General features: G+C 34.1%; 6 protein-coding genes and 1 pseudogene across 6 annotated transcripts; 4 read left to right on the forward strand and 3 right to left on the reverse strand.

Annotated features, from left to right (window-relative positions):
• The first annotated feature begins 510 nt into the window (after positions 1–510).
• LOC145626300 (uncharacterized) lies at positions 511–1,278 on the forward strand. Its single transcript, XM_081678728.1, has one exon. It carries the CDS (start codon positions 559–561, stop codon positions 1,270–1,272), a length of 714 nt encoding a protein of 237 aa, XP_081534854.1. The 5' UTR covers positions 511–558; the 3' UTR covers positions 1,273–1,278.
• An 8,053-nt stretch (positions 1,279–9,331) lies between these two features.
• On the forward strand, positions 9,332–10,096 carry LOC145626989 (ethylene-responsive transcription factor 5-like). Its single transcript, XM_081679415.1, has one exon. It carries the CDS (start codon positions 9,332–9,334, stop codon positions 10,094–10,096), a length of 765 nt encoding a protein of 254 aa, XP_081535541.1.
• Positions 10,097–13,349: 3,253 nt separating this feature from the next.
• LOC145626301 (Holliday junction resolvase MOC1, chloroplastic-like) lies at positions 13,350–17,479 on the reverse strand. Its single transcript, XM_081678729.1, has 6 exons — positions 16,922–17,479; positions 15,945–16,050; positions 15,127–15,179; positions 14,702–14,833; positions 14,517–14,589; positions 13,350–13,962 (listed from the first exon to the last, which is right to left on the reverse strand). Exons 1-6 carry the CDS (start codon positions 17,291–17,293, stop codon positions 13,856–13,858), a joined length of 843 nt encoding a protein of 280 aa, XP_081534855.1. The 5' UTR covers positions 17,294–17,479; the 3' UTR covers positions 13,350–13,855.
• A 328-nt stretch (positions 17,480–17,807) lies between these two features.
• LOC145626302 (putative LRR receptor-like serine/threonine-protein kinase RKF3 pseudogene) lies at positions 17,808–20,267 on the reverse strand (annotated as a pseudogene).
• Positions 20,268–22,276: 2,009 nt separating this feature from the next.
• Positions 22,277–25,835, reverse strand: LOC145626303 (uncharacterized). Its single transcript, XM_081678730.1, has 7 exons — positions 25,698–25,835; positions 25,549–25,616; positions 24,978–25,097; positions 24,155–24,228; positions 24,014–24,068; positions 23,425–23,929; positions 22,277–22,721 (listed from the first exon to the last, which is right to left on the reverse strand). Exons 1-6 carry the CDS (start codon positions 25,763–25,765, stop codon positions 23,781–23,783), a joined length of 534 nt encoding a protein of 177 aa, XP_081534856.1. The 5' UTR covers positions 25,766–25,835; the 3' UTR covers positions 22,277–22,721; positions 23,425–23,780.
• Positions 25,836–28,762: 2,927 nt separating this feature from the next.
• On the forward strand, positions 28,763–33,105 carry LOC145626304 (hydroxymethylglutaryl-CoA lyase, mitochondrial-like). Its single transcript, XM_081678731.1, has 9 exons — positions 28,763–29,060; positions 30,417–30,578; positions 30,675–30,831; positions 31,014–31,193; positions 31,279–31,359; positions 31,448–31,611; positions 31,873–32,009; positions 32,227–32,342; positions 32,577–33,105. Exons 2-9 carry the CDS (start codon positions 30,418–30,420, stop codon positions 32,856–32,858), a joined length of 1,278 nt encoding a protein of 425 aa, XP_081534857.1. The 5' UTR covers positions 28,763–29,060; position 30,417; the 3' UTR covers positions 32,859–33,105.
• Positions 33,106–33,836: 731 nt separating this feature from the next.
• LOC145626305 (uncharacterized) lies at positions 33,837–39,693 on the forward strand. Its single transcript, XM_081678732.1, has 6 exons — positions 33,837–33,996; positions 34,790–34,846; positions 34,938–34,986; positions 35,441–35,481; positions 39,020–39,079; positions 39,233–39,693. The coding sequence occupies exons 1-6, from the start codon at positions 33,931–33,933 to the stop codon at positions 39,284–39,286; spliced, it is 327 nt and encodes a 108-aa protein (XP_081534858.1). The 5' UTR covers positions 33,837–33,930; the 3' UTR covers positions 39,287–39,693.
• The last annotated feature ends 21,257 nt before the right edge of the window (positions 39,694–60,950 follow it).

Here is a 60,950-nt window from a genome sequence, read left to right on the forward strand (position 1 = left end):
TTTGTCACAAAAAGGTCTACTTAAAAGGACTTTCCTTACAAATTTTCCTTAAATTTATTAAAATAATAATATATAGTGGGGTATAAGTTTGAGGAAAAAGTAGAAAGTAAGGAGTTTTATGGGAACCATTAGTTAATATTCCATAGAATGTTATTAAAAAGTAGAGAGAATATTATTAAAAAATTAGAAATAAGTTACTTAAAAAAAAGTTTGCATTTATTTAAACACGGCGGGAGTATTAAACAATGTAATAATATAGTACTCATAAAAACAAACTAACAGCCTAGCTATTTGAAAATCAACATTCTTCCCTTTTTGACCGAGTAAGGTATCTAAGTAAACCATGTTAATTGTTGACCAAATGATGATTAAAATAATAATATCTTGTTTGAATAGATTGTATTATTGGATATACGTAGCTCTATATAAACCTCAACGCCCTAACCTTTTTCTTCCAAGACCTTCCTCCTTTTCATTACTAGTTCTCTCTATAAATCACTAAGAAAAAAAAAAATTATTCATATTAACCTTACAAAATAATTTACAAACAACTTAGCAATGGAATCATTATTAGCACCGGACACGGCCACCGCCTTACAACTCATCGAAAACCACCTATTCGACGACCAACTCTCACCGCGAACCTCCACAACAACCAAGCTTAGCTCAAAGTCATCCTCCTCCTCATCATCATCCTCGTCATCATCATTTAGCGACCAATTTTTACAAAATAACACAAAAGTTACAACCTTCAACATTTCCTTTACTACTACTGAAAGTGGTTGTTTAGATGATACTCGCCTACAATACATTTACTCATCGCTTGATGAGGAAGACATTGATTACGATGAAACCTTTCGTGCATTCTGCACCAAACCACGTAAAGTTGGTCATAAAGATGACCGACGACATAAAAATAATAGTGGGAATTATATTGGGGTGAGAAGAAGGCCGTGGGGTAGATTTGCCTCGGAAATTCGAGATCCTAGTCGTAAAGGGTATAGGATATGGCTTGGTACGTATAACACGGCTATCGAAGCTGCCCGAGCATACGATCGGGCAGCTTTCGATATACGTGGCCATAAAGCTAGACTCAATTTTCCTCATGAAGTTGGGTGTTGGTCTTCATCTACTAAACGAACAATTGATCAAGTGCAACGCTTAGGTGAGAAAAGGCAAAGAATTGATAATGGTGAAGGAGAATTAAAAAATAATTATTGTTCTTTTGATAATGAAGACCAATTATTCATCAAATTGCCTAAATTAATGTAACTAATCTTGTCATTTTCTTATTTGAGGTTTAAGTTTGACTGTAAATTACTATTATTGGTAAATTTATACGAGTAATTCTAGTGCTTTCATATTATTATTTTTTATAATCATTATATTCTAGAAGAAATTTACGGTCAAATTTTAACCTAGAAAAAAAAAAATTATCACTATGTATATTTTGACATTTTGTCATCCACACTATTCAATAAATGAATTTTTGTTTTACATATTATGTTTACCGTTTTATCATTTATTATATATTTTTGTAGAAAGAAATATACACAAATACATTTAGGGCTTGTCTTCTCTCAAAACTAAAACTTATCATTTATTATACATTTAACTATTACTAATTGTTCTTTCAAAATTACAAAAAAAAAAGAGAAAAAAAAACTATTAGGGATTTCCGTACTAATTTTTGTGAGCAGTCATTTAATTTAAGTTCAAAAATGTAAAAATTCAATATATTTTAATTTTGTAATCCTAGTAATGATAATGATGAAAATTTAATCTCATATTGTCACAGTGAATTACATTTTTGTCCAATCGACACATACTATACTATTTAAGAGATTTCAAGACTTTACCAATTAAGTTAGGATACATCCACAATGTATTGGTATAACTATGAGCTTTTGAAACCGCAAAAGACAACAATGAATAGATGATCGTCAAATTTGGGTTAAACAATTAAATTATTGTAAGCTTCTTTCAAAATAATGTTAAAAATATTATCTTCAACGAATACTTGACATGATGATGGCCTTGATGGGTCATTGACTCTAAGCAATTTAGCGTATTATATTGAGGCGGAAGTTTTTCTTAAATACAATTATTTAAATAAGAAATTTTTTTTATATGAAAAATGGTTAACATCTTTAAAGGAATATTCCCTCCATTTCGTGATAATCGCAACAGTTGGGTTGACATAGAGTTTTAGGAACGGAAACGAAAACCCTAATAACAAAAGAAGAAATTAATGGCATGGTTAACTCTAAAGGATAGCTAAAAATTTGACCGGGCTTTAATTTCGTGATAATTTCTCCTTTTGTTATTAGGGTTTTCGTTTAACCAACCCCTACCGTGGCGATTCCTAAAAATTTGACCTTCTCTTTCAAGTCCGTTAAACGAAAACCCTAATAACAATAGGAAAAATTAATGGCATGGTTAACCCTAAAGGGCAGCTGAGCTTTCCTTCCTCCATTGAATTTGACTTCGCACCACCATTTTCGACGGCTTCGCCGTTGGAATTAAACGAGAACCCAAATAACCAAAGTGAGAATAACGGGCATGGTTAACTCTAAAGGGTAGATAAGCTATTCCCCCTCCATTGATTTCGACTTGTTTGACGTAATAAAGTGAAAAGATGTACTTTCCACCATTGAAATTGAAGGTTGAAGGAGGAGAGCGAAAACAACAAAAGGTTGAAGGAGAAGAGTAAAAATCAGAAAATATCAAAACATTGAAATAGGAGAGAGAAAACAACAATTAAACAAAGTTAGATATAATTTACATATACACCCTTGATAACCTGTTACTTCAGATTATTTTCAGTTCAGCTCAATACTTAACTTCCTCATCTCATAAAATAGGAAAATTTGTCAAGAACTACACGTTTAATAGGGGTAGTTGGAAACAACGACCCACTAAAAAATTTTATCAAAAAAACTACCCCCTTTATTTTAAAAGTTAGAATAGCACTACCCATTTGCATTTTTCGGCGAGAATGTCCGGCGCATGGACCCACTTTTTCAATTTTTCTCTGAAAAGACACGATGCAATGACAAATTGGACCTTAATTCGTAACCCTAAGATAATTTATTTGAATTTAAAGCAACAAATTCAACCAATTTCAAATTATCCCCAATTTCTAAGAACCCTAATTTTTCTAATTGTTACACCCTAACATCAAAATTCATAATTAATGGATTAAAAGAGAAGAATTACCTATGAATTGTATACCCTACTTGTTTTCACTTCTTCAATTAGGAATTTTCAGAAGAAAAATTGAAAAAGTGGGCCCCACACGCCGGACTTTCTCGCCGGAAAATGCAAATGGGTAGTGCTACTCTAACTTTTTAAATTTATGGGGTAGTTTTTTTGATAAAATTTTTTAGTGGGTAGTTGTTTCCAAATACCCCTATTAAGCATGTAGTTCCTGACAATTTTAAAATATTCAATTCAGTTCAATTTTGTTTTGTTTAGTTCAGTTCAGGCCCTCAGTAGGGATATATTTAATTGTTAGTAGAGAGAAAAATAATAATAATAATAAATAAAGTAATTTAAGTGGGGTTGGTAGGAGAGAAACTATTGTTATGAAACGAATGAAAAAGGAAAGTATTGCGATTATTATGAACAAAGGGAGTATATTACAAGCCTAATTAAAAATTACGGCATTACTATAGTTTCTCAGCTCGCTTGAGATAACCACATTGGTAAACCAAAATCATTCTCTACATTTTGTATATTTATTGGTAGGTCTGTTATGATTTCAAATCAGCTAATATAACCCCAATATTCACTTCAATTTTGATTTTTTTTTTCATGAATTGGTCCGAAACGTGAATTATATATAGTCTTCGTTTGAATAAAGTTCGACTTTTTTGAGCTCGGGAAGAGATTAGATCGGAAACCTTCCCACGGATCCCTGGGATGCCAATTTACCCTTTATATTGTCAATTTAATTAGTTGGTTTATACACTTCTCCTTCAATCCTTCATCAATGCAAAGGCCACCATAGGCCTTTGTTTGACATATTATTGGTTGTATTTTGTTCAAAACATTTTTTTTTTTTGACCAGAGCTCAAAAAAATATGACCCTGATATGCATTCTTTATCCTTAATATAACTTGAATTGTCAACACTGAATCCTAAAATCTCTAAAATTGGACAAATTCCGTATAAAGCCTTCTAATTTAACACAGTATTTGTTTTTAATGCAAACTAGGGGGCAGGGCGGGCTAAGCCCCAATTTAGCTTAGCTTAATGACACAAAGAAGTATATACCTTGGACAAAAAGAGTCATGGATGCAGGGATCTACGTATAATTATCAGCAACGGAAATTTATGATCATGAGACCATGGTAAATATTTCAGCAATTTTAATTTACAAGTGAAAAAATAGTCAAAAAAAATTCCAAAATTTAAGGCTAATATCCACGTTTTTTGAGAAATTTTGGAGGTTTCGGGGCTCAGTGTCCAAAAGTCTTGAAATTCAATGGGATACGTCTCGGGGTCATATAATGCCGTTTGGAACCATATATGATCATTATTTTCTGTCATGAATGTTTGTGGTAGGTTAGAGTTAATGAAATCGGTGCTAGTTTTAAACCGGCAAATTGGTCGTTTAAAGGCAAATTGGAATGTTTCACCTACCCAATTGGACTCCCGGGGGGTATTAGGGACCATGGTAAACATTTCGGCAATTTTTTTTCCGTGCGAAAAAAAGTCAAAAAATTCCAAAATTGAAGGCTAATATCCATGTTTTTTTAGAAATTTCAAAAGTTTCGGAGCCCGGTGTCGAAAATAAAGTAGATTTTAAGGGATACATCTCGGGGTCATAAAATGCCGTTTGGAAACACAAATGATCATTATATGTTGTCATAAATGTTCGTGGTAGGCTTCAGTTAATGAAATTTGTACAAGTTGTAAACCAGTAAATTGGCCGTTTAAAGGCAAATTGGATGGTTTCACCCACCCAATTGGACTCTTGGATGGTATTAGGGACCATGGTAAAAATTTCGGCAATTTTTATTTCCGGACGAAAAAAAGTAAAAAAATTCCAAATTGAATGCTAATATACACGCTTTTTGAGAAATTTTGGAGGTTTTTGGACCCATATCGAAAAGGCTTGAGATTTTAGGAGATACATCTTGGGGTCATATAATCCCATTTGGAATCATATATGATCATTATATGTTGTCATAAATGTTCGTGGTAGGCTTGAATTAATGAAATCGGTGCAAGTTGTAAATCGGAAAATTGGCCGTTTAAAGGCAAATTTGATGGTTCCACCCAACCAATTGGACTCCCAGAGGATATTAGGGACCATGGTAAACATTTCGGAAATTTTTATTTCCGGACAAAAAAAGTCAAAAAATTCTAAAATTGAAGGCTAATATCCACAATTTTTGAGAAATTTTGTAGGTTTCGGGTAAAGCTGTTAATTCAGGTAAACGGGTTTGGGGTATGGGTGGGGATAGTTTTTAGATCTGGGCTTAACTTAGTTTGGGGAGAGTGGCGGCCTGAGTGGTGGTGTGGTTCGGGTAACGGTGATTGATGGTGGCTGGGTTTAGGGTTAGGGTGAATGGTGGTGTAGTTCGGGTTGCGGTGATTGGTGGTGTGGTTTGGGTGGGATAGTTTAGATCTGGGCTTAGGGTTAGTTTGAGGGTCAGTGCGTGGTGGACTGGTGGTGTTAGTGGTGGTGGTGGTGTGGTTAGGGTTAGGGAGCCAGAGCTGGATGTGGCTGATGTGGGGGGTAGTGGCGCCGTGGCGGTGGTGGTCTGCTAGGGCTAGGGTGGTGACACGCTACGCCAGGGGTCGTGCAGCTTTTTTATTTTTATATTTTGGCTGGACCATTTTCCGACGGAATTTCCGTCGGAAAGTTCCGACGAAATACTGTTCCGTCGGAGATTTACGACGGATTTTTCCTGGCTGGAAACTTTTTTCCGACGAATGAATTTCGACGGAATTTCCGTCGGAAAAGGTGTTTCCGACGGAAATTCCATCGGAAAAGGTCAATTTTCTTACAAAAGGTTTTCCGACGACAGTTTTCAACGGAAAACAGGGTGTTTCCGACGGAATTTTTCCGTCGTTATTTGGCTGTTTTCTTGTAGTGATGGTTTTAACAAAAAAAAAAAAAAAAAAAAAAAAAAAAAAAAAACTTAGAGTAGCACCCGGAGCCAAGTCCAAATCACACACTAGTTAATGAATGAATATACTTGTATTAATTACATGTTGAGTAATTAGAGTCAATAAACATGAATAGTTTTAAAACCTAAACTACATACGGAGTATCATTATTTCTACTATTAATACGGAGTAGTATTTAGTTACGGAGTAAACCTAGTACTTCGTATTTGGTTGAATCTGTATAAAAAAGCAACCTATCACAAATGTATAATGTATTATACATGTAGTAATACAATTCAAGCAAGTCAATATACGTTGGATCAGCCAGACAAATTCAAGCCCAACGCAACCATGGATTATGATTTAATAACACTGTCAAATTTATTTAGATGCCTTGGATTGAATTAATAGTCAAGCCAAAAAATTAATTAAAATTTGTCCTTAACTATTCTAGATAGTAGATATTCAATAATTTTGTCTTTTATCTGATTATAATTAATCAACTATCTCGTACTCTTAGTACTAATACAATGATCATTGTTAGCTATGATAGAAAATTTCAACATTATTAATAAATCACATATAATTGATTTTAGTACGTATGCCCCATTTAATTTCACCTGATGAAAATTACTCGTATGAATTTTTAAATTATACATTTTAATCTGCTTATTTCTTCGTATTTGATTAATACCCAAAGGGTAGTTGACTTTGTCTTAGAATCATATGACAACTGTTTATCCAATTTATTCCATCCACGTTTTTTTTCAAAATTTGTTGCAGAATTTTAATTATTACTACTCCAGTATTTACATAATTTTAACTAATAAATCTAGAAAGATTATTATATCCACGTGATTTGTGAAGAAAGATTATTAAATTAGCTTAAGATCTGTTTGTTACTCCATATTATTTTTTGTTGTGTGGAAAACTAAAACAAAAAAGCAAGGGCGATGTTTAGCATTCCACAATTAATTAGAATTATTTGGTTGAATTTAAAAGTTATGGTGGTTGGTGGTTAATCGGTGTCCATTGGTGGCTAATGACCACTAGAGAGGACAATTAAAATATTTGTGGAGAGTGAAAATTAAAAGTTGAGGTAATTTTGGTTAGTTTTATAACAAGGATAGGAACGTAGTTTTAAACATAAATGCGGGCGTTACCTGAAGATTCGAGGGCGATGTTTAGCATTTCACATTTTTTTTGGTCATTTATCAAAATCATCGTGATTTTTGTAGGTATGATTCATTTTTTGGCTCATATTTCATTATTTCTATTTTAGTCATATAACCGGCAAAATTATACTGTAAATTAATAAACTAAGGTGGATGTCGAACAAGCCTTAGTTATTAGAAAGGGAGTGGGACATAATTTAAACATTATTGGAGAATTTTATTTACCGTGATTATTTTAATCTATACATAAAACTTGAATATTGGAGCTAGTTTTAGACCTAAGGTTTATTTTTCTAATTCCTCAATCTCTTATTATTTACATCGTCAAAAAAGAAAAAGAAATTAAATGGTGAGGGAGTTTTATTGCATAGGATTATTCTTTTAATTTATTTAATTTTCTAATTAGCTCCTCCCACCTTGTAAAATTAAATTTAGAATTTCTTGGAACGTTCTAAACCTATGATTACAAGCTACAACCTGTTTTCACGGGTCAATAGGACATGTTTAGGCAAAAACCAATATACAATATGATTTTTTTTTAAAGAAGTAATATACAATATGATTTTTAATCATAAATAAATAAGGAGGAATCTAAGATGACTAAATCAAACTATAATACTCTTAGTAATCCACTATAGATCTGGGATAATCCAATTATATGTTTTTAGAATTTTTTATTATACTAAATACTTTGATCTGTTATATGATTTAATGTTGTGAATTTAAGGAACAAATTCATTAAATTATTACAAGTAAATTGTATAACAATACAACAATTACCTAACATACATAGGACCTTTAGCTTATTTACAGTTCAGTTTAGTTCATTTCAGTTTTAATAAATTCAGTTCAGTTCAGTTCTTAATTTCTTTCTCTCATAAAATATTCAATTCAGTTCCAATAAGTTCAGTCCAGTTCAATTTAGTTAAGCTCAGTTCAGTCAACCAAAACAGGCCCATAGTCTGTTTATTTGAGATTAATCAACTTGTTTCCCAGTTAAAATTTAACCCTTAAACCTAATTGAATGATGATACATTCAATGACGGAAAATTTAAGTTGTATAGCTAGTCAGCTTGCGCATTATACATATGTGATAGAGTATATAATATATTCCTGTTGGGCCTCACTATCAGCTTAGACTTTTGGTTGAGATGGTCATTTAAGGTGGTATAGCTTTTGGTTGAGTTAGTTGGTCCTTTCACATGGTATCGGAGCCAGCATGACACACAGATTACGGTTTTGAATCTCATCCACCCCCACTTCAAGTGGAATATTAAGCGCAAGCTATGAGGAGGGCACATACTTCTAGCCCAACGGGCTCCGTATGAGGGGATGTACATATTTTTAGATCTCAGCCATCCGTTTAACCTTTTAGTTGAGATGATCCTTTAACAGTATGGTACGTACATACATGGTCATGCACTGAAATAATATAACGATCAATCAAATTCATTTTCTTTAATATTGATAAAAATGATAAAAATACAACACCCTTCTCAAGTGAAATGGCTTATATTACACATTATTATATTTCAAGAGGAGAAATTCAACCTATTTCCATTTTATAGACCGAGTAACTATATTTCAGTAAACTTTGTACATTGAATAAGTTATTATAATAGAAATTCCGTTGTTGAACAGCTAAGCAATACAAAGTCAATAAGGAATTTCAAGTTGATTCTCCTGAGAGGCTGAGAGTCAACACTTTTAGCCAATGAGGTTTTTTCTTCTTAGAGCTCTATATATACCTCAGTTACAAACTTTAAGCTTCCAGATATCCACCCCCCTCTCTCTAACATTTCTAATTTAAGTACGTGCTATTGTTCCCATAGTTAAACGACACACTCATCCCGATAAAGTAAATTATTAGGTGCACATAAAAGAAGGTGCTTCTCATTGATATGATAATTGAGATTAATTATCACTCTCCATATAATTAGTTTCTCGCTACAAAGTTATCATATATCTGAAAAGCACATACTCGTAAAAACATCTAATAATCTCTCTTAGGAGAAGACGGTGTCTCATCCATCATGGATCCATTAGCTCAAGACACAATCTCAGCCCTACAACAAATTGAGCAACACCTCTTCGACGATGAAGTTGATGATCAATATACCTCATCATCTCCAACCTCTTCATTAACCAACCTCAACTCAAGCTCTTCTTCATTCACTACCCAACTAAATCCTCCAAACAATAATTCTAGGTCTTCCTCTTTCACAATTTCATTCAGCAATAATGAGGGTCATTGTCGTACTACTCATTCAGACAATGACCCTCTCCTGGAGTACATCCAATCATCACTCGAAGAAGGTATTGATTACGAAGAAACCTTTCACGTGTTCTGTAGCAAACCACGAAAAGTGGTAGCTACTAAAGATAATGCTACTAATAATCATAAACTATGCGGGAACTACATAGGGGTGAGGAGAAGACCATGGGGTAGATTTGCGGCGGAAATTAGAGACCCTAATCGTAAAGGCTATAGAATTTGGCTTGGTACGTATAACACGGACATGGATGCTGCCCGAGCTTATGATCGGGCAGCATTCGAGTTAAGAGGCTGCAAAGCCAGACTTAACTTCCCACATGAAGTTGGGAGTTGGTCATCTTCTTCTTCTTCTTCATCTTCGTCATCATCCTCTACAACAAAGCAAGTGCAACAACATTCAGGTGAAAAGAGGCAAAGGGATGAAGTTAGTGAGAAAATTATTGGAGATGATGATGATTTTTATTCATTTATTGATGAACTTATTGATGAAGAATTGATCATCAAAATGCCTAGAACATTTTAATTTATTAGATTTATTATAGTATGTGATAGGGTGTTATTAGTGATTTTACGTTAATAATTGAAGGTACATGTAACATGTGCATGTACAACTCTTTGTGTTAGATTGGCGGATTCATCATCACAATTAGACATGTCAAATTGGTTAGCCTAATTTGGTTTGAATAAGATGATCCAAGTTTGAGCCAATTATTGTGAGTAATAGGGTGATTTTGGGTTTGAGTAATATATGATTTGAGATAGTTTTCTTTATTTCCAATGTTTTTGCGCATTAATGTTGTACTTGTACTTTTTACGAATCGAGATATAGAAATCATTATGAACTTAGTCATTCAATATAAGTCCCAAATCTAACAAAATCCATGCCAAAAACCACTACTAATAATTGAATGTTTATTTTTACAAGTAAATAATGTCTTGTATTTTCATTACATTACTTTAAATGTTTAAAATAATTAGTTTTTGAGGAAACTAGCCTATAATTATCAAATTGCTGGATTTCAAATAAAAATTAGGTTTTGTTTATGTAAAAAAAGGGTTTTGGATAGCAAACTTAAAAACAACAATCACAACGTACAACAAAGCTCTAGTCCAAAATGATTTGGAGTTGACTAGCATGAACGTCATGAATCATCATAAAAAATAATCCACAAAAGTTGAAATGATACAAAACAAGATAAAACATACGAGTACTTTGTAGAAATCAAAGTGAAACCCATGAGCGCTAAAAGTTTTATTATCCCAAAATGATTTTTAGCAAACTTAAAACAGATTAATTCTAGGTTGAATTTTGACTTTGTATTAATCATCATTCATAATGTCCCAACTCTTCCTACCAAGGTCAATTACCATAATTTTACTAAAATAAATTTAAAAATAGTTAGCTCTAATGTTTTCTCTCTCTGCCTCTCTCTCCACCATTTCATTTTATTTTAGACTAAGATAGGTTTGGAAATCATAAAACCTATAATCTAATCTAGATCTCATATAGAATTTGTGCCATGATCACACAAATAGTCCACTATTAAAATAACATACAATCAATAATACAAAATAGTCCAACACATGGTTGGCATATCATGTTAGCATCATATGAAATTTCCCAAAATGATTATTAGCCATCTTAAGTTAGAAAATTTTAATTTATGTTGAATTTAGGTTGATTTTAAACTTGATATTATTAGTAGTCACAATGTCCCAACCCTACAAATTAGAGCATACGTCCTGTAACTTGTTATGTGTAGTTTTACATATATTAAAGCACATTTAATTTGTAATAAATAAATAAAAACACATATACTAGCATTAATTAATATAACACATAAATAACAATGAGAAACAAGCACAAACATTATATTTATATATCACATATTATTTAGTATAAAAAAAATTAAATCATATTACTTTGTACGGAGTATAACATAATAAAAACACACTCTTTAATCAGGTTGCATATTACTCCGTAATATATAGAATTATAGATCTACATACAACCACTTTAATTTTTATTATGTTCTCCAATTACGTTCTCCAATTTTTAATTTCCCATTCTCTGTTGTAAAAAAAAAAAAAAAAAAAAAAAATTCCCGTCCTCTCTCGATCTCCGCGATTATATTTCATTTAATTTTAGAGTAATGTATAGTAAATGTTTGGAAATGAAACCTAATCTAATGTAGATCTAACATAGAATATGTGGCAGACATCACAGATCACATACTGTAAATAGAAGCATTAAACATACAACATATAACCAATAATATAAAATGGTCCAACACATGGCTGGCAAATTAGCATATGATAGAAACATCATATGACATTTCTTAATGTTAGATAATAATGAAACTGTTATGAAAAACGTTGGTAATTCTGAATAAAATAAAAAATGTTAGTTTCGCCAATTATATAGATTCAATAATTCAGAGTAGCTGAAATTATAATGTACGGGGATACTTCGTTTATTAACTTCGTTTATTGACAACTACGAGTGTTATTTAGCACGGAGTTGTACGGTCGTGCCAAAGGGAGCTGTAAATCTAACTCACTGACTACCTGGCTGGCCTGTCCCTAGGAGATGCTCGTCGAGAATAATTAAAAATAGATATAAATAAATAAATACGAGTTTACTAGAAGGTGATCTAGAAGGTGTATTTACTCTTTAGTTTTACGTATCATCCTTCAATGTTTTAACTAATAACTACAATAGTTGACTAAGCTACTTGACATCCTAAAGAATGTTATTAATTTTTTGGTATGGAAAGAGGTCATACCGAACTAGAGTCTAGAACAGATTACTTAGACCGGCTATACTTGTCAACGCTCGAGAGTAGAGAGAGGAGATAAGGAAATCCCTCTACTCTCAAGCATGTGTAGATGTTAGGGCTCGAACTTTTAACCTCTTAAGTTATAAAGAGAGATTTGGGAGTAGAGGGGTTCCTTTACATCCCTCTCTACCCTCAAGCGTTGACCAACTGACTTGTGAGAGGTTTCGATTCAATAAGGCTTTTTCTCAAAAATAAAAAATAAAATAAAAATTGTTCCTTTCAAAAGTTATGATTGGGTTGTAACATACTCCGTAATATCAAAAGCTTGTACTCTATAATTTTGACCTCAAAATTTGGGAGAACAATGGTCTAGAAAAAAAAAAAAAAAAAAATCTTGCTTTCAATTTTCGAGAGCTTGTTATATACACCCGGGTGTACCGTAGACCCATGAGTATTTTGTTCTCATTTTGATGATTGTTTTTTTATTTAATCATCAAATGAAATGAGGAGCAAACACTAATCTTGGGTTACTTGGGTATATGATACACCTGGGTGTATATAACAAATTCTATCAATTTTTGGGACAACTAGATCGCTTTAGGAGATTTATAAATTTGCCCATGCCAAGAATAAAATAGAAAAAAACTGCATAGTAAAAATCAATAACAAAGTAACCATTAATAATATGGACACATAGAGAGGCTTCAAACTCAATTTGGAAGAACGAGAAAATCTGACAGCCTTTGAGCATATATGGCAAGATAAAATGAAAATAATAGCAAAACTACTACATGGTACGTTGGTGTTATAGGTGTGAATCGGAATTCATGGAACCTTTCTAAACAGGTTTGATTTAGGCCCTTTCGTGGAATCGTGAGGAACATATACAATGACCTACACTATTTCACTACCACTCCAACCCTATGAGCTGATATCTTGAAGTCAGAGGAGGCGAGGGAGGGCCAGAGGAGGTACATGTCAAGGATATCGGGGGGATGTTTATGTTCGGTGTATCATCTGATGTGCTTCATTACCAGCTCTGTTAACTATAAATATTCCAAGTCTCTTAGAAGTCTTACAAAGTAGAAAATTTCTGCTAAAAATCTAGATGATACTTGCTGAACATCTGAGGTATTCTTGTCCATGTAATTGAAGTTACTCGAGCAATGACCATACAGAAAGTTAGGATTGAACGACACTCATGGATTTGGATTTTGATCAGCCCAAATAAAGCTCAATAAGAACTTACCAGGAATATGACAACAACTACAATGCTTACATCTAATCAGTTGTATTTACAAAGCTAGAAGGAATTTCACTAATGAATAATCATTCTAATATGCCAGGCGCAGCTGTAGCAAATATAACGAGGCAGATGCTCACAGACTTCAAAATTGCCCCAACGAAACAATTATCTGCACTCTTGATGTCAAAGAAAGCATTTTAGTGTGATCCATGCATGATGCATTCCCATTTATCACTGCTGTTTCTGTATTGCAGCTTCACAGCTTGGTCAATACTTCAGGAGTGTCATCTGACATGCACAATTCATCTGCCTTTGTCTTATAACCTTTTCCATAGGCAGCAATGAGTAGAGCCTCAGCTCGACCTGGAAAAAACAATAGTCTAATAAGCTACACCAAGAAATAACATGCAGCGACATTATTAAAACTCCAGAGAAAGAATGCCACCTAAAGTCAGTGGAAACTTCTGATACAGTTATTGGCTTGTGGGAGAGCAAGTGATAAAGAGAAATTTTGAAATCATTTCAGTAATATTTCATTCAGGAAAATAGTTCAACACAAGTATCCTATACCAAGCGCAAAATTCAGAAAAAGTCAAATAAGTTTGTTTCGCACAATTGACAAATATGCCAAGATCAGTGTATCGTGCCAAAAACAACTACAGATGAAGAAAAAGGGCATCTTTCTCAAATCCAAGTTAGTCACTGTTTCCTAATTAACTGAACGAGCAAGCTATACAATTTGGTTGAGTATTTTCAACAAGATGGCTAAGAATGGGCTAATGGAGAATGTACATATCAGCATCAGTTTTAATTCATAGGGGAACAACAAAGTTTCCATGTTTACAAAAGAAGTAATGCATCTTTAAGAACTTAAGAAAAATGCTAGAAAAATAGTGATTTAAAGACTTAATTAGTACCGTGGTCCTTCTTCCTTTTCAGCATAGAGGTTAAATCAGGGAACATACGTGCTGCAAGCTCCCTGCTATCATCCTGCAAATGTTCAAACACTCAATACAATATGTTCATCCGTGGGGAATATGCTAGATTAACACGCTTGTACAAAATTGCTCCATTTATCATATTGTATAACAGTTGGGCACACCTTACTTGAGGTGCTTCGAGCAAGTTCAAATTCCCTTTTCCATGAACTAGACGGCACAGGAACAACAGAAAACCCAGAAGCAACCAATACTCCGATCCATAACCCATAGCCAAATCCTCCACTCCACCAACCCTAAATCTTACAAAAAAGACAACAATCTGCCAGTATTAGAGCTATCAAAATAGTATGCAGTACATATTACACTCTTGTCCGTTAGGAAGCGAGGTAATGATTGTTTTAACTTTGAGGTGACAATATAAATGACAAAACAATGCAGATTTAATATGTTTCTAAAAGCAATATGTTATGTGAATTGCAATATTGAAAATATGAAATAGGCTAAATAACATGTTCTAAATTACACCCGTAGGCAGTCAAGTAGCACAAACAAAAAGACAGAAGTAAACACTAAAAGCAGCAATTACCAGTTTTCCATCTCGAGGAAATGGTATAGATTGCTCCAGATATGCAGTGGTACCTGCAAGAAGAGAGATAAGGTTCAGAACAAAGAGGGCAGATGGCAGGTAAAGGGATGGATATATAGAAGGCCAAATAAAAAGCAACATCACGAGTCACTATGTCAAGGAAAACAAAATGTATAAGATTGAGATACATATTTTAGACAGGATAGAGAAAAAACTAAAAATATCTATACTAGATAAAATGGGGAAATATAATATGTGGATGGCAAGAGCAACTGAGCTAGAGTGACAACAGCAGCAGGCAAATCTTGAGAGCAAGAGAAAGCATCATACACCCACTTTCGAATTTTAGTTTGGAAAGCATACAGCTTGTCCATACTACCCTTAATGCTAATGATAACCACAAGGAAAGACTATCTTGTGGCATGGTAAGGATGTAAAAACTTGCATAAATAAGGATAATCTTGGTATTTCAGCCAGATTCCTTAATGACCTTCAATCAATACTGGCCTATTATTTAGGGATGGAGTCTGGAGAGAGTAAGTTCTTCCCTTCTTGCTCACTTCTCTCCTTCCCCTTCACCTCACTCTCCCTTCAATTGACTATGTTAGTTCAGTTGTGCTTCTACAGGCCAGGATAATAATGTGCATTTAAAATGATCTTCACCACAAACTGCTTTTCATGAAGAGGAATGAATGTGAACCATAGACAATTATTTAACAAGCAGCTAAATCAGAGTGTCATGGTAACTGCAATGTTATATACATGCAAGTAAATATAATTCCACAAAAATCAGTTCAATAATTAGCAAGACGTGATACCTTTTGGAGCATCAAAACTCTGCAACAACTGAACAATAGACTTCGCATCTAATCTTTTACGGCGTGTTTTCCCAACTGATATTTGCACAAATGGGGCATCAAAAACCTGGAATAGGTTAACAACAATGCTAGTAAACATTTGATATAAACTATAGAGCGTCCACAAACCAAGCAAAGTAACCAAAAGCTCAACTTTAACTTCAACAAAACTTAGATAGCGATCATCATACGAATCAAAATGCCTAATAGTCGAAGTTTTTTCAAAACTACACCAAAGTCTCATTTTTCATTTGCATTTCAGGAAAAGTAATAATTGACTAATTAGTTTACAAAATACAGATAAGTCATACTACATGAAAAAAGATTCACTTTTTTCAGAATACAGTAATGCTTAGTCGTCTCTAGTTCAGTTCCCTACATTGCTACTACCACCTTCAAGGCTCCAAGTAATGAATGAAGTTATTTCTTCTTATGGAAACGATAATCCAATTCGACTTTTTCACTTTCTAGGAGAAACTACCAACTGCTCTTGATCATTCCTATATTAGTTAAATCATCCTTAATTTCTTACATGTAACATGCCCTTTTTCAAGATAAATCAGCAAGCCACTTTATCCACTTTGCTGAATGTTAATATATTTAGTGGGCACCTCATGACCTCAACCAGTAATCCATAGCCTACTAGACTCCGACTAATCAGGTCCGAGACCCCAATTGGGAAGAAACCTCTCCCAACAACGAGTACAAGAAATAGTGGTATCAACCTCATTTCCCACTATTATAACAACAGAAGAATCTAAAACCACAGCACAAAAATCAATAATTCAAAGAAAACAGAATATTACCCAGCTGATTAAACAATCAAACACATCAAAAATTACCTAAATTGAACAATTTAGCGCAAAATAATTAATTACAAAAATCAACCAATTAAAAAATCAATCAAAAAATGCATGAAATTACCCCAATTTGATTACCTGAGCAGAAATACAGACAGAATTATCGTATTTTAAAAGGGCTAAAGCACCAGAAACATCTGGGTCGATACCAATAATCCAATCAAACCCACCATTTCCATCAATTTGTTCATTATTTGAAAGAGAAGACAACCAATTTTGTTTAAGATTTTGCAAGTTAAATTTTGAATTAGCACTGGCTTTACCGTTGGGAGGAATTTCTGTAATGGGGTTCTCTAAATTCTGGGAAGTAGTACAGAAAATGCGGAATGGAAGAGATTTGGAGAAGAGGGTTCTGGGTTTAAGCTTAAGTTTTGAGGAGAGAGAAAATGGGTTCATCAAATTTTGTGGGAGAAATAGCCCTTGATGAGGTTGAAGAAGGACACTGTCCATGGAAATTTGGGAGCACAGAACTGGAATTAGCAATTAAAACAACAATTTTTCGAGCATAAAACACTAGAGTTCAGAGGAAAAGTAAGAACTCTGAATATTTGGGTTTAAACTAAGTACTACAATACATGTATGTTTTGGGATTTGAATTTTAGGTGCATAATCTTAATAGAGCGAGGGATAGCTCAAGTGGTTAGAGCTTCTCCCTAATTTCTGAAATATACTTCATTAGTTTCAAATTATTTACAATGATTTAACTTTTAGACTATTCACGTATATATTTTATTTTTTTATAAGAAAAATAGAGTCAATTAAAAGAGACATAAAATTTGAATCGGCACAACCATTCAAGGAAGACAATTTTAATCAATTGCACACTTGTAATTACTTATGTAATGGATTTAGTTCACAATATTTGTACAATGATATGAGAATAATGAAGAAAAACCTTCACCGGATATGGTTGAACATCATGCAATTAAATTATACCTTCAACTCTAAACCAATGATAGTGATGTAAACTCGAAAATTACATGCATAACATCCATCAATTTTGCCAAATCGAGCCAATATCATTTCACATGAACCAAGTGAGCTAAATTTTAAATTTCCATATTACTCTAGTATATACAATCCCTTCCTATTATTTCCTACTTAAGATACTATCTTTAACCTAAATCCCCCACCCCAAAAAAATAAAAATTGAAAAAGAAAAAGGCATGCCTAATTGCCTATACAATCAAGGTGTACTACTGTACTTCAATTACAAGGGGGTCAAAATTTTCAAATAAACTAGAAAGAATATATAACAGGATCAAATTATCTCAAGCTTGTTGCAGGATCAACTGCTTCCTCTTGCCCATTATGGCTAGCAAAATCTATATGTCCCATTGAATACGATTGAAACCCACCGGAAGTCGACAATTGGCCGGAGCCACTACTACTAGCAGACCTTTCGATATCCTCAAGCTCAGCATTGAAAGAAATTGGCCTTTCTGGAATAGAAGGAACTTGCATATCAGTCTCCAAAATCTTTACAACTTGATCCATTGTAGGCCTAGCATACAACTGAGGGTGTGAACATAAAACCGCCGTCAGTACATACTTCTCCATTACTGAATCCGGTCCTAACTCCGGCATCCCCTCTTCTATGACATCCAAAGCATGCCCTTTCCTAACCAATGACCAAGCCCAATCAGTCACCAATGACGGCTGCCCTTGCCCATCTGGGACCGATAGTATAGCTTTCTTACCACTCAGCAGCTCTAATAACACGACACCAAAGCTAAAAACATCGCTCCTCTCAGTTAATTGCCCATAAAGGGCATACTCCGGGGCAACATATCCCATAGTTCCAGCCACCCTAGTACTCAAATGTGAGAAACCTTCAGGGTTGAACTTAGCAAGGCCAAAATCCGCGACTTTGGCCTCAAAATTATCATCCAAAAGTATGTTACTAGCTTTAATATCACGATGAATGATCGAAGGCTGTGCTCCATAGTGTAAATAAGCTAATCCCCTAGCCATTCCTAGCGCGATTCTTTGTCTAACCGGCCAACTTAGCTTCCTCTCCAACGCATTCCCATACAAATGATCATGTAAACTACCATTATGCATCAAATCACACACAATCAACCTCTGATGACCTTCTAAATTAGTAGTAGCAACACAATACCCTCTCAATTCCACAAGATTAACATGCCTAATACTCGCAATCACCTCAACTTCATGTGTAAAACTCGCATCTCCTGCAGCCGAACAATTCTTAAACCTCTTAACAGCAATCTCAGTACCATCAGGCAATAAACCCTTGTACACATTTCCATATCCACCTCTACCTATCAAATTATCGCGGTGAAAGTTCTTGGTAGCCCGTTTCATCTCATCAAACCCGAATTTCATCAAATGGGTACTCCCCCCAATCGACGAAAGATTCGGCCCGGTTCCAGACCCGACCCGACTAATCCACCTGTTTTTCGCAGCAATTTTCTCTCTCCTCTTCTTCAACCTCAAATACATGTAAACCCCACCAAAAACAGAGCACAACCCAATAAAACCCACAACTACAATCAACGAAATCAGCAATTTCTTCTTCCAATTACTAACATTTTTGGACGAAGAAAAATCCAGTGAAAACAAACATTTAGCAGTTCCAGGATCAGACGGTCCAAATTGATTAATCACAGCTCCAGCATAAATCAATGGAAGATTAGTACAATCAGAGATATTACCATTAAAAGGGTCCTTCGATTTGAGATACGAAGCTTGCAGAGTAGTAAGACTCGTGAGACAAGAAGCACAAGGAGACCCATTTGCCAGAGATTGATTACAGTTCGAAACGGCGTCGTTTAACGCAGATTGAGGAACGAGTTTCTCGAACTCGGACTTAGTTGAGATGTTCAAACAACCTTCGGAAATCCACTGAGTTTTGAACCCACAAGAGGCTCGAACCTTGAAGTTTGGTAGGAACGAGTCGACGACTGAGTCGTACGAGTCCCAGCATGACTCGGACGAGCTAAGTGGTGGGTAGAATGAGTCGGTGGTTCGGAGGTATTGCGAGAGGACGAGCCTGAGTCCTTCGGCGATGTAGCCGCAGTTGGCTGCGACATTGTTTGATGAATTCACGTCTTTTTCTCGAACCAGAGTTTGAAGTATGGCGAAATCTAAGGGACATGATGAGTTTTGAGCTGATGAAGGGAGAAGAGAGAGAAGAGAGAGAAAAAGGAAAAGAATGAGACGAAACATTTCTTTTCTTTTCTTTCTATTGTTGATCCATGAATGGGTGTGGGTATTTGGTTTTGATTGGGGATTATTCGCGGATTAAGATTAGGCTCGTCTTCTCTCAAGACTGAAAAAATGATGCGAGGATCGGATAATGGTGGATTAGTGAGGGTGGTTAAGGAAAATTATGAGCATGTGAAGAAATTAAGGGTTAATAATTAAAACTGATTAATAAAATAAGTGAGAGATTAGGTGTAGCAGCCAGCAAGACAGTGTAAGGGATGCTGATGCATGAATGGGTACAAAATTTGATGGCTTCTTCTTGCTTCTTGGAAAGTAGTGTTATTCTTCTCTTCTTCTCTTCTTTTCTTCTAGAGTGGGCCACTTACTTACTGATGAATTTTGACTAGATCTTTTGATTGGATGATTGGATGGTCAAATATTAACTCTAGTTGGTGGTGGACGCGGTGGTGGTGAAGGGTGGTGGCTTCTGACGAGAGGTTTTTTTCGTGGAAGCCGAGGGTGAGTTCTGGGATTAGATATTTTGATTGGATGATCAAATATTAACTCTAGTTGGTGGTGGACGTGGTGGTGGTGGTGCAGGGTGGTTTCTTGCGAGAGGGTTTTATCGTGGAAGTCGAGGGTTAGTTCGGGGATTAGACGGTGGGAGTATTGATGTCGGGGTACTCGTACATTAATTTGTCTTGTATTAGTCACCATAATCACTTGTTATTTGGGCATATTTGCAAAATTAATACTCATAGTGATATTATGACACACGAAATGTAGGGAATCAAACATCAAAGCTTGTTATATACTCGCACTTAATATTGAATATGGACTATGGAGTACAAATTATGTCCTTTAATCACGAATGATAATACAAGTTACCCAATTATTAAAATTGCAATTAGCCTTATCACCCAATTATCTCACTAATCCCAATTATGCCGCCGTTAATCAAAATTGACATTCATAAAATAATGATATGAAGTACAAGTTACATGAACACCCCCTTATCTAAACTCTTCCTCTCTTTACTCATTAATGGCAAAATGGACAAAACATTTAGTATAGTATTGTTGAGAGTAGAGTAGGTTAGAGGGTGTTGAATTGTTCATCCCAATCTCACCTAAAATTCCACTCAACCTAAACAAACATGGAAAGTAATCAAATTATCTATTCTATCATTACAAATTCTAACCAAACCCCTTTTCACAAAATGAAATAAAAACAAGGAGTTTGCAACTATGTGAAAATGAGAGGAAGAAATAGTGGGAAAGGGTACATGGGTCTTTTCATCCAAAAAAAAAACACTAGTTAATTGTTTATGTTAGGTTGTGCATATTAGTAGGGACAGACGGGCAAGTTGTAGATCAATGATTTGGAATTTAGGAGTAATATGAGATGAAAACACACTTTTGGTCCTACTAGTTAGTGGCCAAGTGGGTTCTGAGGGTTAGATTGGGAGCTTTTAAGTTTGAAGGATATTTTCAATGTATAAAGCTAGAATTTTAGTATGTGGTCTGGTTTGCGCTAAAATGCAGGGTCCATGTTGGGTAGGTTTACAGTTCTCTAAGTAACATTGATTGGTTCGGGTTGAATTTTCAAACCGGATTAGAGACTGCTGACTCTAGATTGGCTCTAGTCCTCGCTACTTGATTCGACGGCCGGGCATGCCCTGATGAGCTTTAACCAACATTTATCGAATTTGAAAAAGAGTCAGAAGAAATGGTTCGATCCTCTTATTTTGATTTCTCGAACCGAGAGATTCATGAATCGGGATCCTAATGCATATAGAACGCTTTAGGAAGGATTGGTCGACGAAATATGAACCGGCGACTGAACCTGGATATACCCGAAACCAATACGTTTTTGTTACCGCGGGATATATTGGCAGCTGCGGACACATTTGGGTCTAACACCAAATCTTAAGAACTGTGTAGTACTGGGTTATCAGACACCAACCCTGCTGATGTTTCATTCGCTTCACCCACACTTGCATAAATCTTACTTAAATGACAGCTAAAATGACAGAAAGCAGCTATTTCCATATGCTTGCTATGCTCATAGTAATCAACATTGTCACTAAGAAAGAGATTTTCCATTCATAGGCAGCATATAAGAGCTATTTTTAATTTTTTATTAATGAATCGAATAATAGAAAGATAGAATGATTGATGAACTCCATCTTCTCAAAACTCCTGAAGATGATACTTATGATGCAACAATAAGATACACAGCAGAATAGCAGTGGAGTTCGGGTAAAAAAAAAAAAAAAACATATATAACATCAATGTCCAAAAAGCTATCTTTTGTTCTCTTCATTCAGTCAATAAAATAGTTTTCTTGTTTTATAGAAAATGAACAGTGCCAAAAGGAGTTTCACAATACTGTCTATATATATCCCTATGTCAGGAAAATAGTCAATGTGTTATTACCTCAAGCTGCACCTTCTTGCTTATTATCTTATCTGAAAGTTGTATCTGTCTAGAATCTGAAGCTGCAGCTCCTCCAAAACTAAACTTGAAATGCTGCAACTTCTTGACATCCTCTATATTCTTTTGTAACATTGTCGGATTGTAAAATTTACTAAAGGGTAATCTCATAAATGACCCCTTCCAAGTTCCCAACAATTGAACGAGTTCCAGCAACTTCCTTTGTGGACAAGCCATGTCCCTGGGCCTCATCAAGAACCATCTGATCCATTCTGTGTAAAGGTGAAAGATGTGAGCTTATAGAGATTGTAGGATCACAACTCACAAGTACTTCCATAGGAAGACCTTTAGTCATTTTGAACATACTCCAAAGTTCCAGCTTAAAAGGAAAGAACATAGAACGACAATCCCTTAAGACACCAGATACTACTGAGAGTCATATTAGTCTAAACCATTTTCTTTCTTCATATATATATGGGAGTTTAGCCTTAAAAAGATCATATATCCCGAAATCACAAGGGGAGAAAAAAAAAGTGATTTGTAATGCTTTTTTTTTATCATTTATACAAAATATTCTACTATATTTGTTTTTGATCAGTGAGGGCTATGTTGTTCTAAGTTCAAACCACATTCTCCATAATGGCCCTTTTATATCTTTTTTTGCTGAGCTCAAGTTATGAAAGAAAGGGAGATAACCAAAAGGTATCGATAGTAACTACTTTCATTAAAAGTTCATATCAATCTACTGTATTAAATGCCTCCGCATCTAGTAACTAGCATTGGGTAGACCTCAAAGTTTAATGAAAAGCTTAGCATGAAGAGGGAAATGAATCACCGACAAATTCTTTCTGAACACTCTTTGCGGAGAGATCAATCCAAACCACATGGCTTATTATATTAATGAACAATGGCAAATATAAGAAACGGTGATGTATGCATGCATAAGAATATAAAGAAATCATGAAATTTACTCACACTTTAGCACGAGAAACATAACCCAGGATGAATCTGCATCTTCCTTTTCCTCTGATTTGAAGAAGACTCTTAACTGTATCAAAAAGCAAGGGAATACTGGATTGTTGAAAGCTTATAGATTGTCAAGGCCTTCAACCATGTGCTCATGGAAAGAAAAAAAAATGGCAAGAGTAATGACTGAAAACTTGTGTGAGAGAGTAGTCAGAAAATTAAGCTATGGGACATGACTTTGATGACAAACATCAAAGCATAACTCAATCAGTTGCACATATCAACAGTCTCTCAGCCTATTTAGAGACGTAAGCTGATTGGAAAATAGGCAAATAGCACATCAACACTTTTAAACAAATAAGAAATCATAATGATTTGAATTTGCAATCAAATAAGAAAAAGAATAGGATATAAATATCAGCTCCAAGAACCAGATCAAATCCTTCAGGATATCTTTGCACAACTTCATTTCTCTGGTCAGAATTTCCCCATTCTAGTTTCTCCGCCCCAAAATCTGAGATTAGGAAATTGTAGAAGCATATCAGTTCAATGACAAACCACATTCCACAAATTGCTACTCCAAGTCCCTTATACATACCAGTGGGAGGGTAATTCTCAGCAGATGCATGTAGGTCTATATTTTTCTTCAGAATCTGCATGACAAGATAGCACAAACTGTTAGGCACCAAGATTAACATTCAAAATCTCCATCGATAAACTATTAAATCCATGACTTTGCCTTAAGAACTTCATCATTGTGGTCAGTCATCACAACTTTCTTGCAAAATTTACTACAGAGTACTCCAGTGACACCTGTGATATTGGGGGTGAAATTTGAGAGATTTAGAAAACAGTGCAAAAGGTAGAAATATAAAAACTAGATAATTGCTTCAGCATTTAGTTTTAAGATGTATAAGAAAATGAATATATATAGGAAAAATTATAGATTTCTGACACCCTGCAGTATATCTGATTAATCTCTCTATGCATGGGAATAGCATAAATTCCTTTCACATAGAAGTTAATACACAATTTAACGAAGCTCTTAACCATTAATCTATCAAGGGCATGGCCAGTTGGCCTATGCTGATTAACAAACTTCTTAACGGCTAACCTCTTTTCATTATTCCATCAAATGCCTCGAAATGATAAGATGTTCAATATCTTGAATCATGATCATTTTTCACAGCCATAATTTATCAACGGTTGTATGAGCATTGTTTAAGACATTGTTAACACTTTTGGTTTTCTTTTCACAAAAAATTACATTACCAAGCTCAAGTCAATGTCATTGTTGTGCCCACCGAAACAGGAAAACAGCCGAAGAGCAGGGGACTCGGGTAAACATATGTAGCAAATAAACAAACTAACAAAGTTTAATTGAATGAAAGTTAAAGAGGTTAAAGCTATTGATTCTTCCATCACAACAAATGCAACAAGATTCATAGTCTCATCTATCACAGTTCATTAAAAACACAATGAAGAAAAATTTCCAATTCAAGTTTACGAAGTTCTACAATCCTACAAAAAGAAGATAGTTGCAATCAAAGAACTGAGCATACCAACACCAGAGCCTAACTCGATAACAGATAGTCCTTGAAGCATCTCGGCATTTTTGGACAAGTATTCATTTAACAACACGGCCCCTGGCCACACCAACTGGCCTGTCAGATCAAAATCAGCTGCCCAAAATATATACAGTTTCAGTATTACTTCTCCATTATTTGAGAAATGGTAATATATTTCTCACAAGCTATAATCTTCAACATATATCGAAGTATAATTGCGCTTATTGTAGCACATAAATTTAATTTCAACATATGATAATTTACTAGCCAAATCCCAAAAAAAAACCCATTTCATTAAACCAACAATTGAAAGTATATATACTTACTTGAAGTTGGATGAAGACAAAGTAGCTCAAAAAATCAAATATTATACAAATAAAATTATATGCAATTGCAGCTAATTACAGCACAAAAGTGAATTGAACAGCATCAAATAAGTAATCTTTAAATAAGTAGTTGCAAAACCCCAGAAAACTCATTTGATAAAACTAAGTATTGAAAGTGAATTTACTCAATCCCAGAAAACCCAGTTGAGAAATTAACAATAGAAAATAAATGTACTCACTTGAAGCTGAATTAAGGCAGAATAGCTCAAGAACTTGAGACCCAAATGTAAAAGTGGTTAATTGGTAACTGCAAAATTAAAAATAAAAAACAATTTAAGAGAAATTGATTAAACATTTAGTTTGGAGAGATATAGAAAGGGGAAAATACTTGTCATTGATGAAGAATGATTCGTCCAAGCAAACAATATCATCTTCATCTTCCTGTTCTCTTTCCATTGTTAGGGTTTAAGCTTTGCCTTCCTCAAAACCCCACGCTTAAGTAAAATAGAAGTACTTACTTCGGTTTTATTAGTAGTACCAAACAAAATACGGAGTAAATTCAGATAAAATGCTTGTTTTATGTATAATTTTTTTATCGTTAAGTATCTTTAATTTCGTAATGAAAAAATTATAAAAATTACATATTAATAAAATACACATTATTGCAAATTTAATAAAATTTTGGTTGATATTTTTCCTTACAAACTATCGTAGTAATAATTTTATTGTCATTTGTCCGTTTAACCTCTTTTCATTTTCGTTTTGTGATTCTCATTTTATAAATTAATAAAAAAAAAAAAATAGGGAGTAATAAAAAACTAGCACTTCATTTATCTTGATGACTAATCACAAGTCCATATCTATTTCCACTTCACAGATGATGTTGTAAATAGGCCAACTAATTTCCTTTCACCGAATGAAGTTGATTGAATGATCTGTTCAAAGTTTCTAGAACAAGATATAAAGTATCTCGCCAACAACCAAGAGCTATATATAGCTCCAAAGGATAATTGATATAATTCATATAAATACTATTTGGGCCAATTAAGTCCATTGTCCTAACCCCAGTGATCTAAAAATACGAAAATACTTTTTTATGAGCCAGCCCATTATTAATGATTGCAAAATACTGATTTAACCCTAATTTGTCCAACTAAGTACAGTCTTGCCACCTGAAAGTACAATTATAAATAATTCTCCAATCATTAATGATGGTAACTTTTTTACAAGATTCGAACATGCAACCTCAAACTCTTATATTAAATGTTTCACCAATAAGCTATGACATATTTTATGTATTCTTTATCAAACAATATTTATATATCTAGTGTTGAAAAGACTTTTCGTATCGATTTTTAGGATTTAGTGGCGATTGTAAATGTTACGATTTCTCAAAATTATATAAATGTGTAAAAATAATGTTGATATGTATAATTATGTTTTTCGTATCGATTTTATATGGGAAAACCATGGCGATTATAAAAATGATACGACATCCTTAATTATTTCACAAACATACTTGCATTTTGTTGCGAATGTACAATCGCTACGAAAAGAGATTTTTCTTGTAGTGTTTATTTCTCTAAAGTACTCTGTCTCTCTATTTTATATCTCTAGAAAGTACGTTTGCTGACTTAAGAATCGGAGGGGCTTTCCCGGGTCACACCCCCGGGCAGCTAACCTTTTTTCTTGTGTAGGTCGAGCTCTCGGACATCAAGGCAGAGCCCTTGTATATACCCTTACTAGGTGGAGTCGAAGGATATTTGGACATTTATTGGACTTAATTTCTAGGGCATCTTGATATTATTACTCTAACGAGGAGTATTATGTTTCCAGAAACAAATACTAAAGTCACGAGTCCATCGAAAGGTTGAGAAATGAACTCAATCAGTTTTATTGAAATTATTTTTGTTTTCTATTCACAAAGAATAGTCCAACAACCAATTGGTTGTTGGTGTAGTGGTGATTGGGACTACACTTGGTAGGGAGGACTCGTGTTCGATCCCCCGCAACAACAATCGGGAGGGGACTGGAACCTAACCACCCAGAACTGATCCCCGAATCCGGATTAGCCCAAAGGGTGAACCGGGTAGAACACCAAAAAAAAAAAAAAAAAAAAAAAAAATTCCAACACTTTTTAAATTTACCCTAACAGACAATCCTAAAACAAGTACTTCGTATTTGAAAGTACTATAGTAGGGTATACGTACCTAGAATCTATTTTCTTCAGCTTAATTTCAGTTCTTAATTTCCTTCTATCATATATAATTTCAGTTTAGTTCGGTTTAATTCAGCTCAATTTAATGCCCGTTAAAAGAAGGAAAGAGATTATGACTAAATGCTAGTAAGAAAATGGGCCTTTGCTTGTAGTTAATTTAATGAAGATGTGCTCATTGCACCTACTTTAGTCATTTACTACTAGTCTACTACTACACCCTACAACCAGCTAATTATTAGTGGTCATACACACCTTCATTATTTTCCTTGTTAAAAGTATAGACTATGCATGGACTCATGGAGTATGTAGACTTTAAGAAACTTTAACATGGTCTTATTTCCAAAACATAATAGAACTTGAATAAAGTAGATACATTTTGACTTGAAAAGTTCTAGTCAAAAGTTAATTTCAATAAATATGGATAAACTTCAACATAGTTAATGAGTTCATTGTCTTTGTACCAAACCATATTCCCAACACCCTATTTTTTTTTTCATGGATTATAAGGACTGAGTACATATTATTTTTATAGTGTTACTTCAAAGAGGTAACTATCAATCATATTTAACGAGGGGCAAATTATGCAATAGATTTGAGAAATATAAAAAATTACGCCATAGATTTGGATTACGCAATAGTTTAAATCAGTTACTAGTTTCCTTCTCTCATAAATTATTCAGTTCAGTTTAGTAAATTAGAACAGACCCTTATACTATTTTAATATCAAATGTTTATAATTTTTACATATTAGTGATTAAAAATCTGAACCATGTAATCATACATCGATAAATGTAAAAAAAAAAGTGTTGCAACTACTACTATAGAAACTGAGGAATATCAAATACAGAGTATTACCAAATTTGCCAAACTCATTTACCAATATTAATGCAAAATAGCAAAGTACTAGGTAATTTCCTCTCAAAACAGTCAAAAGAGCAAGACTCACATAACATAATAGTATAATACTCGTAATATTAATATATATATACAAGTATATGTAAGAGTAGTTGACTAAAAAAGAGCAAAAAGAATGCATGGAAATTGACCAACTTCCAACTGAAAACTACCCACCCACCAATTTCCCTCCCTTTTTTAATTTATTTTGTCGGCAGTAGTTGTTGTTGTTGTTGTTGTTGTTTTTTTTTTTTTTTTTTTTTTTAATGTTTTTAAAAATAATTTTAGAAATCTTTAAAATGGGACAAAGTATTTTACTGCCACAAGAAGCCATATAATCAAATTCCCCAAATCATTCAACAATCAACACACATTTTTTTCTCTCTCTACATTTCATTTTCTACACCAAATACCAAGAACGATTTATGAGCAACTAGCTTTCTTTTCATTTTGTAGTATTTTTTTAAATATTTTTTCTTCAATTCCTCAACTACCCACAAAATTATTCACTACTGTATTATTTATTTTTTAGAGGAATAAAAAAGCAGAGGAGGAAAAAAGTCCCCTTTTTTTCCAGAATAACTAAGGGATTTCTGTTCAATTTTCAAGGAAAGTTCAGGGATTTTATCTCAATTTCAGGTGTGCTTTTAGTTTAATTTTTATGGGTTTTTGATTTTTTTGGTTGATCTGTTGATGGGTTTATTTATTCCCCTGTTTGTTTGATTGGGAACAGAGGATTGAGAAAATTAGGGTAACAAATTGGGGAAACAATTTTTCTCTTTGTTTTTGGATAAATTGGTGTTATAATTCAGCAATTCGAGGATGTAATTATATTTTTCTGCCTTTTTTTTCGTAGAACTGTTAAAATTATTACTGAATTCCTCTGTTTTTTTTTTTGGATAGCTGAGAATTACTTGTATATATAGTTGTTGGGTTTGAATTGATATCAATGTTTGAAGTGTTGGTACATCTATTAAGTAGTAGTTGATTAAATTTGAGGCTAAATTTGTTTTAAATATACTCTACATTTTGTCGAGTTCTTGGATTTTTGCTTAAAATGCTAAGTTTATCTTGCTTGAAGTGGAACTAGCTATATTAGAGAACATTTAAGTTTAGCATAAATTGGAAATAAATTGATGGTAGAAAATTATATCTTTTTTTAATGCACTTATGCTGTAGCAAACTGATAATATTGACTTGTGGCATGGTATATATGTAAGCCATTTAAGTTTCAGCTGTAAATGCTATGAAATGGGGTGTGGCGAAAATTGTTCTTATTTTGTCTATTTGCTATTAATTTTATAGGAACATAGGAATAGTATGATAGAGTGATAGGTACATCCATACATGTTACTTGGACAATATTATGTACTCACATAAGTAATCATGAACAAAACTAGTCATCTAATCGAGGTCGAAGTGTTGAACTCCTGACTGCCCTCATCGGAAGCTAAACTTAAGATCATGGAGGCAAATGTTTTTATAGTGTAGAGTATGATCAGTTTTGGTATGTTTTGTTAGTTGATTATATTCAAAGGAACAACTATGATCAGTTTTGGTAATTACCAGTGAGGAAAATAGCATGAGCAATCTGATCATATTCAAAGTAACAAATAGACTCTTAAACAAAAACAAGCGGAATCAAGAGTGCCGTGTAGGTTAATGCACATGAAGTGTGCAATGTAAATGGTAGTTGACTCACCTATTTCTCAACAAGTTAACAAAACTACAGTATAATATTGGGTGATGAAGTTATTCTTGTCCTTTTTTTTTTTTGATGTTGCATTTGTTGGAATTATTCGATTTATTCTGATTGATTATAATGAGCTGATTCTTTTGCTTTGACAAGTTGAAACACCTCTTAGAATGCTTGTGGTATGTGAGGTTTGTAGCCTATAGCCAAGATGCTAACAATGTTGAACATGGCTTTATTGAAGTATCGATAGAGTAATTTGTTTATATATTTATTTTCTACTTCCCCACATTTAATTTCAGAATGTCAAGTTTGGAGGAACCCCTCAGTTTTGACAAGTTGCCTAGCATGGGCAGTCTTGATAGAAGGTTTTCATCTGGTTCCTGTCGACCCCGAGGAGAGGATATGGGCATGGGAGCTCGATGGATTGAAGGAAACAGGTGCAGCACATCAAACAGCTGTAGGTCAGTGAGCTTCAGGCTCTTTTATAATCTTATCTCATATCAAATGTTTTTTTTGGGTGGATTTTCTCATTTGATTTGCTTTTTGAAATGTTGCAGTGAGGATACAGAAGATTACATGGGAGATGCTTTTCTTTGGGGAAGGAAATCAAGGGAGACTCGTGGTAATTCTTTCAGCTGGAGGAGCTTAAGTCTGGGCAGAAATCATACGACATATGGAAATCATGACAAGTGCACTGGTGTCAAAAGAAGTAAGGTAATTGGGTACTTTGGGCTTCGTTTCTTCGGTCTCTAGTATTTTGGACCTGTTATGTAAGCTCTTTTGCAGCAAGATTCAATTTACCCATGATGTGGTTTTTTGCTGCCCGCGCTTCTGTGAGATGTGGATTTGGTCCATGATTTTCACCTTATTTTTATGGCATTCAAACATTATTGCAGGTTGTAAATGGCATGCCCAATCATGTGAAAATTGTGGAGGTTGGTCCAAGGGATGGACTTCAAAATGAGAAGAACATGGTGCCTACCCATATAAAGGTTGAATTGATCCAAAGACTAGTTTCTGCTGGATTATCCGTTGTTGAGGCAACGAGTTTTGTTTCGCCCAAATGGGTACCTCAGGTACCAACCTTTTTCTAACTGATTTTTACTTTTATGTTATGTTGCAAAATTTGCAGGCACCTCAGGCAAACTTTTTATTTTGCAGCTCTCAGATGCAAAGGATGTTATGAAAGCAGTCTGTCATGTGGATTCTGCTCGTCTTCCTGTGTTGACCCCGAATCTAAAAGTTAGTGAATTTCATCACGGTTGTCATCTGTACTTAATAGTTATGGACATGAATAGCTTTACTGATCTGTTTCTAACTTTTTATCTAGGGGTTTGAAGCGGCTATAGCAGCTGGTGCTAAGGATATTGCTGTTTTTGCATCCGCTTCAGAATCCTTCTCAAAGTCAAATATAAACTGTAGCATTGATGAAAGTCTTGTTCGTTATCGAGCTGTTGTTGCAGCAGCTAAGAATCTCTCAATTCCAGTTCGTGGGTAATGCTCTACACCAAAACACTTTTTATCTGAAAGTTTAAATACTTTTCTGATGTTTATGTCAATATATTTGAAATGTTGACATGTTTACCTATGCTATCGATTTCCATGACCATAACATACTTAAAATGCTGTCCACTTTGCATCACTTCTTCTGATTTTAAAGATCATTCTTCTGCTACACATGCTTACTGATTACCTTAATATATTGCTATCAATTTTATCATTGCTAATTTGCTAAATATGAAAATAATTGTGTAGGTATGTATCTTGTGTTGTTGGGTGCCCAGTTGAAGGGCCTATTCCTCCTGCAAAGGTGGCATATGTGGCTAAGGAACTGTATGATATGGGCTGCTATGAAATCTCTCTTGGTGATACTATTGGTACTGGTACACCAGGTAATGTTGTTATCCAATCTATCCTTCTCTTCTTGAGCTACCTTCTGGAGAATGCTTCTCCGTTGCAGGAAGCTTCTTCTTTTTTAAATGAAATTAAGCTTATTCTGTGTAATGTATATAGGCATAACATGATTTTCCAAGTTTGCTTAATTGTTACATAGACTTGGATGATCTTCAATTTTCATTTGTCATTTGTGTTCTTCCTTTTTTTTTACAGGCACTGTTATGCCCATGCTCGAAGCTGTAATGGCTGTTGTTCCTGTTGAGAAGCTTGCTGTGCATTTCCATGATACCTATGGACAGTCTCTTCCAAACATTTTGGTGTCTCTGCAGGTGAGCTCATATTTCTATCTGTTTACTACTGCATAATGTTTGATGGGTTTGATTTTGGTTAGGCTTAGGCTTTCTTTAATTCCCTTATTATCATATCTTACCTATTCCCATATCTGAATTTAATCAAACCTACTTGAACTAACAGTGTTTGGGGGATGGGCTGCAATTCTGTGTGAGAATTTTCTTACCAGTTCCTTGTTAAATTCTTATGTCGATAATTTTCTTTCTTTACAGATGGGAATCAGCACACTCGATTCCTCAGTAGCAGGACTTGGTGGATGCCCTTATGCAAAGGGAGCATCAGGAAATGTTGCCACTGAAGATGTGGTATACATGCTTCATGGAATTGGCATCACTACTAATGTAGACCTGGAGAAGCTGCTCTCTGCTGGAGAGTTTATCTGCAAGCATTTGGGTCGCCTTTCTGGTTCTAAAACTGCTATCGCATTGGGCCGAGCAACATATGATACCTGTAATGCTGTAAGCTATGACAAACTTACACCTGCAGCAGTGTAATGCCCTGGCCTCTGCTCTGATGACATTCACGATAAAGTTTAAAGAGAGGCGATAATTCTCGTCTCTATTATATCTTATTTTTGTACACACATTGACATTGATTAAAGGGGTCAAGCCTCTAGTGCATTCCCCGTTAAGTTTGATTCTAAAGATATACAAACAACCTCATATACCATGCCTTATGTAGACCATTGGGATACATCCCACTTAACAATTGATTGAAAAAAGTGCAATTGTATGCAGTGTATCATAGCAATTTCCACTTTCAGAGCAAATAACTACTTTGGGTTTGTATATACAAATTTAAAAGATTTTTCGATGTTTGCCTTTGCACATCTTTAAAAAAGTGCTCGCAAGCAAATTGGTATATTTATCTAGGATACCAACTTGAATATTGGTATATGGAATACAAAAATTGACCCAAACAGCTAAGAACTAATCATATACGTAGTATTCAATTCATATAACCTTTTAAAATGACAAAATTTTAAAAGAGCATATCATATCATAAGTATTTCGTATTCCTTATTTCTTATCACATAGAAAAACATTTAAAATCTATCAAAACTAATCTAGTTTGAATGAATCGTAAATTCGTGATTATCTGTCTGAGATTTGATTTCGGTCATAACATCATTTCAATATCCTGTATTTCTTTTGGTGCAAGTCATTAAAACGAGATTTATTCACAAGTCTTAGTACCGACTTTAACCGACTAACTATGTGACATGTTGTCGTTTATTGTACACCTACACGGCTAATAGCAACAATTGGGAGGGGTGGTGAAACCTAATCACCCAAAATTGATCCCGAATCCGAATTAGCTCAAAAGAGTGAATTGAATGGAACACCAAAAAAAAAAAAAAAAAACACGGCTACACATGGTTACACTAGTCAAGTGATTAAGTGAGTATTAAGAATTTTTTACTTCAATTCAAAGGTGAGACGTTTATTACTTCAAAATTGAGAACTTGTTATTTTCCCTCAATAAACTAAAGTTGATTGATATTTGATCAACGATTTGCAAAACACCAACTCCATAACCAAAGTTCGATCCAAAGTTGCAAGCAGCATGGATGAGCGCGAATTTCAACGCCTCCTTCTTCTCTTCCCTGTTGTTCGAACTCCAGATTACTATGTAATTTCTCTCTCTTCTTCTCACTGTTAAACCCTAGATTTTTCTTTCATTCTCCCCAATTTTAATTATTTCTTCCTGCTTGATTTTGGGCTTTATAGTTGATTTTCTTGTTGGGGTTTTCGCTACTGTAATTCTGATTGATGGGATTTGTCCCTAGCTTCAATTTCTGTGGTTTTATATAATTATTTTTATTTTTATTTTTATGGGAAGTGAAAAAGATTATTTTTTGCTGCAATTCTGTGTGGGAATTTTGATTTTTTTCTTCTTTTTAATTTGTGGTTGATTATTAGAAGTAGTTTAATTCTGAGAATCTCAGTGTCGATTGAGTTTGCAAAAAAAGTTGGATTAAAAAAAAAAAACCAACTTTGCAAATCGGGAAAATGTTTACATGATACGCCTATGTGTACTTAGTTGATATGTATGCACTCACTCTGTTCAAAATTATAGTTTCATGTATGAATATCGGATGTCCGGTATAAGTTATCACAATGGGAGGTCACGGTTATGATAAAGATTTTGTTAGAGATCATCTCATACTTTAACTATAGAGTTTTGGGACAATGTGAATTATTTTTTAGATGGTTGGAGTATTACAATGTTCCCTTGGTTTCTGTTCTGTTGATATTTGGGGTGATTAGGCTTGTCTATGATCATAATGTAGATAGAAATTCAGTGGCTTCTGTGAAGTAATTTGATTGAAAATGTTGTGGAGTAATTTAAGAAGTGTTGTTTTTTGTTTTTCCTGTTACTTGTTTTGCATCTGATGAATGTTGTCATCTTGTGTGATAAATAGCAAGCGGACTCAGAATCGTCAGGGCAATCGACCTCACAAGTAGAAAGGAGTGAGGAGGTGGCCTCACTTAATTTTATTTCAATAATTTTGCTTAATGTTGTTTTTATTACTCGCTTGTTTTCTTCATGTAACCATATTTTCTCTTCAGGTATCAGAGTGGCAAGATGCTCAGGGTGAGCAAGAAACCAAGAACCAAGGTATTGCCCAATAGTGGTATTAAATAGTTGTTTATTGATTGCTTGACAGGTCCTTCAATGTCCTTGAGTGAAATTTTAGATGGTTAGGGTGTCTTGCTTTCATAAGTTGTTCCTCGCTCCCTTTTTTCCTTATTGCATCAATAATTAATGTATCTTTTGTTTTCATTAATAGAAGACACAAGTAAGCATTAATTTTATGACAAAAGTACTTTTAACATATCTTCCTGTTGACAACATTAAACATTTCATGCAAAATTTGTATACCAACATTTTGACCTTGTTTTCTACTTAGTATTTTTGAATTCTATGAGGCTGTAGATGTGTCCACTTTTCTTTGATAGCTGCTCTCTAAATGTGTAAAAAGCTAAATGATGTTATTTGGTGATTATCTTGCTCTTTTAATTGATTCTATTTTGCCGAACTGTTTTGATATTTTTCCCACTTGTCATAACAGATGTCTTCTGGGATAAATTAAGATCTACCGCAGAAAAAAAGGTGAGCAAACATGTAGTTCTTTTGTATTATGGTACTCTCATTGCATGATTGATTGATAGATAGAGCTTAATGGTAATTCATATTTATGCCTAACATATTATCGTATAGGGGCACTTTATTTGTTCGCAATTTAATTTAATATATTCTTCGCTTTCGGAATTCATTACTACTCTGGAGTATGTTTCAATGTGATGCTTTGTTGGCGTGTACATAATTAGTAGGTACCAATATCTATGTGAGCTGATAGATTTTATTAGCTCTTTTGAATCTCATCAACGTAAAGTCCATGTGTAGGACTCTATCAAGGAGGCCACTTGCAGTCATGGTTTGAATTTTAGATGCTAGGATTACATTTCTTGTGCTTGTCGAATATCTTAAATGTTATACTACGTATTCTTTCTTTTGGTAAGGTCTAGTTTGGTCAACAACCATAAGTTTAGCTATAACAGTATTCAAGTTCAGGTACCTTATCAACCAAATCATATGATTGTATCATCTTTACTAAATGTGCATCTTTATTTGCGCCTGAATTGATATTATGAAATAGGCTCAAAATTAGCAATTGCCAACCTTATATCCACCAAGCTCTTCTTCCCTAACTTGTAGCTCTGTAAATCTTTTAGGCTTCAGTATCTATCCATGAGCATTGATCATCCTCAGACCTTAGTTATTGGATGGAGTTAAAAAGGGACATTTGAAGATACAAAATTTATTAGCAAGTGTCTTGTGTATGGGAAATTGGGAATATTTACACTTCTATGAATTTAGAAATTCAGACATATCTGACAAGTCAAGGTTCCGGAAAGGTCACTAGTGAACACCACATCTAAAAGTTCATTTACTTTGCAATTTAGACAAAAATGGAATTGTTAGATTGAGGTCATGGCTCATGGGTAGGATTAGGTAATATTTTGATAGGTAAACAACGCCTCATATGAAAATAGAACCTTCACCCCAAATATAAGATTAATACGAGTCATTCTTGAATTTAGTTTTCCTCATCAAAGAGATGCCTCCAGTTTAATGATGCTTCTTGGCTTCCTTTTGATCATATTATCTATAATAGTAGCCATTTTAATGAATTGTGGTTTAGTCTAGGTGTTTAGAACTTTAGAAGTGCAGTCTTTTCCTATAAATTTGTAGTCTACTGTCATTAATTGTCTCAAAGGCAATTAGGTATCTTGAGGAGAAGCATCTTCAACTCCTATCAAGAATTGTAGCCATCCCTTGGAATACCTCATTGGAAGTCGCTTTTTTAATTTGGTTTTGGATAGTGTGCTGTCTTATCTGGACTGAATGACCATCATTAACTTCTTCAATCCTGGGAGCATGAGTGTTAGTAATTTGGATACTTCTTTTTGTTAAAAATTTATAACATTGCCTTAATAGCTTTTACTCTAATGACATGGTATTTTTCATGGAAATCAAGCTGCTAGTCTGTGTCTACTAAGTATCTACTCTATAATTCCATATAAAGCCGTTGGGTGACTGTAGGATTCTACCAAGATTTTCCGCCAAAATATAGGAGGCTTTCACGGGCATGGTTATTGAATTATATAGTCATCAAATAGGAGGCGATCAGATATCTGGTGTCGTATAAGGATCAAATGACTTAATTGTACTCCATATGTTTGTCTCAGCCTGGGACTCTTCAACTAGTTCTTGAGATTTCTTACCAATGCCATTAAAAGTGTATTTTTGTCCTGAAGCCTTTTTGAAATATTTTCCATTCATTTCTTTAAATGGTTTCTATAGCATGACATTTGACATTTGTTTGAACATATAATGTTGGATCTTCTACCAACTATGGAAGGTCCTTCCATCTAATATGCAATCTGAAGAAAGTTCCCTTCATTTTCTATGCCGATTTTCTGCTTAGACATGTGTTACAATCTTCAATTTCTGCCCTTCTCCTTTTTATTTTTTATATTTTGAGGGATTACAGGTTTGGGTTCAGCATCACATATCAAATGACAATCTGAGCTTCAAAATGGCCACTGTGAACCACTCCAAAATTTCTTGAAAATTTCCACCAGGCCCGTAAGATCTCTTAGTTTGACTGAAGACCTTACTAGATCCATATGTATTGGATTGAGTGTCATCTATAGTCCAAAAAGCCATTGAGAGATTGATAGAACTTTACCATTTTAATATTTGTTCAAGGTTTTCTGCAAGTCACCGAAGGATTTGATGGGTGTGAGTTATTTACTTTCAAACTAGCTTCTTGGGATGAATTTTAGTTGAGTACAACCTATCTATTCATCCTAGGGAGCTGTTTATTACTCTTTTTTTATTTTTTATTTTTTTTCTCCAATTGTTGTATAATTTGTGATAATTCCCACTGGTGCTCTGAAATCACCTCCCCTGTTGTGTTTGTTAGACCAATCGGAATAATTTGCATTTTTAATAGTTTTGAGGGCTTTTGGGTGACTTGTGGACTAGGCCTTCCAATTTCTATCAAGACTATTGGGTTTCAGGTATGAATCAAAGGTTGAAGTTGGACCTTAGACAACGTCATTGGTGCCTGAGAGACTTCCTTACTCTGGCATGAGTTTTGGTTTTATTGAGGCATCATTATCTGTATTCTGTAAGATGAAGGTCTTTTGAGTGAAATCTATAAGTTCTTGACATCACATTGTTCTTTTTTATTTCTGTTTCTTTCATTAGGTTAATGTGTGGATGCCTGTGAGATTCTTTCAAACACCAATGTGAACTTGAGCTTTATCAAATCAATCTTGATGACAAGTGTCTCTTGTGTTATTTTCACACTAGTTGGTGATCTTTTGAGTCTTGCCTTGCTATATTGTTGGAGAATCATCAAGTTATAGAGCTATGATGGTTTACTTAGTTTGGAAGGCTTCCTCTTTTGCAGTGAACTGCTCACGGATAGGTTACTTTATTTGCTTTTAAATTTTTATTGTAGCTGCACTTCCTCTCTAGTGGCTTCACATGCCAATTGTGTTGAGATGATGGGCTCCTCGTCTGTTTTGCTTATCTGGTGGTAAATTTTTAGGTGAGTTAGATTTGGCATCAGTATCTTATCTGACTCTTTCACTGGGTTAGTTTACTTTTTTTGTAAAAGACTTCCTGAACTACATTTCTATTGTTTGGCACATAGAGGTTGTCATGTACTTACTTTGCCCTGAGCAAAATACCTTCAATTCTGGGATGTCACATGAAGATGTCGACATCCCCTTTTCAGTAGGCCAAATCGCCAGCTTTTTTCACTCTTCACATCAATCTCATCTTATCTCCGTGCAAAAAGTATATGTTAACTTGTTTTAGGGATGCTGGGACAGAGGAACCATTACTTAGATGAGCTGTCGTTTGGTGATATTTGATTATACTGTAGTGTTAAGTAAAAATTAGTCTTGGATCAAGAAGACATCCAACAATGCTTGGGAATGAAATGGATTTATCTTATTGCTGTAAGACGTGTCTTGATTTCTGATATGTACTTCCTTATTTGGCTAACAGTTAGCACTTATAATGTCTTATTCTCAGTTTGGTTGTTTAATAAATTTTCATTTCTTGATAGGTTGGCCCAGCTGAGGCAGAGAAGTTCTGCGACGCCTTCCAGAAAATCTATCAGAGACTTGTATGTAATCATATTTAGACTGACAGTGTACATTTTTCTCATGCCCAACCCCTAACCCAACCCAAAATGAATTTTTAGATGAATGAATAACTACAAGCTTTATTTGTTGAGTATATTGTATAGTTGCTGATGAATTCTGGTTTCTTGTTCTAGGTTCATGAAGAGCTAAGCAGAGAAGATATGGAAAACTTCTTAAACTCATCTTGAGTTGTTAACTGGTCGAATGGTTTTTGCTGTTACCCGTTTTCCAATTAACATGAAGTAATACCTAGATCTAAGATGATTCGACAGCAGTGTCTGTCCATTTTCAATGTTTTGTATAGATATTGCTTTGGAGGATCATCTAGGCTTATTTGGTGACAATAGTCGAATTTTTTGGGTGGACTTACTACTGTGTACAAGCAACTATTGGCATCTGAAGATTTAGTCCCGTACTCCCCTGACTACTGTGGCAAGTGCTGTAAAAGTGCGTCGGAAGTTTACTACATCACCACAACATTGGTTGCTTGAATGATAACTATATTATGATTCCAATTATTTCATGTTAGCTCGTAGCTAAAATATTTGCTGCTAATACAAGACTATGCAAGTGACCTATTTGGTTTGCACTCAAATTTTTCATGTCAGATTAATTGCAATTATTTGACTTTTACATATGTCAATATATGTAAAAATTATTAAGTAATATAACAAATTGGATCAAGTTAGATTGATTAGTACATAAAAAAAAATTTAAATTAAAATAGCAAAAAATATAAAAGTTGTTTATTTAAGTACCTAAGTCATGAGAGTAAGTTAGACTTGCATGATCAACCATACTAGTTACTCCATGCTTGTGTTTACAAGTCCAATGACTACTTCAAAATAGTTTGATCAATGAAATAATTACGAGTACTTAACGCTATAAGTATACACATTGAGAAAAATGTGATAAGTCATATACTTGGAAAAAAAAAAGGTTTTTAGCCACTGAAATAAAGGCTTTGCCTGTATATCACTGATGCAACCTTTCATGATTTATCAGCATCTATAGACTTGACATTAGTCAATACTCCACAGCACTCTTCTCTGCTGCTTGATTAGAGCTCTGTCCAAGCTTAAGGGATGGACGAAGGTGATAATCTCCCATTGAATAGTTGATGTTGATTATACTGGAGGAAATTTACAATTAATCAAATAGATCACGAATAATGAAATCTGTTAAGAGAATAGGGACCATGGTAAACATTTCGGCAATTTTTATTTCCAGGCGAAAAAAGTCAAAACATTCCAAAATTGAAGTATAATATCCACGTTTTTTGAGAAATTTTGGAGGATTCGAGTCCCAGTGTCGAAAAGTTTTGAAATTCTAGGGAATACATCCCATGGTCATATAATGCCGTTTGGAACAATATATGATCATTATTTGTTGTCATAAATGTTCGTGGTAGACTTGAATTAATGAAATCGGTACAAGTTGTAAACCGGTAAATTGGTCGTTTAAAGGCAAATAGGATGGTTCCACCCACCCAATTGGACTCCCGGAGGGTATTAGGGACCATAGTAAACATTTCGGCAATTTTTATTTCCGGGCGAAAAAAGTCAAAAATTCCAAAATTGAAGGCTAATATCCACGCTTTTTGAGAAATTTTGGAGGTTTCGGGCTCGGTGTAGAAAAGTGTTGATAATTTAGGGGGATACATCTCGAGGTCATATAATGCCGTTTGGAACCATATATGATCATTATATATTGTCATAAATGTTCGTGATAGGCTTGAGTTAATGAATTCGGTGCAAGTTGTAAATCGGTAAATTGGTCGTTTAAAGGAAAATTGGATGGTTCCACCCACCCAATTGGACTCCCGAATGGTATTAGGGACCATAGTAAACATTTTGACGGTTTTTATTTAAGGACGAAAAAAGTCAAAAAATTCAAAAATTGAAAGCTAATATCCACGTTTTTTGAGAAATTTTGGAGTCTTCGAGGCCCGGTGTCAAAAATTCTTGATATTCAAGGGAATACATCTCGAGGTCATATAATGTCGTTTGGAACCATATATGATCATTATTTATTGTCAAAAATGTTCGTGATAGGCTTGATTTAATGAAATCGGTGCAAGTTGTAAACCGATAAATTGGTCGTTTAAAGGCAAATTGGATGGTTCCACCCACCTAATTGGACTCTCGAAGGATATTAGAGACTATGGTAAACATTTCGGCAATTTTTATTTCCAGGCGAAAAAAAGTAAAAAATTTCCAAAATTAAAGGCTATTATCCACGCTTTTTGAGAAATTTTGGAGGATTCGGGACCCGGTGTCGAAAAGTCTTGAAATTCTAGGGAATACATCTCGGGGTCATATAATGAAATTTGGAACCATATATGATAATTATTTGTTGTCATAAATGTTCGTGGAAGGCTTGAGTTAATGAAATCGGTGCAACTTATAAACTGGTAAATAGGCCGTTTAAAGGCAAATTGGATGGTTCCACCAACCCAATTGGACTCTTGAATGATACTAGGGACCATGGTAAACTTTTCGGCAATTATTATTTTCAGGCAAAAAAAAGTCAAAATTAAAGGCTAATATCCACGCTTTTTGAAAATTTTTGGATGTTTCGGGGCTAGGTATCGAAAAGCCTTGAGATTCTAGGAAAAAATTCTCGGGGTCATATAATGTAGTTTGGAACTATATATGATCATTATTTGTTGTCATAAATGTTCGTGGTAGGCTTGATCTGAATTAATGAAATTGGTGCAAGTTGTAAACGGTAAATTGGCCGTTTGAAAACAAATTAAATGGTTCCACCCACCCAAGTGGACTATCGGAGGGTATTAGGAACCATTGTAAACATTTCGGCAATTTTTATTCTCGGGGGAAAAAAAGTTTAAAATTTCCAAAATAGAAGGCTAATGTCCACCTTTTTTAAGAAGTTTTGGAGGTTTTGGGGCCCAATGTCGCAAAATATTGAGATTTTAGGGAATACATCTGGGGTTCATATAATGACGTTTGGAACCATATATGATCATTATTTGTTGTCATAAATTTTCGTGGTAGACTTGAGTTAATGAAATCGGTGCAAGTTATAAACCGGTAAATAGGTCGTTTAAAGGCAAATTGGATGGTTCCACCCACCCAATTGGACTCCTGAATGGTATTAGGGACCATGGTAAACATTTCGACAATTATTATTTCCGGGCGAAAAAAAAGTCTAAAAATTCCAAAATTAAAATTCGGGGTCCAGTATCGAAAAGCCTTGAGATAGGGAATACATCTCGGGGTCATATAATGTCATTTGAAACCATATATGATCATTATTTGTTGTCATAAATGTTCGTGGTAGGCTTGAGTTAATGAAATCGATGAAGTTATAAACCGGTAAATTGGCCATTTAAAGGCAAATTGGATGGTTCCACCCACCCAGTTGGACTCCCGGAGGGTATTAGGTGCCGTGATAAATATTTTGGTATTTTTTTTTATTTTCGAGCGAAAATAAGTCAAAAAATTCCAAAATTGAAATTTTGAAATTTTGTGAAATTTTGAAGGTTTCAGGGTCCGGTGTTGAAAAGTCTTGAAATTCTAGGGAATACATCTCGCGGGCATATAATGCCGTTTCGAACCATATATGATCATTATATGTTGTCATAAATGTTTGTGGTAAACTTGAGTTAATGAAATTGTTGCAAGATGTAATCGGTAAATTGGTCGTTGAAAGGCAAATTGGATGGTTACACCAGCCCAATTGGACTTTCGGAGTGTATTAGAGACCATGGTAAACGTTTCAGCAATTTTTATTTACGGGCGAAAACAAGTCAAAAAATTCCAAATTAAAGGCTTAATATCCACGTTTTTTGAGAAATTTTAGAGGTTTCGGGGCCCGGTGTCGAAAATCCTTGAGATTTTAGGGTATACATCTCGAGGTCATATAATGCCATTTGGAACCATATATGATCATTATATGTTGTCATAAATGTTCGTGGTATGCTTGAGGTAATGAAATCAGTGTAATTTGTAAACTAGTAAATTCGCCATTTAAAAGCAAATTGGATGGTTCCACCCACCTAATTGGACTCTCGGATGGTATAAGGGATCATGATAAACATTTCGACAATTTTTATTTACGGTAAAAAAAAAAAAAGTAAAAAATTTCCGAAATTGAAGGCTAATATCCACGCTTTTTGAGAAACTAGTTGTTGGCCTGCGCGCAACGCGCGCGGTCCCCCAACGGTGATTTTGCTTTGGTGATTAGTGTCTAATTAGCTGCTGTTTAGCCTTTAATGTAATTTGCCGTAATTTGATTGTTGGTGGGTGTTGTTTTCTTAGATTAATTAACTCAGATTATCATCATATAGATGGAGCAGAATCATCATTTTGCTAATATTGTATTAGAGTTTCGTTTGTTATATTTGTTAATTAGTATTCATTTCTACTGGAAATAACAAAAGTTATAAAAACTTTATACATATTTTGTACTTTTTTTACTCTATTTTTCCTGACTCTAAGTATGAATACGGTTTTTATGAAAGAAGTAGTGAGTATGATTATGTTGATATTTACAAAGCTTCAAGTTGGTCTTATGTATAGATAATATAAGCATCCTTTTTTTTTTTTTAATTTTTTACTTATATATATGTAATAAATAAAAGCATCTCTTTTTATGTAATTGGATATAATTTAGTTTTAATGATGTCTATCATACTTTAGTTCCATATCATTGAATATTAGTTAATCCCTAGAGTTCCACGATTCATCAATTATTTATAAAACCCTTTTCTTGTTATTTCTTACAATAGTTCATAAATCTTAATGGTCCACATTACACAATGGATGTGTATTATTCGCTAATTTAAGTAATATAGTTGTATTAGCTTTTACTATTAGGATAGAGGTTTGAGTAAATAGTCTATTCATGTAATCAATATCGACATTAGCTTTATTCTTGTAATGATTCAATAGATGCTATATAGAGCTATCGAGTTTTAGCAACGTTAATGCATAATAGTATTAAAATGAGTGTTCTCTTCTAAGTTGAAATTTAGATTAGTCGGAGTTTAATGGGATTGATACGATTATATTCCATTGGTTGTTTGCCTTACAAAAATCAATGGAAAACCGGCATGTTTGCAATCTAGTGGTGTACAAGCATTATCATCTGTATATTTAAGTACTAATGATGAATATTTAATGAATTGAATAACAAATATTACTCCATAGTTTGGTTGATTATTGAATAAACCTTGAATCGAGAAGTCCATGAGATGAATTGAAATGGAGCGTCGAAGGATTTGTCTTGTTAGCGTGATTGATCGAGATCGCGCGCAATTGTCTAGGGGGAATGCAAAAGGCATGGCTTTAAATTGTGTATTAGACATCTTTAGAAATGTCGTATAATAGGGTCCCCTTTCTCTCTTTTGCTTTTGCTCCTTTCATCCTCACTCTCCTCACATCAGACTGCAATAGCTACACAAGTACACAACCAGTTTGATGTTGGAGGTATTTCCGCGTTTTCCTCCATTGAAGATTTGAAGCTTACTTCGAGCTTCTAATAAAGGCTTGAAGGTTGCGTTTAATAATAATGAGTTGGTTAATCTGAAAGTTTGACAGCTTGACTTAAGTAAGGAATGGTGGTGCTTAGTCCATAGAAATTTAAAAAACGACAAGATAAGATGTAATGGAGGAAGCAAAATATCTCACATGAGCAATGTTTGTGTGCACGATACTATTAGTACAAAACAAATAGCATTATTGATGATTATCTAATATGCATTCAATTTTGCCTATGTCACAAATAAGCTATAAATAAAACAAGCAAAGATAAAATTCAGAAATTAAACCAATTAATAAAAAAGAATAAAAATGCCGAAAATCATAGTAAAGATGAAGCATACCATACCTAATTGCAGTGTATTAAGCATTTTAAGAAGTGTAATGGAAATTTAAGTATTACCAATAATAATAAATAAAAACAAATGTCCAATGAACCCTGAAAAAAGATAGAAAACTGATCTTGTCATATTATGATTTTCAACAATATTAAAAAATAACTTAAAAGTATATTATATTACATTTAATAAGTAATAGTAATTATATTACATGGTAATATCGTAACTTTACACTATATACTTTAAGATACAATTTTTTCTAATGATATGTAAAACTTTTTTCGCTATTAGCCATTTAACGTGTAAAATCCTCCAAAATAAAGTTGGTTGGTTGGTGTTGATCTTCTATTATGGAGTTTTCTTCCATCTCTTTCATGTAGACACCAACACCATTGGCTTTACCGGCCAATTTGGATTCTGTTTAGGTGTTTAGTTGTCCATTTTTTAGTGATTTTATTTAGTGACAACTCACCTAAACAGATATATATATGTGTACGTAATATGAAAAATATCTAAAATTATAGATTTTCTCATATTCGCACACTTCTCCCAAGTTTATTTGTTGGAGTTGGATTCATCTTATGGAAATTAATTCCATTTCTTTGACATAAACACCCACTCCATCTTCTTTAATGCATAACTTGGGATTTATTTATACACTTTAATATTAATATGTTACTTCTGCAGTGAATTTAACCACCAGTAACATAATTATATTAAAGTGCATTTTAAGGGAATACGTTACCACCAACTTTGGTGCTGATTCCCTGTTTTACCACGAACTTTGCTGCTGATTGTGTTTTTATGTGTAGATGTAACGGTATTTTTATGTAAGCCGAAATTGTTTTTTGGTTTATAATAGGAAGGGGAAGTCGATATATTTCGGTAGTTATTGTTTGAGGCATTTTTTTAAGCTAGGATGATAAGGAATTTGTGTTTTTCTTTTTGTAGATAATTTTAGGTTTCTATTTGGTTTGCAATGCGTTGGAATGAAGAATGAAATGTTTACTCATATTCATGTTAAGTCCTATTTATAGTAAAAAAAATGCTCCTTTTTATTTTATTTTTTTTTACAAGTAATTTTTTTTTTAGGTGAGCACTTTGTTTTGTAGTGCTTTCATTATTGCTTTTTATTTGATTGCATGCATGTAAGAACGGCTCATCAATATCAAATTGCTAAGTAGCATGATATTGTTGTAAAAGAATACCATCTTAGTATAATAATGTAACAATTACTAAAGAAATTACATACTTACAAGTTACATAGTGAATCTTAAGCATTTGGAGAACCACCATGATATGAAGTTCGTTTGACAATTATAATCTATGTGATTGGTCTGTTCATTATATCACTTTAAATAGATTTTTAACTATAAACCGCAGAAATGTAAGCCAAAATGCTTACTATGAAGCATGATTTGCCTTCGATTGGGATTTCAAATACTCCAATTGAAAATTCCTGGAATACCTTGTTTAGATTATCTCCTTCCGAGATCATGTAACTTTTAGTAACCATATAAAGTTTAACATAAAGAACGATTGATACGATTACTTTACCAGCATTACCAAAAGTATACTCTTGTTTAGCATAAGTAATTTAGCTTTACTTTAATAAGCAAATGAATTGATAATTTGTTTAAACTAAATTGAGCAAGTTTAAAAGTTCAATGGCTTAAAAGTACTACGGCTATTCTCTTTGAAAAATAGCAGCTTTAAGCATCACCTTTATTTTGATAATACCTTGCATAGTGGCTGTGCTTCATAGAGATATTTTACAATACATTCACTCTATACATCACATGGCTACAGCTGTAAACAAATGGTGCATGATAAATTGCAATTGCTGGCATCTCTGAATAAGTGTCATGCATGCTTGTTTATTTTGCTGCAGTATGAATAAGTGTCATGCATGCTTCTTCAATATTTCGAATTAACGATGCAGCTTTGTTGTCAAGATTCTGCAATGTTGAGTCTTATCTTGAACAAACTATATTGCCATTGCAGTTAGCTATTCATTTAAATTGGGTGTAAGATAATAATAAATAAGACTTCAAATGATAATTGAGAAAAGTTAAATGCTCCCACTTTAGATGTAATTATATCTCTATGTATATTGCCATTGCAGATATTTATCTCTATCTATTTGTTTTTACTGGATACTCTAGGCTGGAAATTTATCTTGTTGTTGATATTGTTAGTATTGCTTTATTGATATGAATAGGTATCTGCTCAGTGTTCTTATCTTTATTGCTTTGTTGTTCAGTAGGTATGGATGACAACTATTATTGATTTATCACCAAACACACTACTCAGTGAACCATATTGATATATGCGACTGTTTTTTGTCAGTGGCAGCTTTGGATTCCTTCGTGCTTTGTTTGATCTAATACATTTAGGTGATTTAAATTAGTAACTGATTATAAATAAATTCTTTAAACCAAACTGATTTCCACAGAAAATTGTTAGTAACTGATTTTCAAAGAAATCTGATTTTTAGGCTCATAAATAAACTTTTCAAAGAAAACTGATTTCAAAGAAAACTCTTATTGACTGATTTAATTATGAGATAGTTTAGTTGTTACTTTTGTTTTTTTTGTATGTACATAGGAAACTCTTACATAGTATATGTGTATGCAAAGTTTAGTCAAGAGCTTTGAATGCTTGTAAGTAATAGTCAATGTGAACATTTGAATATCATATATGTTATTAATACATCACTAATAGATTTCTTTAATTGCGGTCAATATCTGCTAATTGTAACTCTTATTAGAGCTGGAGTTACTGAGATTTTTGCATAGACAATTATTTCTTTGATACATTATATTAGTGTAGTTGTTTGTATTTTTTGAATAGATGTATTGGTATTTAGAATCATGAGTTTATATCAGAATTTGCCGTCCCATTTGGTGTCTTTTGAAGAGAAATGTCGAAAACAGCTGGTGCGGAAGAGGTTTTTACTGATTGTTGTTAATACTTGTCTTCTTTGTTGTAGAATTGTCTTTGGGGTTTTTAATATTTGTTACAGGAGCTACCTGAAAGCTGGACTTCTATGCTAAGCTGTTTATCCAGCTGTAGACACCCATTTGTGTCTCCCCAAAACCAAACCCAGTGATGAGTACCTTTCACGTTGAATCATAATCGAATGAAACGAAAGTGTGGAAAGGTCTAGTGTTGCGGAAAGTTTTATTTCTTTTCTTTTCTCTTCTCCCTGTTTTTGAAAACTTTATTTTTAAGAAAACAGCCAATCCAGTTTGGTTGGTCCATAATATGGGTCCAATAGTGGTGTAGTTGGATGGGGCTTGCAAAGACCTTTCCAACGATATATTATAAGCCCAATTCCGATGAATATTGAGGAATTTATGGCCAATTTACTAAACTGGGCCCGGTTTGAGTTTTAAGTACGGCCCGATGATCTAGGGGAGGGCCTAATATGATTTATCATTCCTAATGTAATTAGGAATGGTTTTGGTCTTCTAGAACATTCTAGAAGGTTTTATCATTTTTAATTCAATTAGGATTCTTCAGAGTTTTAATTAGATCAAATAGCATTTTCAACCGAAATTATATTATTTTATCTTCCAGGACGGTAAAATTATCAGATGTTCGAAAACGCGTTAAAATCCGGTTTGACGTCCAACCCCAGGCCTTGGCGTCTGGAATCAAGATTAGCGCCAGACGCCAGAATTGGCGCCTGGCGCTAGCCACAGTTCCTGGCGCCGATGAGCCAGGTCTGGCGCCAAGGTGGATTTGTGGTCTTCATACTCTGTTTTGATAAATTATCTTTTTTTGGATGATTTTCTTTATAAATATCGTATCAAAAACTCCGTTTTCATTCACGAATTATCTCTATTCCTAAGTCTTCATCAACTATCTTCATCATCTACATCTATCATTCACCAACTCTCATCAAGATTTTCTTGATTATTCTCTTTCTCTCTCTTTTTCTAAACTAGCCTTTTCTCAAATACAAAATTCTGCATTCACAAGATCTAGAAACACCTAGCCATATTCGAAGTTGCCTTCGCCCTAGACGTGAAAGGTTTTAATTTCTGAGGGTTTGGTCCCAAATCTCTCTTTCAATTATTTAATTTAATTGTTTTGATTTATTATTTTCCTTGAAGTTACTAACGTGTGTATTTTGTTATTAGAAAGAGGTACGAGGCATCCAAGTAAGTACTTTAATGGTTTAATTGATTTTATGATGTAGATATCATGCTTATATTGTTATTTTGATTCCTAGTATCATGTCTAGGGTAAATTTAATATCAAGTATGATTAAAAGTACGATGCTTCCTATGTTCTTCCTAATGTTAATTCATGTTAGTATCGTGTTAGGGTTAAAGATTTGATTTTTATTGCTTAGTGACATGCTAGGGTTTGTTATTAATCTTGTTAGTATCATGCCTAGGATCTTGCTATTATTATTATGCTTTAATATTAACATGAATATGATTATAATTATAATTATTATAATGATTATGAATACTATTATTTTGATGATTATTTTATTTATGATAATTATTTCAATTATTATTAATATGATGATTATTTTCTTTTATGATTATTATCATGATTATTTCAATTATAATTTATTTTTATGATGATGATATTCATTATTATGTTTCTTGGTATATTTTTTATTGTTATTGTTTGATCACCTTTTATGCATGTTAAAGGGAATTGGTACTTGTAATCACCCTTAATAAGATAATTAATAATCTTGTTAGGGTTAATTTGATTATAATTCAAGTGATCGCCAATAGTAGTTTATTTGTGCATTAAATTCAACCAACATAGATTAAACAGGTTTAGGGTTAATCCTATTGATTGTATGTTAGTCAGAAAGCGCACATGAATACGAGCAGAATAAAGTAGAGGCCTATTATTAGGGCAGGTTCAATCTCTTTTAGGTTGGATTTGTACCATTATCCCCGAACCCTTATTTGGTTCATGACCTTATGGAGTTGACGATCTCTTGGATCGTTAAGGGGTGTAACCTTCACCTCGTGAACGGTTTACAAGTTCCTTAAAAACTTGTTGGCGACTCTTTTGCTCTATCTTCTTCCCTTTTGGACGCCACCGTACTTTAGTGTATGATCACAGTGGGGTTCAAGCTAGTCGGATTTTAAAGGCTTGAAATTATTCCCTACACCAGCCCTGTGGAACTCCTTCGTGGGAGCAATAGTCGGATATGGAATGTTGAATTGGCAAAAGTCACAGACCAAACCAGAGAGTATATGACTCTTGGCATTGGTTGGGAAGCTTTTGTAAACGATAACCAAATCTGTGAAGGCGAAGTTCTTATGATATATTATGGTGGGAACAAGTATTTTTATGTGAGGATATTTTCAGCCTCAATGGTAGAAAGATTTAGTCTTATTGAACCTCTACACAAAGCCGCTGCAAGTGATTTACTTTGCTTGTTTGAAGATTAAAGTTGCCTTAAAATCTAATAATAATTGAGTAATGGATTTATAGCCAAGCTTTTTTTAATTGTAATAGCTTCAATAATGTCAAAGAAATTTGTATGGGAAAGCTTTGAATAATAAACTATGTAATGAAATTCTAATATGAGTACATAGTAATCTTTATGGGGGAGCTTTACATATGTAATGGATTTACTCCTCTGATAAAAGTGATTGATCTTCTTACATGTTTTTTATTTTTTTTATTTTTTTCCCCTTTTGTTTTCTTCTGTTTTTTTCTTCCTTTTGCATTGATATATCAATCGTGATAAGCAATTTCGTTTATAGTGTAGTTCACATGGCTACTGTTCACTTTGATTTCTTTTGTAAAATATATATGTTTTTTTTAAAAAAATTTATGTAATGTTAATGAGTATATAAGAGAGTGATATAATTTGGAGAATTTGAGTGTTTCATTCACATTCGATTGGTGGCGTAGTAATAATGGTATAGATACTCGAACATGAAAGCCGATGATATTTATATTTTAGTGTATTGTAAAGTATGTTCATGTTTGTTTGTTTTTGTTTTTCTTTTCCCTTCTGTTATTTTAGGCCGATGGCAGTTGTGCAATGAAGTGGGTTCTAAGATTGGATGAAGATCATCTAGAAGCAGTGGTATAGTCAGCTATTTTTAAAATAATGTCTACTTTTAAACTTGATAAGTTTATGTAGTCTTGATTAGGTTGATTGTTGCTATTGTTTAGGAGATTCCTTCTGTGTTTTATCACATTCTAGCACATCAATGTGGAGCTTTTCAAATTTATCGCGGTGAAGATGGATTTGCATGGGACGTAGTTGTTTATAAGACTTGCATTGGAAAGTCGATTACTGGTATGTATATTGATGCAGGCTGGAAGGAATTTGTCTCAGATAACGATCTAGTAGTAGGTGATACTTTGATATTGTATTTCATGGGTAATGGCGTCTTTCACACCAAAATGTATAATTCATTCGGGGAGGAAAAAACACATGTAAATGCTCTTACTAATCGAACTATCCCTGTTCGAAGAAGGCTCCCTCTGAGTGATGAGGAAATGGATAGGCATTTAACTCAAATGCAAGAACAATGCCCTAATCCATCGTTTAAGTATGTGTTTGATCGGCGATGCATTTTCCAGGGAAAAATTGTGAGTTTTTCATTTATAGTGGATTATGATCATAGTTTTTGCTGTAAAATAGTGTGATATTTTATATTCTATGCAGGTGGTTCCTCTATTATTTGCAAGGGATCATTTTCATGAAATAGAACCTTGCACTTTAGTTTTACTTCGGCATAGAATGAAACAGTGGCCTATTGAACTTCATCTAATAAAGGAGAATAACATTATCACTGATAGTGTTTTGAAGAATGGAGTTAATTTGTTCTATGAAGATCAAGCAATTGTCGATGGAGTTGGAGCGTTAGTTGTTTATCGACATGGTTATCCTATTTTGTTTGAGTTGTTGCTTGGACCAGTTTAGGAGCTGTAGCTTAATTGTCTTTAAGTTGTAGAATTATTGCTTTTAGAATATGTTCTTAGATTATGTAGTCTTTATCCTTGCCTTAGTTGTAGTAGATTTTCATCGTATTTGTGTATACTAAATAAATACAGTATTTCATCTGTTGTAATATATATTTTCTTTTGCATTTTTTCCTAAACTTTTACATTATCATTTGCTTTTTTAAAAAAGTTAATGAAATTACATATAATAGTAATAGAAAGATAAGTAGTTCATTTTTAATAAATATATTTTAATATATATTTATATAAATAGGAGTACATAGGACAAAGTTTTAGCTTGGTGTTTGCTAGAAACAATAACCACAGTCATTGTTTCTAGGAAACCCCTCAAAAGATTTCTTTCTACAACATCCTTCTTCTATATACATAAAACCATAAGGATAGACTTAAAGTTGATCCTTAGATGATGCTAGAGACACAACATAAAGCACCTAATGTGCCATTTGCTAGATAAACCTGAATAGTTGTGTTTTTAACATAGCAAAAGTAAACAGCTATGGCTGCCTAGATACTTGAGAGCAGCAAAAAATTTAATATTCAAAAGGTGTGCAGGAAATGCACCTTAAGCAGCCGATATTAGATAGTCGATCACCTTGCCACATATATTGCTTGGCCTTCTTTAGGTAGCTGATAAGGGAAATTCGATGATTTTGTTATATATATGCTTTATACATCAGGTACTAATTACCATCAGTGGCTGGTTCAGTTGAGGATTTTTTGTTTTTTTCAATCTTCACAGTGATAGGTGTGGTCTGCTTCTGATCAGTTTCGGTTAGCTCAGCAGCATCTTGAACATTACCCCTTCCCTGATATTTGGTGTGGCCTTGAGTTTTAGTTTGCTTTTGTGGAGACATACCACCAAAGCAAAGCTTTTTCTTTGCAGCAGGTTGTGATTCCAGCAACTGTGATGTGTCTTGCTCCGCTTCAGTTTCCATGGGCCTTTTCCCTGCAGATTTTGTTTGCTTGTTCATTTCAGAAGTTTGCTGAGCTGATTCTGGCTCCTCAGTAAAAGTTTCTTGGTGCGAATTATTCATTGAAGAGATTTTCAGGTTCGGTGTAGGAATAAATGGCTCAGAACTTTGCATCTCAGTCATGATCTTAGGAACTTGTGTTTCATTTGTTCCTTGTGTTTGATCTGTAGCCTCTTGTGTGTTAGGATCATCTTTCAGCTCTACAGATTTGAGAGCCCACTCTAGGACATTGTTTTGAGCCAGATGCAAAGTTGGCCCTACTTGAATGTAGAATGGGATGCTGCTAAGCATATTCTGAATAGTCTTGAATGAGTCATAATCACCCTGTATTGAATGCATTGTAATAGCATATGTCAAAAATAAACTCTAAACATGTAACAGGTGAAATTTACATGTATGATTTTGTAGGTTTATAAAACTGTTTATGTGGTGTATTTTTTTTAGTCAAATGTAATTTCTGCCATAATTAGCCATTTCTTAATGAGAATTTCATGTAACAGAGTGTGCAAGATCGAAACGTACGTGCACAAAATGCAACAAATTTATTAGTTTTCAATTTTGTACTGTATTTTTATGTAGAATTCATTTAGTGTGTGTCAGCGTGTACTTTATGTAAGGGTACTGAATCAATTAATTTTGCCAAGAAGAAGTGGCCTAAGTGCTTCTTCTAATTATATTCTCATTTATAGGTAAATTAATACGAAAGTAAAGAGTTATAGCGGTCATTGTAATGTTATATACCTCTTCCTTTATAGCATAGATTTCAGCAGCAGTTTTTCTGAATAGTCTCTCTGTATCATTGTTGAATGTAGTGAATGCCATACTTCCTGTGTCATCTCTAGCTTCGAACTTAAATGTTGCTCTAATATAAACAATAGGTATATGTTATTAAGTATAATGCTAGTAAATAGAGATAGTTATATAAGTTCATATGTATATACCTCTCTGTGCAAATACTCTCTTTGTTTGAACAAGAAGAACACGAGAAACGCTTCTGCAATGGGAGATTGGAGCGCTTTGAGCAATTAGAACATCCTGTATATGTGTTCACCTTCTCTAAGTCAGCATTTTGAATAGTCACTTCAATCCAAAGAATCTCTTCTTGCATGGTGTTGCTTGGCTATGCACACATTATAGTTAATGAATACTTGTTGGATTTCACATGTCTAAGTTTCAGTTAGGCATGAATCTTTGAATCAATTCAGTTATAGCAATGTCTTACCTTTCTTCGCTTCAGATCAGCAATTGAGACTATCTTTTTGTTTTCACCTGGGTATTTAACATCTAATACCATTGCTTGTCTGTCAACTATTTTCTGGTGGAAGAGGTTTACCCTGGCATAAGTTTTAGTGCAAACATAACCATAAGCAAATTATAAGGTTTTTGGTGTTGTTATTTCAGATTATATTTTTGCATAGAAAATTACCAGTCTTGCAGTACACGTGCGCGTTCTCCCTTAGGTTCATATATTATGCGAGTAGACATACTTGAGTTCATTGAAAATCCTATTTATAACAGTAGTGATTACATATTCATAGCAATAAAGTGTTAAAGTAATTTAATAACATTAGTTGATGTCTTACCACGACGAGTATATGGTTTGAGTGCTCTAAATCCTATGACTTGGAACGAATCTGCCCAGTTTTTTAATCTGTCGAAGTACCTTGCTTCTGTCAAGTCATTCCACAGAGAGATGGATAGTGGTTGATCGCAGCTATTATATGAAACACACATTCTTAGTTATTGTAATATAGAAACATGATTGAATAAAGTTACTATTCTCCTTGACACTGAATATCATGTAAAGTAACCTTTGATCAGTGATGATTATTTCTCGCACTAAGCTATCTCGTCCTCCATCTTTCCCTTCAACTCTTCTTGGTTCGTCTTCAACATAAAGAACCACTCTTACAACATCTGTGATTAAAAAATGTTTATTAGTATTTTTGTTAGATAGAGTCATTTTGAACATGTTAAGTTATATTATCTTACCATATCTCTCATCAGGATCCACTGCACGAGGAATAGCTGCTATTAGCTGGTAGTTAGGTAAAACTGGTCCAAGTTCAGGATCAACTGGCTGAATCACAGTTCTACTACCAAAAGTCATTTGGTAAGGGAACTGATCAAGGTCAGTTCTCCATTTTTCATCTATAAATTTGATTGTTGCAGCAGAAATATCATACTCTCCCAGATACTGCAGTGCATCTTCAAAAGCCTCAATCTGATCTCCAAATAAAGTACCTCGCATCTTGTTGCCCTACAACATTGCAGTACAAACTTGTAAGCTACGCGATGCTATCAGCTTCACATTGTAAAGAAGATTCAGGAAGCTACTTCTACTTGTTAGCTAGTATAAGGCATTCGTTTTAAATTGAAAATCAAAGTTATAAATAAAAATAGTTATCTTCATATTTGGTAAAAAAAAAAATGCTGTCATTAATGTACTATAATAATCCTATTATATAATCTATCACTGTTGTAGAAATCGTTGTGGGTTTTGTTTCAGCTCAAATTATAGTTAATTTATAATATATGATAATGATAATGAGTCTTTTTCTTTTTTTTTTTTTTCAGCTCAAATTATAGATAATTTATAGTGTGGTGATAATCAAATGCTAATTTTTTATAAATGATAATAACTGAGCATAGTATAATAGCTGATCAATCTGTTAATCAGTCTAGATGTCATTTTTTTATAAATGTACTTTATTTTGTCTTGATCAACTTATTGATTGTTTTAAAACAAGATTTGATTCAAAGTTGCAAACTAATCGTGTACATTTACTAATAGCAATTTATGCTCATAACTTGTAGAACAAAGTCCATAAAACAACTCATTGAAAACGGTTAGATTCTCACATTCAAAACAGTCCAACAAAAATTGAGTAGAAACATTTAGATTCTCACATTCAAAACATACCTAAAATAATATGGACATATAATCTTCTAAAGCAATAAATAGATACCTGCTCGTCCTTCAATAGCAAAGTCTGGAATCTGACAGTTTTTTTGGAAGATAGTAGGTCTCTTCCCTTTTCAGCAACTACTACTCTGACTATAAAAGTTTTGTTTGATGCATTTAACTGATTCAAATACACATACTGTGGTTTGTGTCTAGTTGTTCTGAATTTTAACTCTGTGCATATAAATGTGTACAGAATTTATTGTTAGTATCAGCTTTAAAACATAATCTACAATTCAATTCATTATTTTTTTTTTCTAAAAAAATAGACAACCAAATAATAATAAATTTCTTAGAAAAGGTAAACGAAAATAAGAATTCTAAAAACTAATATGAGTAATTATTGCATAACTAAAAAACCATACCTTCCATAGTTCAGAAATTAATGCTGAGAATACTTGCTTCTGTAAACCCAAAAAACGTATGCCCTAGCAGCAAATGCTTTTATAGTGCTTTAAAAAAACATGTAGTCCTTAAAAACACAGGTAAATTGACTACAATAGCCTTGGATACTTCTAGAGATAGATTGGAAAATAGACAGTGAGGTTTTTTTTTTTTTTATTGTGCTGTCACTGTTTATACTGTTCATCCCATACCTCTGATTAGGAAATTTGTACTCTGAACTTTATACTGCACATTCTATGCTTTTGGTTAGGTATTCAAAGTGTCCATTTTTTACGTTTGATATGCCTAGCTTTCTACTTACACATAAGAAAATAATAAGTTAATTTTTTTTTTAAAAGTCTTTAAAAAAAAGAAGTCATTGGAGAAATTTTTTATGGTACAAGTTGTAAATTTTGGCTGAAAAGTCTCTAATATGTTGTCAGATCTTAAGCCACCCTAAAAGCCACCCTAAAAGATAGTCTAAATTTTGTAGCATACTCTATGATACTACTATTATACTATAATATTTAGATATTTATATGAATAATGGAAAAAAAAATTTGCTTTCTAAGAAGGAATACTACATATTTCAAATCAAAACAAGAAAGAGTGCATAATGCATCTTAGCAGACCATTTTACACAGTTCTAGCTTATTCTAAAATGCTATAACCATAAGGCTATTGCTCAAAACTTGTTCAAAAATGTACACAAAATGACCTTAAGCTGGGGTGTAGATCGTTTAAAACCGGATTCCCTGCAATATAATCATGTAAAAGAAACTAAATTAAGGATTTCTGTGTAAATGCATATATATTGTCTTAACTAAGATAATATGTAATAAGAGGCTGGGTTTTTTTGTATTCTTACCTAGATTACTCCTGCTAGTTTTAAGACAGTATACGAAACAACATTTTTAACAGATGTTTGGGCGTACTCTATAGCAGAAGCAACCGATAGGACTCTGATTTTATCCGCTGTCCGTGCACGTGAAAGAGCGACATATAATTGACCATGCGAAAAGCACGATCGAGGAAGATAGACCAACACAAAATGACCTTAAGCTTGGGTGTAGATCGTTTAAAACCGGATTCCCTACAATGTAATCATGCAAAAGAAACTAAATTAAGGATTTCTGTGTAAATGCATATATATTGTCTTAACTAAGATAATATGTAATAAGAGGCTGGGTTTTTTTGTATTCTTACCTAGATTACTCCTGCTAGTTTTAAGACAGTATACGAAACAACATTTTTAACAGATGTTTGGGAGTACTCTATAGCAGGAGCAACCGATAGGACTCTGATTTTATCCGCTGTCCGTGCACGTGAAAGAGCGACATATAATTGACCATGCGAAAAGCACGATCGAGGAAGATAGACCAACACTTGGTCTAGTGTCTGCCCTTGAGACTTATTGATGGTCATTGCAAAACTTAATTTGATTGGAAACTGATTCCTCTGAAATTGAAAAGGATATTTCTGAGAACTCGATGGCCTGAGTTTTATTCGAGGTATAAACACATGTTCGCCTTGATACTGTCCAACAGCAATCACACACTCGATTAAATTTGAGAAAAACCTCTTACATATGAGCCGTGTACCATTACACAGACCAGAAGAAGGCAACAAGTTTCTGAGTAATATTAATGGGCAATCCTTTTTCAACACAAGGTTGTGAGGACTCATTCCTCCTGGGCACAGTTTGTTCAGAAATTCCGTAGGGTATATGTTGCCAGTGTCATCCAAAATAGTATCATAGCTTGTATATGTCCTTGCTTCCCCTGGAAACTTATCTATCATGAACGAATTTATAGAATCGACATCATCATTTATAGGAGTTAGAACAGCTCTCCTTGAAAATATTTTGGGATCCAAACTGCCTGAACTCAATTCTGGAAAAGTTGATTCTAGGTATTCTAATATTGGATATTCTTCAGGCTGAAAAGTCTTCACTATCTGTGTAGGTAACTGAATGACATCACTTTCCATAGTTTGCAATTCCCCATTTCCTAATGCAAGCAAAAACTCACTGAATGCAGGGTCTTCTCTGGCCCTTAAGTTTTCAGTCAATCTGAATCTCTTTAAATGATTCCATATATATGAACTCACCACACTTGCGTCAACTGCTTCTTTCTGAGACTTATTAGGAACAACAGGCAGCACTTGTCGAAAATCCCCACCAAATACAATTACTTTACCACCAAATACAATATTATTATCACATATATCCTGTAACAATAAGTCCAAAGATTCCAAATTTTGCTTGTTTGCCATTGATGCTTCATCACATATTATAAGGGTTGTTTCTTTTATCAATGCTGCTAGGCTACTTTGCTTAGAAACGCTGCATGCTAGTGAGCAATCACTGTCTACTGGTATTTTGAATCTTGAGTGCGCTGTTCTACCAGAAGGAATGTTTGCTGCAGCTATACCAGAAGTCGCTGTCGGCAAAACAATCTTATTCATGAGGCGAATCTCTGCATAGAGTGCATTGTATAAGAATGTTTTACCGGTTCCACCTGGACCATCTACAAAAAATGCTCCTGGTTTTCCTTTTATCACATGCTCCATTATAGATGTAAATGCTTCCCTTTGAGCTGCATTTAAGAGGCTGCGGCTGTCTACACAGCTTTGAGGAATTGGGGCATCTAGTGCGTCTTGTATATCCTTTGTTCTGTCGATCATGCTATCAGTGCTATCACTTAAAGAAATCAAACCACATTCACCCAATGATTTTCCCATAGCTTCCAGATGCTGCTCAATTGATCTGACTGTGAGCTTTTTAATTTTGCTTTCTGCACCAGGATTTTTTTTTGCAAAATCTTCTGACAATGCAGCATAGTATTTGTACCATAGTTCTTCAGGATTTTCTGGCTGACAGAATATAAGCACAGTAGCAAATAAACGGCGTAAAGCTACTGGCAGCTGAATTTCAGTCGCTTCAGCTAAACAAATGTTTGCAGCATCATCCATTTCTAAGATACCTGCTTTAAGGCACGCCTCCTTGAAGCTTGCACATACATGCCCGCGAACTGTGCGTAATTCTGTAAATGACTTAGGACTTTTGACATTTAGCAACAGCAATCGCAAATAGAAGCGCTCACCTTCAGAAGGAGCTACAAAGGTTAAACGGCCTATCATTTTTGTTTTACGTTTCCGCCTGAACCATGCTTTTGCAGTACCATCCCATCTATAGTGCTCTGGAAATTCTCCATAAAAATACCCCAAACCATTCTCAGAAGCAGCATTCAAACGAAAAAACTCTGTTAAAGGAGTCTTTGCATAAACACCACTTGCAATTCCCACATCTAGTCTTTCATGTGGCCGCACACACACAGTGTTCATTTCTGGCATATGAACTGAGAGAGGCATTACTGGTGGATATATTTCGAATAAGTCAAATCCAAAAATTCTCCATGTTGCCTCACAGGGTGACACCCACCTTCCTGACTGATACTGAGCAATCTCATCTTCAGAATTTTTATCTTCAACTGAAACATTAAAGGCCACCCGATCATGTCCCTTGTAAACATATTTGTATAAGTACTTTACTGCTTTTATAGTTGAACAAACCTCAACATTTAAATGGCAGTCAAAAAGTGAAGAAAGATAAGGGTTATAAGGCACAACCCATCGATTATCTAAGTAAGCACCCCTGACCTTGACTTGTTCTCCAGTATCCGTCCTGCGATAGCATGGGTAGCCATCCTTATTTGTTGTGGTTTGTGGTGTGAATTGTTTTGGATACCCATTTTTACAAGAAGATACATTATCTTTCTTTCTCATACAAGGGCATTCTGGATTTAATTTCCCACATGGTCCATGCATCATATGCTGTAACACAATCTTACGGAGCTCGGGTTGATTCACAGGAGGTATTTCTGCGCAAACAAATTTATCATAATCAGCAGGACACTTCATCTTGTACTGTGGTTGTAGAATTAACAAGAAATGAGCATGGGGTAACCCTCTTTTCTGGAATTCTACAACATAAATCATAGCAGCTACTTTGCCAAATATTTTTTCTTTCTTGATTTTTTTCCTTAGAGCAATCAACTTTGCTCGAAATATTCGAGCAACTAAATCCGGCCGATCCTGAGCAGCTTCACCTGGCAATAGTTCAGCTTTTATCTCTGGCCAATTTGCGTTGCATGTTACAGTAACAAAGAGATCAGGTTTCTCGTACTTCTGCACAAGCGCCATTGCATTCAAATATCTCCTTTTCATATCACGAGGCCCTCCTAGGAAGGATGGCGGCAAAATGAACTTATGTCCAACATTTGCTGCATTTGTTTCTCCACTTTCGACTGTATCAAGAATCCCTTTATATAGATCAGCTCTTATTGTATCCTGATTTCTCCGGAAAAAGTCTAATCTTGTATTTTCAACTTTGATATACATATCCACAATGTACTGCAGGAAAGCACGACCTGCCCTTAGAAGCATGTTTCCTATCCTGATTTGAATCATGTAGGCATAGTACTCTCTTGCAGAGATGTACTTATCTGCCCTGGTATGCCTTCCAGAAGCACCTATAATAAGCATTAAGACAAATGAATGAACTGAACATATCTTATTTAAAGGAAACAATGTTATAAAAATAATATAAAACACTAAAGTCTTTGTGCAAACTCACGGGCGGCTTCTGCATCCAGAAAATCTGCTGGAGTGTGTACTGTACAAGACTGAATAGGATCAGGTTCAGTGGCCAATTGTCTGTT

Source organism: Chenopodium album, chromosome 4 (assembly GCF_948465745.1).
Source record: "Chenopodium album chromosome 4, dcCheAlbu1.1, whole genome shotgun sequence".
NCBI lineage: Eukaryota > Viridiplantae > Streptophyta > Magnoliopsida > Caryophyllales > Amaranthaceae > Chenopodium > Chenopodium album.

Bases quoted from the DNA above. Each gene is read 5' to 3' on its own strand.
- LOC145626989 (XM_081679415.1), top strand. From the start codon at position 9,332: ATGGATCCATTAGCTCAAGACACAATCTCAGCCCTACAACAAATTGAG.
- LOC145626300 (XM_081678728.1), top strand. From the start codon at position 559: ATGGAATCATTATTAGCACCGGACACGGCCACCGCCTTACAACTCATC.
- LOC145626304 (XM_081678731.1), top strand. From the start codon at position 30,418: ATGTCAAGTTTGGAGGAACCCCTCAGTTTTGACAAGTTGCCTAGCATG. The intron at 30,832-31,013 runs GTAATTGGGTAC...ACATTATTGCAG, and splicing joins CTGGTGTCAAAAGAAGTAAG to GTTGTAAATGGCATGCCCAA. The intron at 31,194-31,278 runs GTACCAACCTTT...TTTATTTTGCAG, and splicing joins CGCCCAAATGGGTACCTCAG to CTCTCAGATGCAAAGGATGT.
- LOC145626301 (XM_081678729.1), bottom strand. From the start codon at position 17,293: ATGGACAGTGTCCTTCTTCAACCTCATCAAGGGCTATTTCTCCCACAA. The intron at 14,590-14,701 runs GTGTGCCCAACT...GAACATTTGCAG, and splicing joins CTCGAAGCACCTCAAGTAAG to GATGATAGCAGGGAGCTTGC. The intron at 13,963-14,516 runs GTACTAATTAAG...TGTTTTTTCCAG, and splicing joins GAAAAGGAAGAAGGACCACG to GTCGAGCTGAGGCTCTACTC.
- LOC145626303 (XM_081678730.1), bottom strand. From the start codon at position 25,765: ATGGAAAGAGAACAGGAAGATGAAGATGATATTGTTTGCTTGGACGAA. The intron at 24,069-24,154 runs GCAAAGTCATGG...CTTGTCATGCAG, and splicing joins ACAATGATGAAGTTCTTAAG to ATTCTGAAGAAAAATATAGA. The intron at 23,930-24,013 runs GTATGTATAAGG...TCCTAATCTCAG, and splicing joins TGAGAATTACCCTCCCACTG to ATTTTGGGGCGGAGAAACTA.
- LOC145626305 (XM_081678732.1), top strand. From the start codon at position 33,931: ATGGATGAGCGCGAATTTCAACGCCTCCTTCTTCTCTTCCCTGTTGTT. The intron at 33,997-34,789 runs GTAATTTCTCTC...TGTGATAAATAG, and splicing joins TTCGAACTCCAGATTACTAT to CAAGCGGACTCAGAATCGTC. The intron at 39,080-39,232 runs GTATGTAATCAT...TTCTTGTTCTAG, and splicing joins AGAAAATCTATCAGAGACTT to GTTCATGAAGAGCTAAGCAG.